Below are 68,649 nucleotides of genomic sequence, written 5' to 3'. Positions count from 1 at the left end.
ACACAGAAAACCCTAGAAAATCCAAGAAAAACCTAAAAAATCCTAGAAAACCCTAGAAAAACCCTGGAAAATCCTAGAAAAATCCTCAAAAACCATAGAAATTTTTAAAAAACCCTCAAAAACCCGAGAAAAACCTAAGAAAACCCTAAAAAACCTTAGAAAACCCTAGAAAAATCCTAGAAAACCCTAAAAAAATAAAAAAAAAACCCTAGAAAACCATAGAAAAACTTAGAAGACCTTAGAAAATCCAAAAAAAACCCTAGAAAACCCTTAAAAACATAAAAAAAACTATAGAAAACCCTAAAAAAGTCTCGAAAACCCTAGTAAATCATAGAAAATCCTACAAAAACCTTCGAAAACCATAGAAAACCCTAGAAAACCCTTACAAAAACCTAGAAAACTCTAGAAAATCATAGAAAATCCTAGAAAAACCCCAAAAAATTTTAGAAAACCCTATAAAATCCTAGAAAAATGCTCAAAAACCATAGAAAACCCTTAAAAACCCTCAAAAACACTAGAAAATCCTAAGAAAACCTTAGAAATCCCTAGAAAACCCTAGAAAACCCTAGAAAACCCTAAAAAAACATAGAAAATTCTAGAAAATAGTAGAAAATCATAGAAAACACCTAGAAAAGCCCATAAAACCTTTGAAAATACCTAGAAATCGCTAGTAAATAGTAGAAAACCCAAAAATACCCTAAAAACTCTAGAAAAACCCTAGAAAACCTTAGAAACTACCGGAAAAATCCTAAAAAATCCTAGAAAACCGAAAAAAAGTCTAGAAAAACCTAGAAAACCTAGAAAACTCTAGAAAATCCTAGAAAACTGTAGAAAAACCTAGAAAAACCCTAGAAAACCATAGAAAATCCTTGAAAATCCTAGAAAACCATAAGAAAACCCTAAAAAACTGTAGAAAACACTAGAAAACCCTAGAAGATCCCAGAAAACCATTAGAAATACCAAGAAAATCCTAAAAAACCCTAGAAAATCTAAAAATATCCTAAAAACACTAGAAAACCTTAGAAATTAAAAAAAAACACCCTAAAAAACCCTAGAAAAACAATCAAAAACCATAAAAAACAATAAAAAAGCCTCGAAAATCCTAGAAAAGCTTAGGAAAACCTCGAAAACCATAGAAAACCGCTAAAAAAACCTAGAAAACCCTTGAAAACGTTATAAATCTCTAGAAAATCCTAGAAAACCTAAGATAACCCAAGAAAACACTAGAAAATCCAATAAAAATCCCAGAAAATCTTAGAAAACCCTAGAAAATCTGGAAAAACACTCGAAAACCATAGAAAACCTTAAAAAACACCCCGAAAACCCTAGAAAACCATCAGAAAAACTTAGAAAACCCTTGAAAATCCTAGAAAATCCAAGAAAATCCCTAGAAAATCCTAGAAAAACCTTGAAAATCCCTAGAAAACCCCAGAAAACCCCTGGAAATCCTTAGAAAACCCAAAAATACCCTAAAAATACTAGAAAAATCTAGTAAAAACCTAGAAAACATTCGAAAATCCCAAAAAAACCCTAAAGACCCAAGAAAAACCTTAGAAAATCCTAGAAATTACTAGAAAACACTAGAAAATCCTAGAAAAACCTAGAAAAACCCTCGAAAATCCTAGAAAACCTTAAGAAAACCCTAGAAATCCCAAGAAAACCTTGGAACACACTAGAAAAATCCTAAAAAATCCTATAAAAACCCTAAAAAAATCGTTAAAAATCCTCGAAAACCATAGAAAACCACTCAAAATTCCTAGAAAAACACAGAAAACTAAAGAAAACCCTTGAAAACCCTAGAAAAACCATGGAAACTCCAAGAAAAACCCTAGAAAACCCTAGAAAAAATCATAGAAAACCCTAAAAACCCTAAAAAAATCTTAGAAAAACACTAGAGAGTCCTAGAAAACCATAGAAAATACTAAAAAATCTAGTAAATCCAAGAAAAACACTAGAAATCCTTTGAAAACCCTAGAAAACCCGAGAAAATCCAAAATACCCTAAAAACATTGGAAAATCTTAGAAAATAAAAAACCTAGAAGACCCTAGAAAAACAAATGAAAACCATAGAAAACCGTAAAAAGTCTCGAAAACCCTAAAAAATCCTAGAAAATCGTAGAAAAATCCTCAAAAACAAAAAAAAATCCTAGAAAACCTCTAGAAAAACCTAGAAAACCCTTAGAAATCCCTAGAAAACCCTAGAAAATCCTAGAAAATCCTAGAAAATCCTAGAAAAACTCCAGAAAACTCTAGAAAATCTAAAAATACCTTAAAAACACAAGAAAACCCAAGAAAATAAGAAAACCCTAGAAAACCCTAGAAAAACAATCAAAAACCACAGAAAAACGTAATAAAGCCTCGAAAACCCTAGAAAATGCTAGAAGAACCCTCGAAAATCCTAGAAAACCCTAGAAAATCCTTAGAAATCTCTAGAAAACTCTAGAAAATCCAAGAAAACCCTTGAAAACCTTAGAAACTACTAGAAAAACCCTAAAAACCCTAGAAAACCCAAGAAAACACTAGAAAAACCCTAGAAAATCCTAAAAAACCGTAGAAAATCCTAGAAAAACCCTCAAAAACCATAGATAATCCTAAAAAACCCTCGAAAACCCTAGAAAACCATAAGAAAATCTTAGAAAACCGTAGAAAATACTAGAAAACCCCAGAAAACCCATTAAAACCATTAGAAAACACTTGAAAACACTAGAAAACCCTCGAAAATCCTAGAAAACTATAAGAAAACACTAAAAATCACTAGATATTCTAAGAAAACCCTAGAACACCCTAGAAAAAACCAAGAAAACCCTAGAAAATCCCTTGAAACCCGCAAAAACCCCAAGAAAACCATAAAAACCCTATAAAACCCTTGAAAACCATGAAAAACCCTAGAAAACTCCTATAAATTCCTAGAAAACCACAGAAAACTCTAGAAAACAAAAAAAACCAAAAAAATCCTAGAAAATCATAGAAAACCCTAGAAAATCCTAGAAAAACCCTAAAAAATCCTAGAAAAACCTTCGAAAACCAAAGAAAACCTTATAAAACACGAGAAAACATGAGAAAATCCTCAGAAAACCCTAGAAAACCCAAGAAATCTCTAGAAAACCCTAGAAAAATCGTACAAAACTCTAAAAACCGTAAGAAAATCCTAGAAAAACCTAAAAAATCCAAGAAATTCGTAGAAATCACTAGAAAACTCCTAGAAAAACCTAGAAAACCAATAGAAATTCCTGAAAAACCTTAGAAAACCCTAGAAAATTCTAGAAAATCATAGAAAACCCAAGAAAACCCCTAGAAAACCCCAGAAAACCCGTGAAAATCCCTAAAAAACCCTAGAAAACCCAAAACTACCCTTAAAAACCCTAGAAACATCTTAGAAAACATTAGAAAATTCCCAGAAAAACGGTAAAAACCCAAGAAAACCCAACAAAATCCTAGAAAAATCCTCGAAAACCATACAAAACACTCAAAAACCCTAGAAAACCTTACGAAAACCCTAGAAAATCCTAGAAAACCCTAGAAAAATCTAGAAAACCCTAGAAAAACCCTCGAAAACCATAGAAAACTGAGAAGACCTTAGAAAATCCAAGAAAAAGACAAAAAATCGAGGAAAAAATCGAAAACCATAGAAAATCCTAAAAAAGCCTCGAAAACACAAGAAAATCATAGAAAATCCTACAAAAACCCTCGAAAACCATAGAAAACCCTTGGAAACCCCTACAAAAACCTAGAAAACCCTAGGAAACCCTAGAAAATCATAGAAGATCCTAGAAACCCTAAACCCCTAAAACCCTTAACCCCTAAAACCCTAAAACCCTTAACCCCTAAAACCCTAACCCCTAAAACCCTAAACCCTAAACCCTAAAACCTAAACCACTAAACCCAAAACCCTAAACCCCAAAACCTTAAACCCTAAAATCTAAACCCTAAAACCCTAAACCATAAACCCTAAACCCTAGAAAATCCTAGAAAACACTAAAAAATCCTAGAAAAAACTAGAAAACCATAGAAAATCTTTGAAAAACCCAAGAAACACTAGAAAAATTCTAAAAAATCCTAGAAAATCCTAAGAAAACCCTATAAAAACCCTAGAAAATTATAGAAAATCCTAAAAAATCTTCAAAAACCATAGAAAATCATAGAAAACAATAAGAAAACTCTAGAAAAACCATAGAAAATCCAAGAAAATCCTAGACAACCCTAAGAAAACCCTAGAAAATCCAAAATAAAACTCATAAAACCCTAGAGAACCTTAGAAAATCCTAGAAAACTCTAAAAAATTGTCAAAAACACTAGAAAACCCTAACAACCCCTAGAAAATCCAAGAAAAATCCTAGGAAACGCTAAAAAAACCCTCAAAGGCCCTAAGAAAATCTTAGAAAATCCTAGAAATCCTAAAATTCCCTAGAAAACCCTAGGAAAACCAAAAAAACTAGAAAATTCTAAGAAAAACCTAAAAAACCAAGAAAATCCTTCGAAATCCCTAGAAAACCCTAAGAAAAACCTCAAAAATCCTAGAAAACCTTAGAAAACCTTAGAAAAACCCTAGAAAATCCTAGAAAACCCTAATAACACTAGAAAAACCCTCAAAAAACTCTCGAAAATCCTAAAAAACTCTCAAAAACTCAAAAAAACCCTAAAAAACCCTCAAAAATCCTAAAAAACGCTAAGAAAATCTAAGAAAACCATAGATATCCCTAGAAAACCTAAAAAAACCCTAGACAACTCTAGAATACCCTAGAAAATCCTAGAAAAATCTTAGAAATTCCTAAAAAAGTATAAAAAACCTTAGAAAATTCTAGGAAAACCTATAAAACCCTAGAAAAACCCTCGAAAACCCTAGAAAATATTAAAAAACTCTCGAAAACCCTTGAAAATCCTAGAACAACCCTAAAACCCTAGAGAACCCTAAGAAAACCCTCAAAAACCTTAAAAAACCTTAAGAAAACCCTAGAAATCTCTAAAAATCCCTAGAAAAACATAGAAAACCCAAGAAAAAACCTAGAAAACACAAGAAAAATGCTAGAAAAATCGTAGAAAACTCTAGAAAATCCAAGAAAATCCTAGAAAAACCATAGAAAACCCTAAAAAACACTATTAAATTCTAGAAAACCCTAGAAAAACCGTAGAAAGCCCTAAAAAATAGTCGAAAACCCTAGAAAACCCTAAAAAATCCTAAAAAAATCTTTAAAAACCCTAGAAAATCCCTAGAAATCCCTATAAAACCCTAGAAAAATCCTACAAAATCCTAAAAACCCTAAAAATCTTAGAAAACCCTAAGAAAACACTCGAAAACCCTAGAAAACTCTAAAAAACCGAAGAAAACCTTAAAAAACTTAGAAAACTCTAAAAATCCTAGAAACCCTAAAAATCCTAGAAAACCCTAGGAAATCCTAGAAAACCCTATGAAAACCTTAGAAAACTCTAGGAAAACTTAAGAAACCCTAGAAAAATCTAGAAAAACTCTAAATAACTCCTAGAAAACCTTAGAAAATATTAGAAAACCTAAAGAAAATTCCTAGAAATTCCTAAAAAATCCTAGAAAAATCCTAAAAAAAGGTAAAAATTCCTAAAAACCCTAGAAAACCTTAAAAAGGCTAGAAAACCCTAGAACAATCTAGAAAAACCTAGAAATCCATAAAAAACCTTAGAAATCCCTAGAAAACCCCTAGAAAATCCTAGAAAACCAAAGAAAAATCCTAGAGAATCCTTGAAAATACTAGAATACCCTAGAAAACCATAAAAAACACTAGAAAATCCTAGAAAACCATAGCAAAACACTGGAAAACTCAAGAAAACTCTAAGAAAATTATAGAAAATCCTAGAAAAACCTATAAAATCCTAGAAAATCTAGAAAAATGCTCGAAAATTCAAGAGAATCCAAAAAAACCCTTGAAAACCCAAGTAAATCCTAGAAAACCCTGAAAAACGCTAGAAAATCCAAAGAAAACCTTAGAAAACTTTAGAAAAACATAAAACAATCCTGAAAAACTCTAGAAAAACCCTAAAAAACCATAAAGAAACTCTAGAAATTTTTAGAAAACACTAAAAAAGCCTAGAAAAAACTAGAAAACCATAGAAAATCTTTTAAAAACACAAGAAACACTAGAAAAACACTAAAAAATCCTAGAAAATCATTGAAAACCCAAAGAAAATCCTAGAAAAACCCTAGAAAATCCTAAAAAACCCTCGAAAACCATAAAAAACCGTAGAAAACAATAAGAAAACTCTAGAAAAACCATAGAAAATCCAAGGAAATCCTAGAAAATCCTAAAAAAACTTATAAAACCCTAGAGAACCCTAGAAAACACTAGAAAACTCTAAAAAATTATCAAAAACACTAGAAAACCCTAACAAATCCTAGAAAACCCAAGAAAAATCCTAGGAAACGCTAAAGAAACCCTCAAAAGCCCTAAGAAAATCTTAGAAAATCCTAGAAATCAATAAAATTCCTTAGAAAACCTTAGGAAAACAAAAAAAACCTAGAAAATTCTAAGAAAAACCTAAAAAACCAAGAAAATCCTTCGAAAGCCCTAGAAAACCCTAAGAAAACCCTCAAAAATCCTAAAAAACCTAGAAAAATCTAGAAAACCTTAGAAAACCCTAGAAAACAAAAAAAAAACCTAGAAAACCCTAAAAACACCTAGAAAACCCAAGAAAACCCTAAAAAAACTTTGAAAAACCCAAGAAAAATCCTAGAAAAACCTATAAAACCCTAGAAAACTTTAGAAAAGCGCTCAAAAATCCTAGAGAGTCCTAAGAAACCCACGAAAATCCTATAAAATCCTTGAAAACATTAAAAAATCGTAGAAAACCCAAAGAACACCCTAGAAAACCCTAGGAAAACATAGAAAACCATGGAAAACTCCAGAAAGACCCTAGAAAATTCTAGAAAAACCTTAGAAAACCCTAGAAAACTATAGAAAATCTTTGATAAACCGAAGAAAACACTAGAAAAATCTTAGAAAACCATTGAAACGCTTCGAAAAGCCTCAAAAAACTCTCGAAAATCCTAGAAAAACTCTCGAAAACTCTAGAAAACCCAAAAAACCCTAAAAAATCCTAGAAAATCCTAAGAAAATCTAAGAAAACCATAGATATCCCTAGAAAACTTAGAAAAACCCTAGACAACTCTAGAATACCCTAGAAAATCCTAGAAAAATCCTAGAAAATCCTATAAAATCCTAAAAAAGCATAGAAAACCTTGGAAAATCCTAGGAAAACCTATAAAACCCTAGAAAACCGTAGAAAAACCCTCGAAAACCCTAGAAAATATTAAAAAACTCTCAAAAACCCTTGAAAATCCTAGAACAACCCTAAAACCCTAGAGAACCCTAAGAAAATCCTCGAAAACCTTAAAAAACCTTAAGAAAACCCTAGAAATCCCTAAAACTCCCTAGAAAAACCTAGAAAAAACCTAGAAAACACAAGAAAAATGCTAGAAAAACCGTAAAAAACCCTAGAAAATCCTAAAAAATCATAAAAAACCCTATTAAATTCTAGAAAACCCAAGAAAAACTTTAGAAAGCCCTAAAAAATAGTCGAAAACCCTAGAAAACCCTAAGAAAATCCTAAAAAAATCTTTAAAAACCCTAGAAAATCCCTAGAAATCCCTAGGAAACCCTAGAAAAACCCTACAAAATCCTAAAAACCCTAAAAATCCTAGAAAACCCTAGGAAAACACTCGAAAACCCTAGAAAACTCTAAAAACCGAAGAAAACCTTAAAAAAACTTAGAAAACCCTAGAAAATCTGAGAAAAATCCTAGAAAACCCTAGAAAATCCAAGAAAACCCTATGAAAACCTTAGAAAACTCTAGGAAAACTTAAAAAACCCTAGAAAAATCTAGAAAAACTCTAAATAACTCCTAGAAAATCTTAGAAAATATTAGAAAACCTAAAGAAAATTCCTAGAAATTCCTAAAAAATTCTAGAAAAATCCTAAAAAAAGGTAAAAATCCCTAAAAATCCTAGAAAACCATTAAAAGGCTAGAAAACCCTAGAACAATCTAGAAAAACCTAGAAATCCATAAAAAACCTTAGAAATCCCTAGAAAACCCCTAGAAAATCCTAGAAAACCAAAGAAAAATCCTAGAGAATCCTTGAAAATACTAGAATACCCTAGAAGACCATAAAAAACCCTAGAAAATCCTAGAAAACCATAGCAAAACACTGGAAAACCCAAGAAAACTCTAAGAAAATTCTAGAAAATCCTAGAAAAACCTATAAAACACTAGAAAATCTAGAAAAATGTTCGAAAATTCTAGAGAATCCAAAAAAACTCTCGAAAACCCAAGTAAATCCTAGAAAACCCTGAAAAACGCTAGAAAATCCAAAGAAAACCCCAGAAAACCTTAGAAAAACATAAAACAATCCTGGAAAACTCTAGAAAAACCCTAGAAAACTCTAAAGAAACTCTAGAAAATTCTAGAAAACACTAAAAAAGCCTAGAAAAACTAGAAAACCATAGAAAATCTTTTTAAAACCCAAGAAACACTAGAAAAACACTAAAAAATCCAAGAAAATCATAGAAAACCCTAAGAAAATCCTAGAAAAACCCTAGAAAATCATAGAAAATCCTAAAAAACCTTCGAAAACCATAGAAAATCATAGAAAACAATAAGAAAACTCTAGAAAAACCATAGAAAATCCAAGGAAATCCTAGAAAACCCTAAGAAAACCCTAGAAAATCCTAAAAAAACTTACAAAATCCTAGAGAACCCTAGAAAATCCTAGAAAACTCTAAAAATTTATCAAAAACACTAGAAAACCCTAACAAACCCTAGAAAACCCAAGAAAAATCCTAGGAAATGCTAAAAAAACCCTCAAAAGCCCTAAGAAAATCTTAGAAAATGCTAGAAATACATAAAATTCCTTAGAAAACCTTAGAAAACCCAAAAAAACCTAGAAAATTCTAAGAAAAACCTAAAAAACCAAGAAAATCCTTCGAAAGCCCTAGAAAACCTATGAAAACCCTAAAAAATCCTAGAAAACCTAGAAAAATCTAGAAAACCTTAGAAAACCCTAGAAAAACCCCAGAAAACCCTAGAAAACCCTAAAAACACTAGAAAACCCAAGAAAATCCTAAAAAAACTTTGAAAAACCCAAGAAAAACCCTAGAAAAACCTATAAAACCCTAGAAAACTTTAGAAAAGCGCTCGAAAATCCTAGAGAGTCCTAAGAAACCCACGAAAATCCTATAAAATCCTTGAAAACATTAAAAAATCGTAGAAAACCCAAAGAACACCCTAGAAAACCCTAGGAAAACATAGAAAACCTTGGAAAAACTCCAGAAAGACCCTAGAAAATCCTAAAAAAACCTTAGAAAACCATAGAAAATTTTTGATAAACCGAAGAAAACACTAGAAAAATCCTAGAAAACCATTGAAATGCTTCGAAAAGCCTAAAAAAACTCTCAAAAATCCTAGAAAAACTCTCGAAAACTCTAGAAAACCCAAAAAACCCTAAAAAATCCTAGAAAACCCTAAGAAAATCTAAGAAAACCCTAGATATCCCTAGAAAACCTAGAAAAATCCTAGACAACTCTAGAATACCCTAGAAAATCCTAGAAAATCCTAAAAAAGCATAGAAAACCTTGGAAAATCCTAGAAAAACCTATAAAACCCTAGAAAACCCTAGAAAAACCCTCGAACACCCTAGAAAATATTAAAAAACTCTCGAAAACCCTTGAAAATCCTAGAACAACCCTAAAACCCTAGAGAACCCTAAGAAAACACTCAAAAACCTTAAAAAACCTTAAGAAAATCCTAGAAATCCCTAAAAATCCCTAGAAAAACCTAGAAAAACCTAGAAAACACAAGAAAAATGCTAGAAAAACCGTAAAAAACTCTAGAAAATCCAAGAAGATCCTAGAAAAATCATAGAAAACCCTAAAAAATCCTATTAAATTCTAGAAAACCCTAGAAAAACTGTAGAAAGCCCTAAAAAATAGTCGAAAACCCTAGAAAACCCTAAGAAAATCCTAAAAAATCTTTAAAAACCCTAGAAAATCCCTAGAAATCCCTAGAAAACCCTAGAAAAACCCTACAAAATCCTAAAAACCCTAAAAATCCTAGAAAACCTTAAGAAAACACTCGAAAACTCTAGAAAACTCTAAAAAACCGAAGAAAACCTTAAAAAAACTTAGAAAATCTTAGAAAATATGAGAAAAATCCTAGAAAACCCTAGGAAATCCTAGAAAACCCTATGAAAACCTTAGAAAACTCTAGGAAAACTTAAAAAACCCTAGAAAAATCTAGAAAAACTCTAAATAACTCCTAGAAAACCTTAGAAAATATTAGAAAACCTAAAGAAAATTTCTAGAAATTCCTAAAAAATCCTAGAAAAATCCTAAAAAAAGATAAAAATTCCTAAAAACCCTAGAAAACCTTAAAAAGGCTAGAAAACCCTAAGAAAACCCTAGAACAATCTAGAAAAACCTAGTAATCCATAAAAAACCTTAGAAAACCCCTAGAAAATCCTAGAAAACCAAAGAAAAATCCTAGAGAATCCTTGAAAATACTAGAATACCCTAGAAAACCATAAAAAAACCCTAGAAAATCCTAGAAAACCATAGCAAAACACTGAAAAACCCAAGAAAACTCTAAGAAAATTCTAGAAAATCCTACAAAAACCTATAAAACCCTAGAAAATCTAGAAAAATGCTCGAAAATTCTAGAGAATCCAAAAAAACCCTCGAAAACCCAAGTAAATCCAAGAAAATTCTGAAAAATGCTAGAAAATCCAAAGAAAACCCCAGAAAACCTTAGAAAAATATAAAATAATCCCGGAAAATTCTAGAAAAACCTTAGAAAACCCTAAAGAAATTTTAGACAATTCTAGAAAACACTAAAAAAGCCTAGAAAAAACTAGAAAACCATAGAAAATCTTTTTAAAACCCAAGAAACACTAGAAAAACACTAAAAAATCCAAGAAAATCATAGAAAACCCTAAGAAAATCCTAGAAAAACCCTAGAAAATCATAGAAAATCCTAAAAAACCCTAAAAAACCATAGAAAATCGTAAAAAACAATAAGAAAACTCTAGAAAAACCATAGAAAATCCAAGGAAATCCTAGAAAACCCTAGAAAATTCTAAAAAAACTTATAAAACCCTAGAAAGCTCTAAAAAAATTATCAAAAACACTAGAAAACCCTAACAAATCCTAGAAAACCCAAGAAAAATCCTAGGAAACGCTAAAAAAACCCTCAAAAGCCCTAAGAAAATCTTAGAAAATCCTAGAAATCCCTAAAATTCCCTAGAAAATCTTAGGAAAACCAAAAAAACCTAGAAAATTCTAAGAAAAACCTAAAAAACCAAGAAAATCCTTCGAAAGTCCTAGAAAATCCTAAGAAAACCCTCAAAAATCCTTGAAAACCTAGAAAAATCTAGAAAACCTTGGAAAACCCTAGAAAAACCCCAGAAAACCCTAGAAAACCCTAAAAATACCTAGAAAACCCAAGAAAACCCTAAAAGAACTTTGAAAAACCCAAGAAAAACCCTAGAAAAACCTATAAAACCCTAGAAAACCTTAGAAAAACGCTCGAAAACCCTAAAGAGTCCTAAGAAATCCACGAAAATCCTATAAAATCTTTGAAAACTTTAAAAAATCGTAGAAAACCCAAAGAACACCCTAGAAAACCCTAGGAAAACATAGAAAACCTTGGAAAACTCCAGAAAGACCTTAGAAAACCTAAAAAAACCTTAGACAACTCTAGAATACCCTAGAAAATCCTAGAAAAATCCTAGAAAATCCTATAAAATCCTAAAAAAGCATAGAAAACCTTGGAAAATCCTAGGAAAACCTATGAAACCTTACAAAACCCTAGAAAAACCCTCGAAAACCCTAGAAAATATTAAAAAACTCTCGAAAACCCTAGAAAATATTAAAAAACTCTCGAAAACCCTTGAAAATCCTAAAACAACCCTAAAACCCTAGAGAACCCTAAGAAAACCCTCGAAAACCTTAAAAAACCTTAAGAAAACCCTAGAAATCCCTAAAAATCCTTAGAAAAACCTAGAAAAACCTAGAAAAAACCTAGAAAACACAAGAAAAATGCTAGAAAAACTGTAAAAGACTCTAGAAAATCCAAGAAAATCCTAGAAAAATCATAGAAAACCCTAAAAAACCCTATTAAATTCTAGAAAACCCTAGAAAAACTGTAGAAAGCCCTAAAAAATAGTCGAAAACCCTAGAAAATCCCTAGAAATCCCTAGAAAACCCTAGAAAAACCCTACAAAATCCTAAAAACCCTAAAAATCCTAGAAAACCCTAAGAAAACACTCGAAAACCCTAGAAAACTCTAAAAAACCGAAGAAAACCTTAAAAAAACTTAGAAAACCCTAGAAAATATGAGAAAAATCCTAGAAAACCCTATGAAAACCTTAGAAATCTCTAGGAAAACTTAAAAAACCCTAGAAAAATCTAGAAAAACTCTAAATAACTCCTAGAAAACCTTAGAAAATATTAGAAAACCTAAAGAAAATTCCTAAAAATTCCTAAAAAATCCTAGAAAAATCCTAAAAAATGGTAAAAATCCTTAAAAACCCTAGAAAACCTTAAAAAGGCTAGAAAACCCTAAGAAAACCCTAGAACAATATAGAAAAACCTAGAAATCCATAAAAAATCTTAGAAATTCCTAGAAAACCTCTAGAAAATCCTAGAAAACCAAAGAAAAATCTTAGAGAATCCTTGAAAATACTAAAATACCCTAGAAAACCATAAAAAAAACCCTAGAAAATCCTAGAAAACCATAGCAAAACACTGGAAAATCCAAGAAAACTCTAAGAAAATTCTAGAAAATCCTAGAAAAACCTATAAAACCCTAGAAAATCAAAGAAAAATGCTCGAAAATTCTAGAGAATCTAAAAAAACCCTCGAAAACCCAAGAAAATCCTAGAAAACCTTGAAAAACCAAAGAAAATCCCAGAAAATCCTAGAAAAACATAAAACAATCTTGGAAAACTCTAGAAAAACCATAAAAAACCCTAAAGAAATCCTAAAAAATTCTGGAAAACACTAAAAAAGCCTAGAAAAAACTAGAAAACCATAGAAAATCTTTGAAAAACCCAAGAAACACTAGAAAAACACTAAAAAATCCTAGAAAATCATAGAAAACCCTAGAAAAATCATAGAAAATCCTAAAAAACCCTCGAAAATTCTAGAAAACCATAGAAAATAATAAGAAAACTCTAGAAAAATCATAGAAAATCCAAGCAAATCCTAGAAAACCCTAAGAAAATCCTAGAAAATCCTAAAAAAACTTATAAAACCCTAGAAAACCCTAGAAAACTCTAAAAAATTATCAAAAACACTAGAAAACCCTAAAAAATCCTAGAAAACCCCTACGAAACGCTAAAAAACCCCTCAAAAACCCTAAGAAAATCCTAGAAATCCCTAAGATTTCCTAAAAAATCTTAGGAAAACCAACAAAACCTAGTAAATTCTAAGAAAAACCTAAAAAACTAAGAAAATCCTTCGAAAGCCCTAGAAAATCCTTAAAAAACCCTCAAAAATCCTAGAAAACCTAGAAAATTCTAGAAAACCTTAGAAAGTCCTAGAAAAACCCCAGAAAACCCTAGAAAACCCTAAAAACACCTAGAAAACTCAAGAAAACTTGAAAAAATCTTTGAAAAACCCAAGAAAAACCCTAGAAAAACCTATAAAACCCTAGAAAAACCTTAGAAAAACGCTCGAAAACCCTAGAAAGTCCTAAGAAACCCACGAAAATCCTATAAAATCCTTGAAAACATTAAGAAATCCTAGAAAACCCAAAGAACACCCCAGAAAACCTTAAGAAAACATAGAAAATCTTGGAAAACTCTAGAAAGACCCTAGAAAATCCAAGAAAAACCCTAGAAAACCATTGAAACACTTCGAAAACCCTCAAAAAACTCTCGAAAACCCTAGAAAAACCTCGAAAAACCCTAGAAAAACTCTCGAAAACTCTAGAAAACCCTAGATATCCCTAGAAAACCTAGAAAAACCCTAGACAACTCTAGAAAACCCTAGAAAATCTTAGAAAATCCTAAAAGAGCATAGAAAACCTTGGAAAATCCTAGAAAAACCTATAAAACCCTAGAAAACCCTAGAAAAACTCTCGAAAACTCTTGAAAATCCTAGAACAACCCTAAAACCCTAGAGAACACTAAGAAAACCCTCGAAAACCTTAAAAAATCTTAAGAAAACCCTAGAAATCCCTAGAAAAACCTAAAAAATCCTAGAAAAAACTTAGAAAACACAAGAAAAATGCTAGGAAAATCATAGAAAACTCTAAAAAATCCTAGAAAAACCATAGAAAACACTAAAAAATCTTATAAAATTCTAGAAAATCCTAGAAAAACCATATAAAACCCTAAAAAACAGTCAAAAATCCTAGAAAACCCCAGAAAAACCCTAAAAAAATTCTAAAAAAACCCTAGAAATCTCTAGAAATCCCTGGAAAACCCTAGAAAAACCCTACAAAATCCTAAAAAACCCTAAAAATCCAAGGAAACCTTAAGAAAACACTCAAAAACCCTAGAAAACTCTAAAAAACTGAAGAAAACCATAAAAAAACTTCGAAAACCCTAGAAAATCTCAGAAAAATCCTAGAAAACCCTAGAAAATCCTAGAAAACCCTATGAAAACCCTAGAAAACTCTAGAAAAACCTAAAAAACCCTAGAAAACTCTAGAAAAACTCTAGATAACCTCTAAAAAACCCTAGAAAACATTAGAAAACCCAAAGAAAATTCCTAGAAATACCTAAAAAATCCTAGAAAAATCCTAAAAAAACCGTAAAAAATCCTAAAAATCCTAGAAAACCCTAAAAATGCTAGAAAACCCTAAGAAAACCCTAGAACAATCTAGAAAAACCTAGAAATCCATAAAAAACCTTAGAAATCCCCAGAAAAATCTTAGAAAATTCCAGAAAACCAGAAAAAACCCTAGAGAATCCTAGAAAATACTTGAATACCCTAGAAAACCATAAAAAAAACCCTAGAAAATCCTAAAAAACCACAGCAAAACATTGGAAAACCCAAGAAAACTCTAAGAAAACCCTAGAAAATCCTAAAAAAACCTATAAAACCCTAGAATATCTTAGAAAACCGCTCAAAAATTCTAGAGAATCCTAAAAAACTCTCGAAAACCCAAAAAGATCCTAGAAAACCCTGAAAAACCCAAAGAAAACCCTAGAAAACCCTAGAAAAATATAAATCAATCTTGAAAAACTCTAGAAAAACCCTAGAAAAACTTAAAGAAACCCTAGAAAATTATAGAAAACACTAAAAAATACTCGAAAAACTAGAAAACCATAGAAAATCTTTGAAAAACCCAAGAAACACTAGAAAAACTCTAAAAAATCTTAGAAAACCTATAAAACCTTAGAAAATCCCTCGAAAATCCCTAGAAAATCTTAAAGAACCTGCGAAAACCCTAAGAAAACACTAAAAAACCAGAGAAAAACGTAGAAAACTCTAGAAAAACCTTAGAAAATCCTAGAAAAAACCCTAGAAAACCTTGGAAAACATTAAAAAACCTTACAAAACCCTAGAAAATCCTAGAAAAATCATAGAAAATCCTAGATAAACCCTCAAAAACCTTAGAAAACCCTAAAAGTACCTTGAAAACACTAGAAAAACCTTAGAAAATCTTGGAAAACCCTAAAAATCTTAGAAAATCCTAAGAAAATCCTCGAGAACCCTAGAAAACCTAGAAAACCTTAAGAAAACTCTAAAAAACCTTAAAAATCTCGAGAAATTCCTAGAAAACCCCAGAAAAACCTCACAAATCTCTAGAAAATCCTAGAATATACTAGAAAACCTGAGAAAAATCCTAGAAAACCCTAGAAAATCCTAGAAAACCATAAAAAACCCTAAAAAACCCAAAGAAAACCCCAGAAAACTCTAGAAAAATATAGAAAACCCTGGAAAACTCCGGAAAGACCCTAAAAAATTCTTGAAAAACCCTAGAAAATACTAAAAGAAAATCCTAGAAAACCATAGGAAATCTTTGAAAAACCCAAGAAAACACTAGAAAAATCCTACAAAATTCTAGAAAACCCTAAAAGACATTCGAAAACCCTAAGAAAACACTAAAAACCTAAAAAACATAGAAAACCCTAGAAAAATCATAGAAAGTCCTAGAAAAATCCTACAAAACCCTAAAAAACACTAAAAAAAACCCTAGAAAACCCCAGAAAAATCCTAGAAAAATCTTGGAAAACCCTAGATAAATCCTCGAAAATTCTAGAAAACACTGAAAGCCCCTCAAAAACCCTAGAAAACGTAAGAAAAACTCTAGAAAATCCTAAAAAATATTAGAAAACCTAACAAAAACCCCTAGAATTTCCTAAAAAACCCTAGAAAAATCGTTAAAAATCCTAAAAACCCTAGAAAACCTTAAAAAGGCTAGAAAATCCTAAGAAAATCCTAGAAAAATCTAGAAAAACCTAGAAATCATTAAAAAATCTTAGAAATCCCCAGAAAAACCCTAGAAAATCATAGAAAACCAGAGAAAAATTCTAGAGAATCCTAAAAAATACTAGAATACCCTAGAAAACCATAAAAACCCAAGAAAATTCTAGAAAACTATATCAAAACATTTGAAAACCCAAGAAAACTCTAAGAAAACCCTAGAAAATCCTAGAAAAACCTATAAAACCCTAGAAAATCTTAGAAAAATGTTCGAAAATTCTAGAAAATCCTAAAAAACCCTCAAAAACCCAAGAAAATCCTAGAAAACCCCTGAAAACCCCTAGAAAACCCAAAGAAAACCCCAAAATACTCTAGAAAAACATAAAACAATCTTGGAAAACTCTAGAAAAATCCTGAAAAACCCTAAAGAAATCCTAGAAAATACTAAAAAACTCTAGAAAATCCTAGAAAACTATAGAAAATCATTGAAAAACCCAAGAAACACTAGAAAAACTCTAAAAAATTCTAGAAAATCTTAGAAAATCCTAACTAAACCCTAGAAAATCCTAGAAAAACCTATAAAACCCTAGAAAACCCTAGAAAAACCCTCGAAAAACCTAGAAAATCTTAAAAAACCCTCGAAAATATTAAGAAAACTCTAAAAAACCCAAGAAAAACATAGAAAATCCTAAAAAAATCTTAGAAAATCCTAGAAAAACCTTAGAAAACCCTAGAAATTACTAAAAAACCTTAGTAAACCCTAGAAAACACTAAAAAACCTTAGAAAATCCTAGAAAACCCTAGAAAAATTATAGAAAATCCTAGATAAATCCTCGAAAACCTTAGAAAACCCTAAAAGTACCTTGAAAACCCTAGAAAATCCTAGAAAACCCTGAAAAACCCTAAAAATCCTAGTAAATCCTAAGAAAACCCTCGAAAACCCTAAAAAACCTAAGAAAACTCTAGAAAACCTTAGAAATCTCTAGAAAACCCTAGAAAAATCTCAGAAAACTCTAGACAATCCTAGAATATCCTAGAAAACCTGAGAAAAACCCTAGAAAACCCAAATAAAACTTCAGAAAACTCTAGAAAAACATAAAAAACCCTGGAAAACTCGGTAAAGACCCTAGAAAATCCTTGAAAAATCCTAGAAAATACTAAAAGAAAACCCTAGAAAACCATAGAAAATCTTTGAAAAACCTAAGAAAATACTAGAAAAATCCTAGGAAATTCTAGAAAACCTTAAAAAACATCCGAAAACCCTAAAAAAACACTAAAAAACCCTAGAAAACATAGAAAATCTCATAAAAATCATAGAAAGTCCTAGAAAAACCCTACACAACCCTAGAAAACACTAAAAAATACTAGAAAACCCCAAAAAAACCTAGAAAAATTTTGGAAAACCCTAGATAAACCCTCGAAAATCCTAGAAAACACTGAAAGCCCCTCAAAAACCCTAGAAAATGTTAGAAAAACTCTAAAAAACGACTAGAAAATACTAGAAACATTAGAAAACCTAAAGAAAACTCCTAGAAGTCCCTGAAAAATCTTGGAAAAATCCTAAAAACCCTAGAAAATCCTAAAAAAGCTAGAAAACCCTAGAAAAACCTAGAAATCCCTAAAAAACCTTAGAAATCCCCAGAAAAACCTTAGAAAATCCTAAAAAACCAGAAAAAAGCCCTAGAGAATCCTAAAAAATACTAGAATACCCTAGAAAACTATAAAAAAAACCCTAGAAAATCCTTGAAAAACATAGCAAAACACTGGAAAACCCAAGAAAACTCTAAGAAAACCCTTGAAAATCCTAGAAAAACCTATAAAACCCTAGAAAATCTTAGAAAAATGCTCAAAAATTCTAGAGAATCCTAAAAAACCCTCAAAAACCCAAGAAAATCCTAGAAACCCTGAAAAACTCAAAAACCCTAGAAAACCATAAAATAATCCTGGAAAACTCTAGAAAAACCCTAGAAAATACTAAAAAACCCTAGAAACTCCTAGAAAACACTAAAAAATCCTAGAAAAACCTAGAAAATCATAGAAAATCTTTGATAAACCCAAGAAACACTAGAAAAACTCAGAAAATTCGTAGAAAAATCTAAAAAACCTTAGAAAAACCCTCAAAAACCCTAGAAAATCTTAAAAACCCTCGAAAACACTAAGAAAACACTAAAAAACCCGAGAAAAACATAGAAAACCCTAGAAAACACTAAAAAACCTTAGAAAACCATAGAAAATTCTAGAAAAATTATAGAAAATCCTAGATAAACCCTTGAAAATCTTAGAAAACCCTAATAGTACCTTGAAAACCCTAGAAAACCCTAGAAAAACCTGGAAAATCCTACAAATCCTATAAAATCCTAAGAAAACCCTCGAAAACCCTAAGAAAACTCTAGAAAACCTTAGAAATCTCGAGAAATCCCTAGAAAACACTAGAAAAACCTCAGAAAACTCTAGAAAATCCTAGAATATCCTAGAAAACTTGAGAAAAATCCTAGAAAATCCTATAAAACCCTAAAAAACCCTAGAAAAGCCCAGAAAACTCTAGAAAAATATAGAAAACCCTGGAAAGACCCTAGAAAATCATTGAAAAATCCTAGAAAATCCTAGAAAATACTAAAAGAAAACCATAGAAAACCATAGAAAATCTTTGAAAAACCTAAGAAAACACTAGAAAAATCCTAAAGAAACCCTAGAAACTCCTAGAAAACATTAAAAAACCCTAGAAAAACCTAGAAAACCATAGAAAATCATTGATAAACCCAAGAAACACTAGAAAAACTCAAAAAATTCCTAGAAAAACCTATAAAACCTTAGAAAAACCCTCGAAAACCCTAGAAATCTTAAAAACCCTCGAAAACACTAAGAAAACACTAAAAAACCCGAGAAAAACATAGAAAATCCTAGAAAACATTAAAAAACCTTAGAAAACCATAGAAAATCCTAGAAAAATTATAGAAAATCCTAGATAAACCCTTGAAAATCTTAGAAAACCCTAAAAGTACCTTGAAAACCCTAGAAAACCTTAGAAAAACCTGGAAAATCCTAAAAATCCTAGAAAATCCTAAGAAAACCCTCGAAAACCCTAGAAAACCTAGAAAACTCTAAGAAAACTCTAGAAAACTCTAGAAATCTCGAGAAATCCCTAGAAAACACTAGAAAAACCTCAGAAAAACTCTAGAAAATCCTAGAATATCCTAGAAAATCTGAGAAAAATCCTAGAAAATCATATAAAACCCTAAAAAATTCTAGAAAAGCCCAGAAAACTCTAGAAAAACATAGAAAACCCTGGAAAGACCCTAGAAAATCATTGAAAATCCTAGAAAATCTTAGAAAATACTAAAAGAAAACCATAGAAAACTATAGAAAATCTTTGAAAAACCTAAGAAAACACTAGAAAAATCCTAGAAAATTCTAGAAAACCCTAAAAAACATTCGAAAACCCTAAGAAAACACTAAAAAACCTTAGAAAAATATAGAAAACCCTGGAAAAATCATAGAAAGTCCTAGAAAAACCCTACAAAATCCTAGAAAATACTAGAAAACCCTAGATAAACTCTCGAAAATCCTAGAAAACACTGAAAGCCCCTTAAAAACCCTAGAAAATGTTAGAAAAACGCTAGAAAACCCTAGAAAACCATAAAAACTCTTGAAAACTTAGAAAACCTAGAAATCCATAGAAATCCCTGAAAAACCCCTAGAAAAACCCAAGAAAACTCTTGAAAATCCTAGAAAAGCCTAGAAAAATTTTAGAAAGCCTAAGATTCTTCAACTGAAACTTGCATCCCATGTTAGTTTCAAGCCACATATCACCCATACCAATGATATCACACACTTCTTTATCTCCCAATTTGATCTTGCCAAAATTTCCGATAGTATAGGAAGTGAAAAATTCACGCCTCGGAGTGACATGACATGAGGCACCAGAGTCCATAATCCAAGTGGAATCATCACAGACAAGATTCACATAATTTTCATCATATGTGATAAGAACATCTTCATAAACAATAGCAGTAGTTTCTTTATCACTATCTTTACCTTTGTCTTCGTTTCTTCCCCTTGATTGTTCTCTTTTCAAGAATATACAATACCTCTTGATATGCCCCGGCTTGCCATAATGGTGACAAATGAACTCCTTTCTTGGCTTGTACTTTCCTCTTGACTTGCTTCGACTCTCTGACCTGTCAGAACTGTGAGGTTTTCTATTTTGACTTCTCCCCCGTGACTCTGAAACAAGTGCTTCTGACTGGGAGGAGGCATTAGTCAAACCTCGCTCTCTTCTTCTGGCTTCTTCATTCAACATGCTCTTTTTAACCATTGCTAACGTCAACTTTTCTTTTGGAGCTGAGTTAGTTAGTGTCACAACTAGAACTTCCCAACTATCAGGCAAAGAGCTCAACAATAACAAGGCTTGCAACTCATCATTCAAAGTGATTTCATTATTTGTCAGTTGGTTCACTGTCTCCTGAAAAATGCTCAAGTGCTCCGGCATTGATTTACCTTCAACATAATTCATATTGACAAGCTTCCTAATCAATATTGCTTTATTTTGCACATTCTTTCTCTCATATAACTCCTTCAATTTCTTCCACATCTTCTCAGCATTCGTTTCGGTGTGAACATGTGGATACACACTAAGATCAAGCCATTGCCTAATCAAAGCAACTGCCTTCCGATTCAGCTTCTTCCATTCAGCATCGGATTTAGTACTTTTGGATTTATCTCCCTCCACAGGATCATACAAGTCTTTGCTATACAACATATCTTCCATGAGGGTCTTCCAAATTGAATAATTTTAGAAATTCAATTTGACCATATTTGGTCCATGAGTATTTTTCTCTATTTAATCAGCACAAAAACAAGTGGTGTCTTCTCAAGGTTATAAGATGAGAGACCCATTAACTTGACACCTTAAGGTTTTGAGTTGGATGTGGTGTCTTCTCATCTTATGTTCTCTCACTTGATTCCTTTCCGAAGTCTCCCCGGTTGTCGAGAGCTCCCCACGGTCGGCCCAACAAGTGATATCAGAGCCGATAGTTAATCAATCTGGTGGTTTTAAGGGGTATTCAAGGTGAAACATCGAAATTCTTCCCAGCAAAGGTGGTCCGGGCGGCGTGTCCCGCGGTGTTTTGTGGCGGTGTGATGGACGAATTTTCGTGGAGGTGGAGGAGCTAGAGGGGAGTTGATGCTTGATGTGGAGGCTCATACTTGAGGGGGAGATTGTTAGTGTTGCAAGTGTGAGGAGTGTTGAAGTTAGTCCCACATCAAAGAAAGCAAGGAAGAGTGAGGAGTTTATAAGATAAGAGACCCATTAACTTGACACTTTAAGGTTTTGAGTTGGATGTGATGTCTTCTCATCTTATGTTCTCTCACTTGATTCCTCCCCGAAGTCTCTCCAGTTGTCAAGAGCTCCCCACGGTCGGCCCAACAATATCCAGGTAATGATGATCCATAAGGTTGGAGACCACAAAACTTCAATTTCAAGCCGAAAAACTGTTCTGCTACCCTATCGATGTATGGTTCTGACAAGTCAATGGTGCCAGATGCCTTGGGAGACTCAAGCACCGACAGTTGATCGAACCAATGTGCAGCATTATTTAAGGCGTCGATGGCCTTGGATAGTGCTTTGATCGCAGGAGAGAGCAATGTGGGTGCATAGGGCTCCCAAGTTGAAAAGAACAGATGCCTTCTCCAAATGGATGTTGTGCTGAGAAGAGTGCTGTTGAGGGTTGATGGCAGTGTAGCAAACAAAGATAGGTGGGTTGGGTGATGCATTGGAAGAAAGGCTCAATCATGCAAAGGCATTTGAAATAAAGGATGAGGCAGTCACGGCGAAAGGGTAGAGAAAGGTCATCACGCAGCATCTCATTGCGCAATTTGTGTAGCATTTCGAGAAGACCTTCTACTCTCTTTGCCACACTCTCAGAGTATTTGAGGACAAAGTAACTGGGCAGGGACTCATAGAGATTCAAGGGCTCACTTATAAGGATATGAAAAGATAATATGGCAAGTTAAAATTTGATTTAATTCTTCATGATAAGGCTAACTGTGATTGGCTTATAAAAGACTTTGTTTAAATGTGTTGCAATGTGAAACTGCAAACTCTTGAGTTGTTTTCCTGTGTCTACGTCTGAATCTTGTTTGAATGATATTTTGTTGTGAAGAGCATTCTGCAATCCTGCTGAAGAGAAGATTTTGGCAGTTATGAGAAGTTAAAGCGAGACATCCAAGTTCAGAAAGATTATGATCTGCTAATGCTGTTGTAGAAGATCAAGCCTTGCATGACCACAAATTGTAGTAAAGGAGGCACTGATTTAGAGACAAATTAGGTAAATAAATTTTTTATATAAGCATACATAATAATAATTTAAATTGTTAACTAGCAGATATGAGGAGAGTAATAAATTAGTCACACAATGAAAAAACATAAAAGAATGAAGAGTTTATAAAATGAAAAAATATAGAAGAATGAAGATTCATTAATTTACTATTTTAAAAATTTTGAGTTAGATGTGGTTTACCTTAATTTCTTTCTGAAATTTCTTAAATAATCAAGAGCTTCTTTTTTTTTATTTTTTATTTGAAAGAAAAAGCTCAATACTCAGGTGTAGCAAGTAAGACAAAACAAACCATAAAAATCAACAATTTCTATGTTATCTTCGGTATAGTCATCAACAACATGAATTATTTACAACATCAATCAGTAGCACATGAAAATGATTGATCCACGACGTCTAATTTTTGTTGGCTTGCTGTGAAAAATGACATCGTTTCTGCGTAACCAAACAATCCATATAACTGAGAAGAACCCAACTAGCTAATACTTGTGCATCTCTTTTCTCATCGGCACAGATCTTCAACTTTCAAAATGCTCTTTTAAAATACTGAATACAATTTAATCCTATCCAAACGCCGATATCCAAGCACACCACACCTACCAAGAACTTCTAACGATGACCCAACACAAATTATATTGATAATAATCATATAAGCATAGATATATTTAAACTTTTTAAGAATTTACTTAATTCTTTTTATATTATTTCAAAAGACTAATGTTTATGAATTGAACCATCAAGTTTAACATTGCTTTTGTCCCAAACTCCCAATTAGAGATTCGTCGTGTTTTTTTCTGTGTATGTTCATCATCAAATGTTTGGTGCTTGCTGAATGAGATTCTCCACTAAAAAAATTATTGGTTTTCTTCAACACTCCACTTACACTCACTTAAGTATATGATAAATTAAACTCATAATGAAAAAGAACTTCTACATCTAATAAAACAATAAATACATGTGAAACAATTGCAGGTAAATGGAGAAAAGATTGACACCTATTATTATATATTTATTCCATGTTTCAATTCATACTTTCTTAATAGTGATATCATCATAGATGAAGAATTTGGATATATATGATGTGAACCTGTGAATTAGATCCCTCAATAATAATCGAGTATAGGTGCCTGTATATGTTCACAAATTAAATTTTATATTAAAAAATACTACTCTTTCTTTTTAATACATTTATCTAATTTAAAATTTAAAAATATTTATTCATTTTTAATATTAATTAAAATAACATTAATTATTTGATGTATTTTTTTAACCAAATATAGAGAAACTCAAATTCGCGACCTCTTAGATAAGTATGAAGAGATTATATCATTTGAATTATAATTTATTGGCTTAATTATTTGTTGTATGGCAGACAAATTTTCGGTAAGTATATTTTTTTTAGTAGAAAATCTTTTAATTTGTGCTTATAAAGTTATTATATATTGCTGAATGAGCCAATGGGGCTCTTCATTGGAAATTAAACTTATTGGTTTTCTTATTCATCATTTTTCCACTATCTACACATACATATACAGAAATAAATCGGTTTATATGCATTTACATTTATTTTAGTATGAAAAACTTGCTTAGCTTCCAGGAACAGCTAGCTGCAAATATGAATAAAAACATGTGAAACAATCATAAAAAAAAAGAAGAATATTTATCAGCATCATCATTGCTACTAGGAACACTAGAACATGTTAGTCATTTTTTAAAATTAGTAATTTATGTATCTTCAGCTATTGTTATATATTTTTAATTTAATTTAAATTTTTAATTTTTGAATTATCAACTCAGGCAGCGTGTTTTGCTATTATGATTAGAATTAAAGATTCAAATTTTATGAATTTTGTGAACAGTCATATTATTTCTGCAAGATTCCGAATTTTTAAAAATTAAAAAATAAATTATTTATAATTTATTATATTTAATTAAAATTATATTTTTAGATATTTTACATATAAATTGGATAATTTTCTAATTATAATTTAAAGTTTTAGTAATTAAAAAATAATGATAAATTTTATGTACTATATTTTAAATATTTAGATATAAAGTTTTATTTTATAAATAAAAAAATAAATTTAATTATTTTTTATTTTTGTTTAATTAATAATTATTTAAATATAATTTATATATTGATGAACAAATAGTATTTTTTTTAAAGATAATTTTATTTAATTAAATTTAATTTTTAATACTATTTTATACCCTAATGATATTATTAATTATCCCAAAATGAAACCCTAATTTACTAAATACTTCCCAAAACTCTAACCCTAACTAAATGACATACTAAACTCACCCCACCTCCTTATTTCCACTGCCGCCCTTGCTTGCACACAGCACACCCACACCTTGTTTTTCCCTTTCAGCAGCCGCCAAACCCCTCTCCATTTCCTTTTTCCTATACGTATACAAAACACACCGCAGAGAGAAAGGAGAGGGGGAAAACACTAGAAAAATCTTAGAAAATTCTAAAAAACCCTAAAAAACATTCGAAAACCTTAAGAAAACACTAAAAAACCTTAGAAAAATATAGAAAACCCTGGAAAAATCATAGAAAGTCCTAGAAAAACCCTACAAAATCCTAGAAAATACTAGAAAACCCTAGATAAACTCTCGAAAATCCTAGAAAACACTGAAAGCCCCTTAAAAACCCTAGAAAATGTTAGAAAAACGCTAGAAAACCCTAGAAAACCATAAAAACTCTTGAAAACTTAGAAAACCTAGAAATCCATAGAAATCCCTGAAAAACCCCTAGAAAAACCCAAGAAAACTCTTGAAAATCCTAGAAAAGTCTAGAAAAATTTTAGAAAGCCTAACATTCTTCAACTGAAACTTGCATCCCATGTTAGTTTCAAGCCACATATCACCCATACCAATGATATCACACACTTCTTTATCTCCCAATTTGATCTTGCCAAAATTTCCGATAGTATAGGAAGTGAAAAATTCACGCCTCGGAGTGACATGACATGAGGCACCAGAGTCCATAATCCAAGTGGAATCATCACAGACAAGATTCACATAATTTTCATCATATGTGATAAGAACATCTTCATAAACAATAGCAGTAGTTTCTTTATCACTATCTTTACCTTTGTCTTCGTTTCTTCCCCTTGATTGTTCTCTTTTCAAGAATATACAATACCTCTTGATATGCCTCCACAATGGTGACAAATGAACTCCTTTCTTGGCTTGTACTTTCCTCTTGACTTGCTTCGACTCTCTGACCTGTCAGAACTGTGAGGTTTTCTATTTTGACTTCTCCCCCGTGACTCTGAAACAAGTGCTTCTGACTGGGAGGAGGCATTAGTCAAACCTCGCTCTCTTCTTCTGGCTTCTTCATTCAACATGCTCTTTTTAACCATTGCTAACGTCAACTTTTCTTTTGGAGCTGAGTTAGTTAGTGTCACAACTAGAACTTCCCAACTATCAGGCAAAGAGCTCAACAATAACAAGGCTTGCAACTCATCATTCAAAGTGATTTCATTATTTGACAGTTGGTTCACTGTCTCCTGAAAAATGCTCAAGTGCTCCGGCATTGATTTACCTTCAACATAATTCATATTGACAAGCTTCCTAATCAATATTGCTTTATTTTGCACATTCTTTCTCTCATATAACTCCTTCAATTTCTTCCACATCTTCTCAGCATTCGTTTCGGTGTGAACATGTGGATACACACTAAGATCAAGCCATTGCCTAATCAAAGCAACTGCCTTCCGATTCAGCTTCTTCCATTCAGCATCGGATTTAGTACTTTTGGATTTATCTCCCTCCACAGGATCATACAAGTCTTTGCTATACAACATATCTTCCATGAGGGTCTTCCAAATTGAATAATTTTAGAAATTCAATTTGACCATATTTGGTCCATGAGTATTTTTCTCTATTTAATCAGCACAAAAACAAGTGGTGTCTTCTCAAGGTTATAAGATGAGAGACCCATTAACTTGACACCTTAAGGTTTTGAGTTGGATGTGGTGTCTTCTCATCTTATGTTCTCTCACTTGATTCCTTTCCGAAGTCTCCCCGGTTGTCGAGAGCTCCCCACGGTCGGCCCAACAAGTGATATCAGAGCCGATAGTTAATCAATCTGGTGGTTTTAAGGGGTATTCAAGGTGAAACATCGAAATTCTTCCCAGCAAAGGTGGTCCGGGCGGCGTGTCCCGCGGTGTTTTGTGGCGGTGTGATGGACGAATTTTCGTGGAGGTGGAGGAGCTAGAGGGGAGTTGATGCTTGATGTGGAGGCTCATACTTGAGGGGGAGATTGTTAGTATTGCAAGTGTGAGGAGTGTTGAAGTTAGTCCCACATCAAAGAAAGCAAGGAAGAGTGAGGAGTTTATAAGATAAGAGACCCATTAACTTGACACTTTAAGGTTTTAAGTTGGATGTGATGTCTTCTCATCTTATGTTCTCTCACTTGATTCCTCCCCGAAGTCTCTCCAGTTGTCAAGAGCTCCCCACGGTCGGCCCAACAATATCCAGGTAATGATGATCCATAAGGTTGGAGACCACAAAACTTCAATTTCAAGCCGAAAAACTGTTCTGCTACCCTATCGATGTATGGTTCTGACAAGTCAATGGTGCCAGATGCCTTGGGAGACTCAAGCACCGACAGTTGATCGAACCAATGTGCAGCATTATTTAAGGCGTCGATGGCCTTGGATAGTGCTTTGATCGCAGGAGAGAGCAATGTGGGTGCATAGGGCTCCCAAGTTGAAAAGAACAGATGCCTTCTCCAAATGGATGTTGTGCTGAGAAGAGTGCTGTTGAGGGTTGATGGCAGTGTAGCAAACAAAGATAGGTGGGTTGGGTGATGCATTGGAAGAAAGGCTCAATCATGCAAAGGCATTTGAAATAAAGGATGAGGCAGTCACGGCGAAAGGGTAGAGAAAGGTCATCACGCAGCATCTCATTGCGCAATTTGTGTAGCATTTCGAGAAGACCTTCTACTCTCTTTGCCACACTCTCAGAGTATTTGAGGACAAAGTAACTGGGCAGGGACTCATAGAGATTCAAGGGCTCACTTATAAGGATATGAAAAGATAATATGGCAAGTTAAAATTTGATTTAATTCTTCATGATAAGGCTAACTGTGATTGGCTTATAGAAGACTTTGTTTAAATGTGTTGCAATGTGAAACTGCAAACTCTTGAGTTGTTTTCCTGTGTCTACGTCTGAATCTTGTTTGAATGATATTTTGTTGTGAAGAGCATTCTGCAATCCTGCTGAAGAGAAGATTTTGGCAGTTATGAGAAGTTAAAGCGAGACATCCAAGTTCAGAAAGATTATGATCTGCTAATGCTGTTGTAGAAGATCAAGCCTTGCATGACCACAAATTGTAGTAAAGGAGGCACTGATTTAGAGACAAATTAGGTAAATAAATTTTTTATATAAGCATACAAATAATAATTTAAATTGTTAACTAGCAGATATGAGGAGAGTAATAAATTAGTCACACAATGAAAAAACATAAAAGAATGAGGAGTTTATAAAATGAAAAAATATAGAAGAATGAGAAATTTATAAAATGAAAAAATATAGAAGAATGAAGATTCATTAATTTACTATTTTAAAAATTTTGAGTTAGATGTGGTTTACCTTAATTTCTTTCTGAAATTTCTTAAATAGTCAAGAGCTTCTTTTTTTTTTATTTTTTATTTGAAAGAAAAAGCTCAATACTCAGGTGTAGCAAGTAAGACAAAACAAACCATAAAAATCAACAATTTCTATGTTATCTTCGGTATAGTCATCAACAACATGAATTATTTACAACATCAATCAGTAGCACATGAAAAGGATTGATCCACGACGTCTAATTTTTGTTGGCTTGCTGTGAAAAATGACATCGTTTCTGCGTAACCAAACAATCCATATAACTGAGAAGAACCCAACTAGCTAATACTTGTGCATCTCTTTTCTCATCGGCACAGATCTTCAACTTTCAAAATACTCTTTTAAAATACTGAATACAATTTAATCCTATCCAAACGCCGATATCCAAGCACACCACACCTACCAAGAACTTCTAACGATGACCCAACACAAATTATATTGATAATAATCATATAAGCATAGATATATTTAAACTTTTTAAGAATTTACTTAATTCTTTTTATATTATTTCAAAAGACTAATGTTTATGAATTGAACCATCAAGTTTAACATTGCTTTTGTCCCAAACTCCCAATTAGAGATTCGTCGTGTTTTTTTCTGTGTATGTTCATCATCAAATGTTTGGTGCTTGCTGAATGAGATTCTCCACTAAAAAAAATTATTGGTTTTCTTCAACACTCCACTTACACTCACTTAAGTATATGATAAATTAAACTCATAATGAAAAAGAACTTCTACATCTAATAAAACAATAAATACATGTGAAACAATTGCAGGTAAATGGAGAAAAGATTGACACCTATTATTATATATTTATTCCATGTTTCAATTCATACTTTCTTAATAGTGATATCATCATAGATGAAGAATTTGGATATATATGATGTGAACCTGTGAATTAGATCCCTCAATAATAATCGAGTATAGGTGCCTGTATATGTTCACAAATTAAATTTTATATTAAAAAATACTACTCTTTCTTTTTAATACATTTATCTAATTTAAAATTTAAAAATATTTATTCATTTTTAATATTAATTAAAATAACATTAATTATTTGATGTATTTTTTTTAACCAAATATAGAGAAACTCAAATTCGCGACCTCTTAGATAAGTATGAAGAGATTATATCATTTGAATTATAATTTATTGGCTTAATTATTTGTTGTATGGCAGACAAATTTTCGGTAAGTATATTTTTTTTAGTAGAAAATCTTTTAATTTGTGCTTATAAAGTTATTATATATTGCTGAATGAGCCAATGGGGCTCTTCATTGGAAATTAAACTTATTGGTTTTCTTATTCATCATTTTTCCACTATCTACACATACATATACAGAAATAAATCGGTTTATATGCATTTACATTTATTTTAGTATGAAAAACTTGCTTAGCTTCCAGGAACAGCTAGCTGCAAATATGAATAAAAACATGTGAAACAATCATAAAAAAAAAGAAGAATATTTATCAGCATCATCATTGCTACTAGGAACACTAGAACATGTTAGTAATTTTTTAAAATTAGTAATTTATGTATCTTCAGCTATTGTTATATATTTTTAATTTAATTTAAATTTTTAATTTTTGAATTATCAACTCAGGCAGCGTGTTTTGCTATTATGATTAGAATTAAAGATTCAAATTTTATGAATTTTGTGAACAGTCATATTATTTCTGCAAGATTCCGAATTTTTAAAAATTAAAAAATAAATTATTTATAATTTATTATATTTAATTAAAATTATATTTTTAGATATTTTACATATAAATTGGATAATTTTCTAATTATAATTTAAAGTTTTAGTAATTAAAAAATAATGATAAATTTTATGTACTATATTTTAAATATTTAGATATAAAGTTTTATTTTATAAATAAAAAAATAAATTTAATTATTTTTTATTTTTGTTTAATTAATAATTATTTAAATATAATTTATATATTGATGAACAAATAGTATTTTTTTTAAAAATAATTTTATTTAATTAAATTTAATTTTTAATACTATTTTATACCCTAATGATATTATTAATTATCCCAAAATGAAACCCTAATTTACTAAATACTTCCCAAAACTCTAACCCTAACTAAATGACATACTAAACTCACCCCACCTCCTTATTTCCACTGCCGCCCTTGCTTGCACACAGCACACCCACACCTTGTTTTTCCCTTTCAGCAGCCGCCAAACCCCTCTCCATTTCCTTTTTCCTATACGTACACAAAACACACCGCAGAGAGGAAGGAGAGGGGGAAAAAGGGAAGGCGGCGTGGTGGGTGTTACTGTCACCATGGCCGACGCTACTGACAGAGAAGGGAAGAGATTCGAGAAGAAGAGAGAGCATTGACGGGAGAAGAAGACCGCGTAGCTCGCCACCGCCTCGCCACGGTCGCTGTTTCTACGCCATCGTGTCGCGAGCAGAGAGAAAGATAAGAGATCCGAGAGAAGGAGAGGAAGAGAAGCTGTGTTGCTTCCTCGCGCCAGTCACCACTGTTGTCGATGATGAAGCCCGTCGCCGCCATCCGTGCTTCTATCCCTGTCAGAACCGTACGCCGCCACTGGAAGGACCTTCATCCCTGTTGTTAACACGAACGAGAGAGAAGGAAGACCGAGGAGGGAAGGGGCTGTTCCCTTCATTGTCGAGCCACAGCCGCCACCGTCGAAGCTTTTGTCGCCGTCGTCATTGTCGGGCCACCATCGGAGGAGGTCTGTGCTGCTAGAGCTCAACGGAAGCCACTTGGAGTTGCTGTCACTCCTCCTGGTTCTGTTTGAATCGCGTCACCACATCTCTGGATGCCAAGAACGGCGTCATGGCCGCCGGCACCACCGCTTGAGCCGCTGCTTTTCAGTTCAGTGTTTCTCCTTAGTTGCGGTAAGCGTTTTCATTCCTGAAATCTCTTTGTTAACTGTTCTGTAATCTTAGCTAAGGTTTTGCAGCGTTAATTGTTATAAGATTGAGGTTCGATTATTATATATATTGTGATTAGAGCTGCTACGGTTGCTGCGAAAGTGGATTGGAATTGAGGTTGTGGCTGCCGAGGTTACAGACCAAGAAGAAGGGGTTTTGACGCGCTGTATAGCTTTCGGATTTCAACGAGTTGAGGTAGAAATTTTTCTTAAAATTTATTTTATATTACAGAGTTGTTATAAATAGATATTGATGTGAAAAATATATTTTGTGATTATGTTTGTCTTGTGGATGTGATTGTTTGCTGGATTGAATTACTAATTGCCTGAGTGATGTGCGATTGTTGATAAGAAATTGGTTTGCAAGGTTATTGAGTTGTTTATTATGAAAAATAATTTTTCTTGGTTTCGGAATTAATTTGATAATGAAGTTAATTTGATAATGTAAATGCATAGCCTTTGGAAATGATTTGAGATATGAAAATGAATTGATTTTGATTAGGAAACACTTTTCAGTTAGATGAACTTTTTCAAAGAACTCTTCTCAGAACATACACTTCAAGAACACTAGTTATCTCTCCTTGCCTTCACTATGAAGTAATTTTTCTATTTGTATCTTGCTTTTTCCACGGCAAGGGTTCAGCTCCTTGGTTCTTGAACCAGCTGGAAATTAGCCTTTCTCTCTTTCTTTCATTAGCCCAAAAAATCAGGGATTTTGACTTAGAACTAAGCCCCGTAGCAGACACAACAGCAGTAACATTTTTCTCTCTCATCAGCTTATCAGAATCCAAGCCATTAATCTTGTGCTTTGCCTCCAAGAAACAATCTAATTCATTGATTCACAGCAAGAAAAAACAGACACCACTTCCTTCATTTTTTTTCTGAAATGGTATATGTAGAAGAAGGTAGGTTTCAATCAAGCTATCAACATGCACGTAAATAGAAATAATCTACCTTTATCTTCTGATTATGCTAGAGGAGCCCTTTACTTTTGGCTTCATTGATTTGACCTTTTCTTCAAGAAACTTCTTCCCTTTTTCTTCTTTGTGTATTGTCTAAAAGACAAAGCTTGCGATCAGAAACTCTCTTTTTCTTGTAGGATGTGAATCCTAGCATAGCCATCTTTTCATGCGTGGGTGAGAGAAAAGAAGAACGAGAACAGAGAGTTGGTTCAGTGGAGAAGGAATTAGTTCAGATGCAAATGAACTTTAGTTACTTGGTTAGCCACTAAGTTAGATAAAGAATGGACTTAGATCACCTAATGGGATTGCTTATGAATATGGACTCACTTCATCAAATTTGAGGCCTTTGTGATTAGGCTTTCTCTTTCTTTCTTCTTTGATGAAATGAGTAGGAAGGATGAAGCTCTCTTTCTTGTGTTTTGTTGCTGACCGGAGCAATAAGAGAGAGTGAAGACATCAATCTTGTATGAGAAGTTTGGTAGGATTAATTTGGGCTTGGATTTTCTTCTTTTAGTTCTTAGCCCATTTGGTTTCTTTGCTTAGTTACTTTGGGCTTTGTTGGTTAGATATTCATTAATAAACTGGTTTTTGTTTCCTTCCAATTGGGGTGCTGATTCTTTGATTTATGACCTGCAACACTTAACCAAACATATTTAAAACTAATTAATTACCCAATAAAATAATGTTTGTTATCATCAATTAAGTTAGTTAATTTCTTAACTCAACAAAGATGATGTCGAAATTTTTATAAAAATAAAAAAGCTTCATTTGAAGTAATTAATTAAAAAAAGGAGAATTTACGCTTGAGAAAAAGTGGTTTGTGAGCTTGAAATGATTTGAAAAATGAGAATTTTAAAGTTATGACTGAGATTGATTGATTTTGGTTTCCAAGTAAAGAGATTTGAGAAAAAGTGACTTATGGCTTGAATGATGATTGATTTGATATGAATTGTTAATGAAGTGCGGAAATGATGATGAATAAATGAATATGTGACTTTTGCACTTCTTTTATCTGAGATACGAGTTTCCCTGAGTAAAGTACCGTGGCTTGCTACCACGTATTTCAGGTTGAGACTCGATACTCTATTGACCCTATGACATAAGGATGACCGGGCACGTATAAATTTCCGAGAATATATATATATATATATATATATATATATATGAGAAAATGCTATGCATAGACTCATGGGAATGCGCGTCGGGGGACAGTCTAAAGGTTTAGCAAATCGGACTTGTCAGGTTGGCTTGATAACCGACATATGAGACTCATCAGCCATAGGAAAGGCATTCATCATATGCATTTATGTGACATTGTTTGGGTGTGCATATTGTATTTGGTTTGCCTATATGAATAATTCTGTCTAATTGCTAATTGCTCTACTTAATGTAACTGTTTGATTGTGCTTGAACATCCCTACTTGTGTTTGTGACTAAAATTGGTTGGATTATAGTAAATTGGACATTGATTGAGCTGTTTAGACCTGAAGCCATGTTTGGTTTGTGTTGTGGTTTAATAAAGTATGAAATATCAAGTTGGTTCAACATAGACTTAATGAACCCATATTTGGAATATGTTGGTCATTCATATTGTTAGAAAACTTTTAAAATCTTTTTATCTAAAAAATCACTTTCTAATTTTTGGATAATTAACTAATTTTCTTTAAAATTCTTTTGAATTTTTTGTGGTTAAACCATTAGTTTTTAAAGGATTCATAAGACAACGATAATCACTGAGTTTGAAAATGATTTTCTTATTAAATATCTTCTTATGACATTTCTGAAAACTCTGTGGTGAGACCGTGTGGTTAGGCTCTCATCCCCTACAGCTTTATCTTTTCAGGAGACGGATGACGAGGCTTATGAAGAGTTTTATTGCGTTTTGTTTATTCGATGTTATTATTTTAGTTATTACTAGTATTTTTACCCGTAATAATATTACGAAATAAAATTTTTTTAAAATTACGGTCCACTTTGTTCTAATAGTATAGATTATGTATGACACAAAAGATTTATAAAATCAAACTATTTTTACAAAAAAAATTTGTAGGTTGACAAAAATCTCTGACTAAAAAGATCATGATCTCTATAGATAAAAAATCAAATAACAAAAATTTTAGTTATTATTTTTATATGAAAAAGTCTATTTTTTATTTGAATTATATTATTTTGTTAATTTTTTTTAGAATAAAAAAGTAAAAAAATAGAGAATAAGAGAAAAGAGAGAGAAATATAAAGATGAAAAATAAGAGTGAGAGTGAAAATTTGTTAATTTAAAAAAAAATATTTTAATTGTAATAAAAAAATATCAGATGACATATTTTGATTTGTCAAATTACTAATATAAAATATAAATTATATATAGAGTGAAAATGGTAGAGAAAAATAGAAAATTGAGAGAGATAGATGAGAGAATTTAGGAAAGGAGTTTATTAATTTTGGAGAAAATATTTTTTCTCAATTTTAATAAGAGAGTGTCATGTGACACACTTGATTATTAAATTAGATTGTAATATATGATACATAATATAGGTATATTTTAATTTCAATTTTAATATTTTAATTTCAATTTTAATGCAATTAAAGAATGTCATGTTTCACATTTTGATTGTCAAATTGGTAATTAGTCATTGATATTGATAATGATATCTAAAATAGATAGAGTGGTTGAATGAATGAGAGAGATAGAGAAAGGAAACAGGAGGAGGGAAGAACTCTTTAATTTTGAAGAGAAAAATTTGATTTCAATTGCAATGAGGGAGTGACATGTGGCATATTTTGGTTATAAAATTAGTATATAGAAGAAAATAATTCTCCTTAATTTTGGAGAAAAATATTTAATTTCAATTATAATGAGAGAGTGACATGTGGCACATTTTGGTTGTAAAATTAGTAAGGAGTAGAGGAGAATTTCTTAATTTTGGAGGGAAATATTTGATTCCAATTGCAATGAGAAAGTGACATGTGGCATATTTTTGTTGTAAAATTAGAAATATATAATATATTTATTTATCCCTCGCCATTACTTTTATATTTCGTAAGAGGGATAAAAATTGTATGTTTTGTATGTATATTATATTCATAGGTTATTTATGTAAGAACTTATATATATATATATATTTGTTTTCAAGATAAAATATTTTCCGACCTTTCAAAGAAAACAACACTATGGATTCAAGTCAAAGCTTCTATTTTATTATTAAGTATATGAAGTCGTCGTAAGACTTCTTTCTATTAGAGTGGCATAGCCGAAAGCATGACATTCTGATAGTGAGGTTGTTACAATTTCTATCAGAAAATAATCAACTGACAATACAATTAATAAATAAATTTTTTTAATAATTATAATAATACTCTAACTAATTTTTATATTAACAAATTAGATTACAAATAGAATAAAAATTGGAATCAAATAACATGACAAACGAGTATTAATGACTCAACGTGGTTTTACCTAATTTTAATCCTAAATCTATCGAATCATCCATTTCTTCTTTCTCCCATTCCTTCTTTTCTTCGGATCTTCTTCAATTAATAAACTAAAAAATCGTGTTTTCATACGCCTAGTATACGCAAATAAGTAAAATCAATTTGGATTAGTCGAATGATTAGCTCACTCGTCTAATCCGCTTAAATAAGTATGTCAAAAATTCGAATCCTACCTTATATACGCAGTAATCTATTAGCCAATAACAGCAAACCTTTAATTTTTTTTCAATCATTTCAAGTTATTCGACCGTACGAGGAGAGAAAGAGTTTGTAATAGATATTATTTTCTTCTTCGACATTGTCATCAAAGACAAACAACACATATACATACATTATATCAATCATCAAAACAAGAAAAAGTATCTAAAATATCAAGAAAAACATGACAATTCACACATATAATCAAAGACCTAATCAACATATCATAATGCCTATTGCTCCCATTTTTTTTCTCTCATTAAATTATTTTTTTTTTTACAGACCTTTAAATAAAATTCAAACCTACTACAAATTAATTTTTAGTTTGTTGAATTAAAAGATACCATAAAAAAAATATTCACATAAAAATGATACTTTCAAAAATACCAAAAAAGTTTTTTTTTATGTTCTTTGAATTTTTAATTTCTAATATTTTATTTATTTATTTTATTTTTAATATTTTATTTATTGGTTTAAATTTTAATCATAATATTTTAATATATATTTAATTTTATCTCTAATATTGCCACATGTCACCATTTATATCAATGGACAAAATTAAAACATAGTTAAAATATTTCAAATAAAATTAAAAGTATTTAAAATATTGTGGATAAAATAACAAATAAAGTGTTAGGATAACATTCAATATAAACGATTAGAATAAAAAGCTTACTTATCCTTTAAATTTATTTTGTTTTAACTTTTCAGACTATTTTTTACACGTTTTTTAAATAAAAAATAGAATAAAATATTATTTTAATTTCTAATATTTAGATTAAATTTTAGTTTAATTTCTAATTTTTCAAAAATTTTATTTTATTCTCAAAATTTAATCAGATTTAATATTGTTCTACTATTAAATTTAACACAAATAATTAATATATTAAAAATACAATAAAATTTCCATTTTATTGACATCTTTTGGCCGGTAGCACCATATATATGCATCTTTGCCATATTTACCATCATTATATCAGAAGATAAAGCAATGAAATAATAATTAATGGAATAACTGGGAATAATTAATGGGTGTTGTTTCGTTTGTGGTGTTCCTTTGTCTTTGTATATGAGGCAATTTCAGAGTAATCGGTATTCTTAGGTATGCAAATATTTGTTGTATTTCTTCTTTTCTCTCCGGTCAAAATTTATTTATTTATTGGTCATATATACATGGACTTTAAGAAGGCAATAGAGTTGGCAGTTTGGGATGGTTGCATCACTATTTGTGGACCACAGTACTACATCATGTATTAAACATTTTTGTTTTGAAACACACAAATTAAAATGGAGAAAAAGTAACATTTTCATTCTCTCCTATAAAGTAAGTCGTAATGAAAGAAAAGATAAAAGTATCAAATTACAAAAATATCCATTAAATTAGATTATGCAATACATACTTGAAAAAACTCTAATAATTTAGTCCAGTCATATATATGGTGTTTAGGTTGTTAATTTTTGTTATTCTCGTTCTATATCTCTTTTCTAAGAGAAGTTAGAAAAGTTATATATATATATATATATATATATATATATATATATGTTTTGAATTTTACCCAAATTTTAAATTTTTTATTATCATTTCATGGTGTAATATATATAAAAATTTAATTTTGATATCCTATCAAAACAAAGCAGTTTTATACGTGCATCTAATCAATAATGTTACATAAAAAATAATTATTACTTTTATTAATTATGAAAATAGTCATCTAAAAAGATGAATGTAATTGCATGGAACAGTATAAAATATTTTACACTTTAAACTCTTTGTATAAATAATGTCATGTCAACATTTAAAGATAACGAAAACAAATAACTAATAATTTTTAAAATCGGATTCAAACAAAAGAAAAATAGTATAGGTAGACAATAGAAAAAAAAAAAGATAGAAACTTAAAAATTAGAAATTTACACTGGTAGTTGAGCCAAAGATATATGTTACAGTTACTTAAGAATGAGAACCATATATAAGTCAAATAAACCTGTTATATAGAATCTTGCGTACGGTATTAATGTGTGGTTGCTCTTATTAGCTAATTTTATGCTCGTGCCTATTTGATTTGTGATGATTTATCATCACTATATAAAGCCATTCTCCCTACACAATCTCTTCATGAATATTTTGAATTGCACTTAATATATGTATTAAAATTTGTTATTATAATATTTCCACAACCAAATAGCTTTACCAGCCATGAGTCAATCAACAACGTCAGAATTTCTGTTTGGTAGGTCTTCTTCAACAAGTGCATGCCCCAAATCCAAAGAAGAAGGAGAAAAGATGCAAACGATGGAAGAAGTTTTTCACATGAACAAAGGAGTGGGTGAAACTAGCTATGCCATGAACTCAGATGTTCAGGTTAATTACCTTTAACTTTCATGATTGGACCCATAATTGATTTTTTACTTTTTTTTTAACTAAAATTAGAAAAAATCGAATCTGCGATTTTTTAAATGAGTATGAAGAGACTATACCACCATTTGAATTATAACTTGTTGACGTACTTTTCTCATCCTTGGTTATTAGTTTTCTTTTTCTTTCATTTTTCCCTCCTACCTTATTTCTCATAATGTTGTCCCCTATGTATGCTACACATACATATATACATGCCACATGTATTTATTGCCATCATTGTTTGTATAATTTGGAAACAGGATATGTTATTCAATTTTATTTTAAATTTGACAGGATATTATATCAGTATTTATGAAATTAAATGTTATAAATAGTAATTTGATATTAATTTTAAATTTTATACAAGATAATAACATTTAGTTAATTTTTTATCAAAATAAAACCGCTTCTATAAAGTGAAATTGATCTTGTTTCATCAATTATTTTCAATAAAAAATAAATTTTAAAACCGTTTTACTTCATGTATATATCAAATTTAAAACTTAAAAAACACTCCATTAAATTTACTCTAAGTATATCATTAATTCTCTCCTATGTAATCTATTGTTTGTTTACTTTAGGTATATATCATTTTCGTAATAATGATATATAGTACAATGACATTACACACAAATCAAATTCCTTAATTATTTGTATTTGGTCTCAAACAAATTAAAGATATTATATTACATACAATTGATGTGCAAGTCGTGTAGTGAGAAATTAAATGTTATTAATTACTTGAAATTAAATTTTGTGTAGAACAATATTATCTCAGTGGGAAAAGAAGCAACAAAGAAACGCATAGTGCAAGCATTATGTTCATCAAATAATTGGCCAGTGAGTATGGCCATTGCTGACTTGGGTTGCTCCTCTGGACCCAATGCCTTAAGGGTAATTTCGGAAATAACTGATGCTATTTATGCCACGTCACGCTTGTTGGATCGACCTGCACCTGAATTGATGGTTCATTTGAATGATCTCTTTGGCAATGACTTCAACACCATATTTGCATCATTGCCATCTTTCTATAAGAAGATGAAGCAACAAAATAATACTAATAATAATCATAACAACAAAAATAATAACAATAATGGGTCCAATTGTTTTGTTTGTGGTGTTCCTGGCTCTTTCTATGGAAGGCTTTTCCCAAGCAATAGCATTCACTTTGTGCACTCTTCTTCAAGTCTCCATTGGCTTTCTCAGGTATGCAAATATATATATTTTTATTTATTTTTTCTTTTAATTTATAACTTGCAAATTATATATGTTTTGTCTGATATATTTTCTTTATGATAAAATATATTGTTTGTCCTTGAAGTTTGTTAAAATTTTTAAAAATATTTCTAAATTTTATTTTATTTTAATTTTGTTCCTAAAATTTTTTATTTACATCAAATATACCCTGACAGCTAAATTTTTCAAAAAGTTTAGGATCAATCAAATAATAATACATGACAACTATGTTTGATTTGATTGTGTTTTGAAGGTTGCTCTTGTAAAATTGTTGCTGAATTAATCTTAAATTTTTTAAAAAATTTGCAGTTAAAGATATATTTGATACAATTCAAAAAATTTTAGGATAAAATTAAAAAAATTATTTAAAAATATTTTTAAAATTTTACGAAGAAAAAATATAATTTACTCTTTTCATAAGAATTTTATGAGGTCATCCAATTAAATTCATTCATTTAGATGAATTTTTAAACTAAATTTAAAACTCAGTTACTTTTATCAATGTGTTAATTAACCATATATGAAAAATCAAATTCAACTAAAAAAATACTAAAAAAAAAATATAGCATATTTTGATTACTTCTTTTTTTATGGGGCCTTATCTTGTGGGTTTTCTGCACAATGAATGTGTGGCTATCAAACTGCCGCAGTATGTCCTTATATTATTATTTGAATCATGAATCAAATGTGATATAATTTATTATAAACATGTGGATTGGAATACCTTATTCCGTTATTAACTATCCATATCTAAAGATATTGTTATATTTATTTCATGAAATATCTTTCTTCAAAACCTATATTATTAGGTAAATAATTATATATTTAATAATGTGTATTTTAATATATACATAACATTATTATTCACGATTCTAAATATTTAGAAAAGGACAGTCTCTTTATTATTCTTTATTTAATTAATAACTAACTAATTACTAAATCCTTTGATATATATCAATTGGATACTAAGTTTCTTAAATATTATTATTAGAGGGAGATTTCTTTTTAACTATATATATTATTCACTTCTTGCTCATAAGACATCTAAACATTCTTCATTTTAGTTAAATGAGTGAGCAATGTTACTTTATTTTATTCAATACCCACTTTAACGTGCGTTTTGTATAAAAGTTTAGTGCATGTGTCTTTGACATTATTATTGCATCATTTCTAGTGATTCAATTAATGGGGAATTTGTGAGGAACAATAATATTCGCAGAAATATTACTAGACAATGATATATCAAATTGTATCATTATCATTATCCTGATCTTCGTCATCATTATCATTATTTTTATTTTGTGTCATTGAGTGGTATGAATAATATATTAATTAGTCTCAACTTAAATAATGTTGTTAAAGGATAACACAGTAATAATTTAGATAGTCCCAATCAAAATAATAAAATAAAAAAATCTTCTATAAGAAAAAAATCTTATATCCTATATTATTTAAGTTGTAATGTTAATAGTTTGACAAATAAAAAAAAAAAGAGAAAAATAATAAAAACTGAGAGAAAAAAAATTGATTCTTCTCATTTTGATAATTTTTAATGAATAAAAAATAAAAAATAATAAAAAATAAAAAATCATATATACTCCTATTATAATTAATTATCATTAATATTAACTAATAATAATGTTAGGTAAAAGAACTTGTCTTATTTAATATTTATTAATTGTCGTAACAATTAATGAATGTTATGACTATTTTTAGTTGATTTTTTTTGATTATTAAACATTTTCGTAAAAAAATAATCTACATAACACTCACCTCAAAATTAATTATATAGGGTCAACGACTTGGTCCAGAACAATTGGCTCCATATATATATTAGTATTAATTGATACATTTCTGGTTCTTCTTCATTTAAGTAATAAACAATAGTAGCAATTTTTTCTAGCATCTTGATAGAAAATTTTCTTTAATAAAACACCACAGTACGTAATACATACAGAATGTGATTTGGTCCCAAACAGCAGTGAGCACCAAAAAATTTGAAAATCAACATAATTGGCCTGCAAAAATTAGGTCCCATTTTGTTATAACGTACAAGGACACAAATTTATATATACGAAGACAAATTAAACCTAGAAAGATGAGGGGGCATTTTCATTTCTGGACTATTTTTCTAATACATAAGTCAATGAAAAGACTTTTATACCGAATTATAGAATCAGCTTAACCAGACATATAAAGGAAATGAGGGGGAGTATTGGATTTTTTATTCATTTAAAAATATTGTCTAAATTTTTCATTAAAAGAAAAGCAGTAGTGATCATTGGATAACTATATATTAATGTACCTTATTACAATAAATATACGGTGAAAATTCAAGTGCACTTAAATTAATTTCATGTGAAGTTGATAGATTTAATTAAATTGTTATTTAACGACTCTTAACTATTAACTTCACATAAAATTACTGTATTTGAATTACCACCTAAATAAATATTAGCTTTAACTTTTTTTTTTGTGTTATTGAAGATATGACAATTAGACAAAATAATTAATTAATTATTGTTATTATATTAATGATGAAGGTGTAATAATTAATTGATGCAGGTTCCTGGTGACATATTAGAAGGCAGGGCTTTGAACAAGGGGAAGTTATACATATCAAAGAGCAGTCCACAAAGTGTTTTAAATGCTTATTCCATGCAATTCAAGAAGGATTTCTTAAATTTCATGGAAATAAGATCTCAAGAGATGGTAGCTGGTGGGTGCATGGTGTTGTCCTTCCTTGGTAGAAACTCATTGGACCCAGCTGAACCCCATGCTTGTTATCAATGGGAACTCTTGGCACAAGTCCTCATGGCCATGGTTTCTGAGGTACATACACGTTTTTAGTACCTTCAACAACATGCATTCATACTGTTTAGTTTGCAATTTGCACAACTATATATATGGTTGTCATATTTAAAGAAAAAAAAATTTAGTGGTAAATTTAAAACAAAATTAATTTTAATATACTCACATTCACATTGTAAAGAGTTTTACATCATTCAATCAAATTTATGTGTTTAGATGATTTTTTAAGTAATAAAAAGATATAACAATTAATTATTTTTACGGACGTGATAATACATATGTTGACAGGGTCTAGTTGAAGAGGAAAAGGTGGACTCATTTGATGCTCCATACTATGCTCCATGCATGGAGGAAATAAAATGGGTGCTTCAAAAGGAAGGATCATTCATATTAGAAAGCTGTGAAGCCTATGAAATTGATTGGGATGGTGGAGTTGAATTTCATAGTGACTCTTTTAAAGTGCTATCATGTGGAGAGAGAGTATCAAGGACCATTAGGGCAGTGGTTGAATCCATGCTTGAATCCCATTTTGGGAGTCACATAATGGATGAACTTTTTCTTAGGTATAGTGAGCTTGTGGAGCATCATTTGTCTAATAATAGGACCAAATACATCAATTTGGTCCTTTCACTTGTCAAGAAAGGATGGTAAGAAATAACAGCACATATATAATACACTCTTACAAATCTAATTCTAGCTTTCTATTAGAATTTTTTTATTAGTGACGATTTTTTTAACGAATTTTCGTAAATTAGCAATAAATATTATTATTAGTGATAGAATTTTTGACGAATAATCGATGATAAAAGCGACGTTGCTAATAGTTAGTGACAATATTTTATATCTGTCACTAAATAATAATCAAAGTTAGCGACAAAATATTTTATCATATCTTTTTTTAACTCGGTTTCGAAAAACAAAATTTTTTAAGATGATAGCGACGATAAATTTAATCCATTAATAACTACATACAATTATTTTATTTCAAATTTTGCGAAGGATGAATTAATCACACAAAAAATTTGGAAATAAAAATATTATAATTTAAATGAATATAAATAAATGAAAGTGTATAATTCTTTTAAATTTTTAAAACATCATATGTAAGTAAATTGTTGCAATAAATTAATAATTAGTCATTTAGTTAAGGACCGTTTAATCAGGACCTACTGCCGTTCCACCTAACAAAAAACTTTTAATTATAACCAGAAAAAAAATAAGCGAACTTAAATAAAAATCTACAATTATTAGCAATTTATAACCATAGAAGAAAACCTTGTCCTAGCTAATGGGGCAATGCAAATACTTCAATTTTCATCCACATTCCTGTATTTTGCATGTTGCTATTCCATTTTAATTTATGGCCATTGAATATGACAAGTATTTAAAAAAGATGTGACTGAATTTAGAAAACTTAAAACATTTTTTATGAGATATATAAATCGAAAATGGACGTCTCGACCATCAAAACTTCCTTGACCGCCATAGATGCTACAACAATTAAACTGTACACGCATCTCTCAGGTGCTTATTAACATTATAGCACGAGAAAAACAAGAAAAAATATATATAGCACGAGTTATTATTACTTATTAGTGTTATTTTCACTTATACAGTTACACGCATATTCTGCATCAAGATTCACCTTTTTCTACATGAAAAACACACAATTATAGTTGCTATCTAGCTACTTAATAGAAGAGAGAAATATTAAATAAACAATATTTTTATATTTAGTTTATATTTGAGTTAATATTGATGAGTTTGAAAAACTTGAAATTTTTATGATGATCAAACATTATTAAAAAATGTTAATTAGAAAAAAATTGTTAATTTTTTATTTCAAATTGTTTGGTTGATGAATTTTGTTTAGTGTGCAGATTTTGATTATTGGACCAAAGAAAAATATAAGCCCAACTTGATAGGTGAGATAATTTGCTTTGTAGATCACTCAAGTTGCTGAAGCTTGTATTGGAGATAAGCCCAAATTTCAGACCCATTTTGATAAACAAAATGATGAAGAAAGTGGACCAAGGATGCCATACGTTGATCACAAAACAAAAGGAATCCAATTTGTTGTTGCACCATTCGGTTACCTAATTCCATAGTATATGGAATTCAAATTTTAATTAAATTAAACTCATGCATTGATAACTGAAAGAAAAAATTCAAATTGATTTAATTACATTAAATGCTTCACACGTTACTTTATGCATAGGGGAATGGAAGTGGAAATTAATTTGTTTTAATTCCATTCATTGCTTCCTTCGAAAGTTTCTTTCTTTCTTCTCTTTTTTCTCTCTCTTTATTTCGGTAATTTCATTGTCAGAGAAGAAGATAGCAAGAGCAAGTTATCAGAGAAAAACAGTGAAGTTATAAAGAAGAAAAAGGCTAGGTTGATGATGGTTTCTGAACAAGGAAAATCCGAAGCATGGTATGACTAAGATCTTTACCATTGAAGGCAAGATTTCAAGAAAAAGCTTCAAGATCTTCATGCCTAGAATAGAAACAATCAGCCTTGGTCAGAGAAGAAGATCTCAGTGGTAAAGCTCGTTTCTATTTTTGTTCATTCAAGACAGAAGGTAGCTATTGAAGCTACATGGAAAAAGAAGCAAATATGGAAAGGAATGAGCTGTCAAAGATCAAAGATTCATCAAGGGCCAAAATTCATTCTTAGGGCCAAAGTCAAGATGAAAGGCTCAGATTGATGAAACTTGATGAGAAGGGATGAGAGAGAGGTACATGCATGTTGGTTTTGCTTTCAATTTTCCCTCTCTCTTCTCTCTATCCGAACCGGCTGTTTGTTGGAGAATATGTTGGTGGCTTGGTTGAAACGGTTTCAACTTTGGAAGCTTCCCCTTCTATAATAAGGGTGAACGACTAAGGGTTCAGACAAGGAGAGAAAGCACAGAGTTCTCATAGCTACCCAAGCTTCCTGAGTTCTTCTCCTTAAATGGGTTTTATTTTGTATTCTTTTCTTTAGTTTTGTTTGTCTGAGTCTCATGGTAAAAGGTAAATAGAGTGAGATTTGTAAGAAAAAATCAGTGAGAGAAAAAATGCAGAGAGAGCAAAATTAAAGAAAAAGCCATAGATGTCTAAGAGTTCCTTTGTACATCTGTATGTTGTGTTTCATAATCCTATGGGGGATTCCCTTACAAGTTGGGTTAGCACTTTGCAGTTGAAAGCTTGGTAGGTGTCCAAGTCAAGTTCAGATTTGGGGATAGAATCCAGATTTGTCCCGGATAGAAATGGATAGTTCCTAGGGAAGAATTGGTGTATGTAATATGATGATTATAGTGAAATTCTGTCATAGTTGTGATGGAGACTGGATGTAGGCTGCATTGCACTTAGCAGTTGAACCAGGATACTTTTGGGTGTGATTCTCTCTTTCTCTTCTACTCCAATTCTATTTCTGTTGCGTAGGAGACAAAAATAAAAAATATCTCCTAACCGATTACGAAACTAAAAGAAAATGTCTCTTAACTAGTTATGAGACAAAAATCGAAATATCTCCTAAAGTTTCTTTGAAAAAGCAGCAATTGATACTCAGAAAAGAGGGGTTAAGATTCAACCCCCTTTTCTTAGCCACTAATTACCATCGATTGGTATCAGAGCTTGGTCTCAGAGATCAAGCTTTGCAACTTAGAGAAAGATCCTGATGGCGGCTAATAGTGGCTTAAATCTGGTGGTATACACTCTGACAGAAGGGCAATCAAGCAACAGACCCCATTTTTTAATAGAAAGAACTACAGTTACTGGAAAGAAAGAATGAATATATTTATTCAATCAGTAGATTACAGACTTTGGAAGATAATTCTGAAAGGTCCACAATTTCCAACCACTACAGAAGCTGATGGTGTGGTTACACTCAAAGGTGAAGCTTATTGGAATGAGGAAGACAGAAAGAAAGTAGAGCTCAACGCCAAAGCAGTCAACTTGCTCAACTTTGCGGTCAGCTTCGAGAAATACCGACGGGTATCAAGATGCACAATAGCAAAGAAAATTTGGGACAAACTTCAAATCACTCATGAAGGCACAACTCAAGTCAAGAGGTCCAAAATAAACATGCTGAATAGAGAATATGAAATGTTCTCAATGAAGGAAGGAGAAACGATAGATGAATTATTTAAAAGATTCAACATCATCGTCACTGGCTTGGATGCTATGAGGATCACATATTCTGAATCTGTGCTTGTGAGGAGAATATTGAGATGTCTCACTAAAGAGTAGGAAACCAAAGCAATAGTGATAGCTGAGAGTAGTAACGTCGATTCTATGACTTACGATTATTTGAGAGGAAATTTACTTTCCTCTGAAAACACATATTTGAAAAAAGATACAAAAAAGAAAGGAATTGCTCTCAAATCTGTTACTGAACCTCTGGATGATGAATCCAATGATAACTCATCTGAAAATAAATTTATTTTGTTTGCTAAAAAATTCAGGAAAATGGTGAAGATGAAGGAACAAAACAAAGAAGGCAGCTCAAGGAAGCCAAAAAGGGATCTCAGTAAAGTGATCTATTACAACTGTAAAGAAGCTGGACACTTCAAGTCTGATTGTCCTAAACTGAAGAAGGAGGACAATCCAAAAAGAGGAAAGAAGAAAGGTCTCATGGCATCTTGGAAAGACTTGGAAAATGACCCTGATGAAGATGAAGAATTTGAAACCAAGTCCCAAACTTGTCTCATGGCTGATCACATAAAGCAGATGATGATGCAAGTTGTGAAACTGATGAGAACCAAGAAGTTAGTCAAGAAAATTTCAAGTCCGTCCCAGCTGTTGAATCTGTCTGTCCAAAAATGTCTCGTCAGAATGAAAGAGACATTTCTGTTTTGTCTCCTGAACAAGTCAGAGAATCCAGAACAGAATTGTCTACTGAAACTCAGCAAAGCAGAACCTTTCCTCTAAGGCCACAAGAATGGAAGTTTTTGAAGGGTTACCCTCATGAATTCATTATTGGTGATCCTTTCCAAGGCATAACCACTAGATCTTCAAGCAAGAAACAAGTGGAACCAAGCAATGTTGCCTGCTTGTTCCAATTGGAACCTCACAATGAGAAGCAAGCTCTTGAAGATCCCTCATGGGTTAAAGCCATGGAGGAAGAGCTAGCACAATTTGAGAAGAATGAGGTTTGGACTCTTGTTCCAAATCCAAATGGTAAAAAGATAACTGGTACAAAATGGATTTTTAAAAATAAATTGGGTGAGGATGGTAGTGTTTTTCGTAACAAGGCTAGATTAGTAGTCCAAGGTTATGATCAAGAGGAAGGTATTGATTTTGATGAGTCATTTGCTCCGGTAGCAAGAATGGAAGTAATTAGGTTGCTTCTTGCCTATGCTGCCCAAAAGGGCTTTAAAATATTTCAAATGGATGTCAAATGTGTTTTTCTTAATGGTTTTATAGATAGGGAAGTATTTATGGCTCAACCCTCCGGTTTTGAAAGCAAAGAGTTTCCAAATCATGTTTTTAAACTCTCTAAGACTCGTTATGGCCTTAGGCAAGCTCCAAGAGCTTGGTATGAAAGATTTAGTGTCTTCTTGTTGGAAAATAAATTTCTAAAGGGTACCACCGATAATACTTTGTTTATAAAAGAATCTAATGATGATATCTTGCTTGTTCAAGTTTATGTGGATGACATTGTGTTTGGTTCGGCCAATGAAACCTTGTGTGAAGAGTTTAGAAAACTTATGACTAGTGAGTTTGAAATGAGTTTAATACGTGAATTAACCTTCTTTCTTGGTCTTCAAATTAAACAAACTCCTAGTGGTATTTTTATTCACCAAGGTAAATATGCAAAAGAGTTAATCATGAAATTTGGCCTTAAAAATTCCAAACAAATGGAAACTCCTATGCATCCAAACACAAAGCTTGACAAGGATGAAAATGGAAAAGTTGTGGATGAAACAAAGTATAGAGGAATGATAGGATCCCTCATGTATCTTACATCCTCTAGGCCGGATATTGTTCAAAGTGTTGGTGTGTGCTCTAGGTTTCAATCTCACCCAAAAGAATCCTATTTTTCGGCTGTTAAAAGAATCATTAGATACATTAAGGGCACATGTAATCTTGGCTTGTGGTATCCAAAATCTAATAAATTTTGTGCAGTAGATTTTTGTAATGTAGATTATGCGGGTGACTGAGTGGATAGAAGAAGCACTTTCAGAATGTGTTGTTTCCTTGGAAGCTCACTCAACATGTGGTCAAGTAAGAAACAAGCCACAGTCGCTTTATCCACTGCTGAAGCCAAATATATCTCTGCGGCAGCTTATTGTTATCAACTTTTATGGCTAAAAACTCAATTAGAGGATTACAAAGTGAAAATCAATAGTATACCTCTGTTTTGTGATAATATGAGTGCTATAAACATTTCTAAAAATCCTATGCTGCACTCTAGAACTTAGCACATTGAAGTAAGATATCATTTTATTAGGGAATATGTACAAAAAGGTACTATTAATATCCAATTTGTGAAATCCGAAGAGCAACTTGCTGACATTTTCACTAAACCTCTATGTAAAGATAGGTTTTGTTCATTAAGAAACAATTTGGGGAAGATGGAGTTGAGTTTTGTTGAAAAAAAAAGTGATTTTCATGCTTCTGTTTGTTTTTGTCTCGTAAGCAGCAGGGAGACAAATTTGAGTGATGAACAAGACAATGGAGAGATTGAACTTTGGTGCCTTGAACTCAAGCCCAATCAACCTCTTTTAAGCCCATTCCATGATACTGGCCCAATTTTATTTTTCTGGCATCATGTTTTCAATAAATTATTTTTTAATAATTTGTAGGAAGGTTTTCACATCATATCTTCAAAAAGGGGAGTTTATGTCAAATCGAATCTTTTTTCCTTATTCTCTCCCACGTTTCAATGAAAAGACTTTTCAGTTACCATTTTGATTTTGATTTTTTCCTTATTAAAACCGTTTTTCATTAATTGTTGGGGCTTTAAATGAAATTCTCACCACTAAGCATTTATTGTGGCATAACCTCTCTCCACCTTCCACCCTCTTCAGTCTCTCTTCAACTTCTCCCTCTCTACTTCACTTCCTTCATCATGAGAAAGAAGCTAGCCACTCATAGAAGCAGCTGAATCCCCATTATCAAAAATCCTCCATCTTCCAAGGACCCTCCATCAGACACACATTCACATTCACTCCCACTCATCACCTTCACTCTCTTCTCACTCAACAGATTCCATGGCACGTAAGGGAACCCATGCAAGGGCGACATCAAGGCAGGAAGATGCTTCATCTAAGAGGAACACTAAGGGAAAGAATCAAATCCCTGAAGAAGAAGAAGAAGAATTACCACTTCCTTCTCCACAACCATCACCACCACCTCGGCGTTCCACCCCCTTATCCCTCTAGTCGGTCTCAGCATTCAACAAGGCCAGTTCTTTGTGACACCAGAGAACCCTCAAACTTGGACTCATTGGATTTCAAAAACAAATATGGTAAAAACCACTTCCACTTTGATCTTGCCCGTTTCATATCTTGCGCTACTTTTGAATTTCACTCTCAAGTTTTGGTGAATCGTCACCTTTGTGCTTCTTTTATGGTAAATCTAGAAAATCTTTGTGAAAAAGGAATTTATTTCACTGCATTTTTTGATGATCTCAAATGGGCTCCACTTTTCAAAATTCAAAAATCAATTTATCCGAACTTGGTTCGAGAATTTTATGCAAATATGATGTTTCATGATGGTGCATTACATTCATATATTAAAAAGGTTCACCTCACTCTAAATAGAGATACTGTAAGTGTTACCTTGGAGTACCAAGATGAAGGAGCTAGGGCTTACATGTCTGGTAAATGGGACAACCATGTTGGGGTTTTCCTTCAAGTAGCCTTGACTCGGGTTTGTGAAAATTTCTCTGCTCTTGATGGTACAACTCTGACCCACAAGGCTTGTGCGAGCCTTGCTTCATCGTATCATTAATCATATTTTGATGCCTCAAAGTGGTTCTTACCAAAGGGTTACGGTTTGTAACACTCTTGTGCTTTTTGCTATTCTCAATTCTGCATCCATTTTATTTGCATATCTTATGGTGAGACATATGTGAGACTGTGTCCGCAGCGATAAGAAAGCAAATCTGCCATATGAAATGTTTCTAACATGCATCTTTGAGTACTTTAATGTTTATTCGAGCAATGAGCCTGTTGAGAATAGGGTTTTCACAATTAAAGGATGAGGGGTTCCTGATTCTGTTAAAGGTAAAAAAGGCAAGAGTTCAATGGCATCAATGTTTTCTGATAGTGAAAGTGAAAGTCTTCCTTTTGAATCTACTCAGATTTCTAAAACTGTCAAGGATGTTCTGAATGAGTTCTCCAACATGTCTAGTATGATGGTCAGGTCATACAAAGAGGCTCGAAAGCAACCCTATGAAAATGAAAAGGCCTGGACCAAATGCCATGAAAGGGTTAATCTGCTGATTAAGAGCTTGGAGAAGGACATGGCTCATTCTGAAAAAGAAGACGATCATCTTGATTCTGAGATCAATCTTTTTTATGCTTAAAGATTTGCTCACTGCTGCTTATGAACTTGGACAATTTTCTTTGGTTGGTTTTTTGAACTTAATTTCTCTTGAACTATTTTGGATGACACTCAATAACTTTGATATTCTGTTTATGTTTTAATATCAATATTATGCATTGTCTTGCTGTTTTATCTATTTTGCAAGTTCTTTCTTAATGACAATAAGGGGAGGAAAATTAAAAAGAGGCTGAATTGAAAATTGAATTGGGACTGTCAATTCTTGCTCTGTTTTGGGGCTTTCTTTTGATTATTGTTTCATGTCATTTTTGATATCCTGTTTTGGTGGAAGAATATTGTGTTTTACTGCTTCCTATATATATTTTTTGCTTGATATGTTGCTTTGTTGGCAGAATTTTTTCTATACTTTAAGCGTTAGATCATTTGCTTGAAATGTACTCTTAATGTACTATGTCCTGCTCTGTTTTATATTTTGAGTACAATTTCTATGAGCAGCATGTTATTAGAAATTTCACAAGTTGAGCCTTGACTTTGTTTATAAAAATTGCTCAAATACAAGCCTTTTTATGGCTCGGTTTCTTAAGGTTCCATGGGTTGAATATATAAATTTTTTTTGGAATTGTTCAAAGAAGTTACAGGTACTGCTTCTATTGGACATAAGCACACATAAAGGGGGAGCAATGTGATAAATTGAAAGGGGGAGGAGTCGGCCAAAATCTTCAAGGAGTTTTCTAATCCTATTCCTTTTCAATTCATTTTTTAATAATATTTGTCATTAAGGGGGAGATTGATGAGTTTGGAAAACTTGAAATTTTTATAATGATCAAACATTATTAAAAAATATTAAATAGAAAAAATTGTTAATTTTTTATTTCAAATTGTTTGGTTGATGAATTTTGTTTAGTGTACAGATTTTGATTATTAGACCAAAAAGAAATATAAGCCCAACTTGATAAGTGAAATAATTTGCTTTGTAGATCACTCAAGTTGTTGAAGCTTGTATTGGAGATAAGCCCAAACCTCAGGCCCATTTTGATAAAACAAAATGATGAAGAAAGTGGCCCAAGAATGTCATACGTTGATCACAAAACAAAAGGGGTCCAATTTGTTGATGCACCATTCGGTTACCTACTTCCATGGTATATGGAATTCAAATTTTAATTAAACTAAACTCATGCATTGGTAATTGAAAGAGAAAATTTAAATTGATTTAATTGCATTAAATGCTCTACACGTTACTTTATGCATAGGAGAATGGAAGTGGAAATTAATTTGTTTTAATTTCATTTATTGCTTCCTTCGAAAGTTTCTTTCTTCTCTCTCTTCTCTCTCTTTGTTTCAGTCATTTCATTGTCAGAGAAGAAGATAGCAAGAGCAAGTTATCAGAGAAAAATAATGAAGTTATGAAGAAAAAAAAGGCTAGGTTGATGATGGTTTCTGAACAAGGAAGATCCGAAGCATAGTGTGGCTAAGATCTTTGTCATTGAAGGAAAGATTTCAAGAAGAAGTCTCAAAATCTTCATGCCTAGAATAGAAGCAACCGGGCTCGGTCAAAGAAGAAGATCTCAGTGGTAAAGCTCGTTTCTATTTTTGTTCATCCAAGACAGAAGGTAGCTACTGGAGCTACATGGAGGAAGAAGCAAATATGGAGAGGAAGGAGCTGTCAAAGATCAAAGATTCATCAAGGGCCAGAATTCATTCTTGGGGCCAAAGTCAAGATGAAAGGCTCAAATTGATGAAGCTTGATGAGAAGGGATGAGAAAGAGGTACATGCATGTTGGTTTTGCTTTCGATTTTCCCTCTTTCTTCTCTCTGTTCAAACTGGCTGTTTGTTGGAGAAAATGTTGATGGCTTGGTTGAACCGGTTTCAACCTTGGAAGCTTTCCCTTCTATAATAAGGGTGAACGGCCGAGGGTTCAGACAAGGAGAGAAAGCACAGAGTTCTCATAGCTACCCAAGCTTCCTGAGTTTTTCTCCTTCAATGGGTTTTATTTTGTATTCTTTTCTTTAGTGTTGTCTGTCTGAGTCTTATGGTAAAAGGCAAATAGAGTGAGGTTTGTAAGAAAAAACCAGTGAGAGAAAAAAGGCAGGGAGAGCAAAATTAAAGAAAAAACCATAGATATCTAAGAGTTCCTTTATACATCTGTATGTTGTGTTTCATGATCCTGTGGGGATTCTCTTACAAATTGGGTTAATACTTTGCAGTTGAAAGCTTGGTAGGTATCCAAGTCAAGTTCAGATTTGGGGATAGAATCTGGATTTGTCCCAGATAGGAATGGGTAGTTCCTAGTGAAGAATTGGTGTATGTAATATGATGATTATAGTGAAATTTTGTCACAGTTGTGATGGAGACTGGATGTAGGCTGCATTACACTTGGCAGCTGAACCAGGATATTTCTAGGTGTGATTCTCTCTTTCTCTTCTACTCTAATTCTGTTTCTGTTGTGTAGGAGACAAAAATGAAAAATATCTCCTAATCGGTTACGAGACAAAAACAAAATGTCTCTTGACTAGTTATGAGACAAAAACAGAAATATCTCCTAAAGTTTCTTTGAAAAAGCAGCAATTGATACTCAGCAAAGAGGGGCTAAGATTCAACCCTCCCTCCTTTTTTTAGCCACTGATTACCATCAATTGGTATCAGAGCTTGGTCTCAAAGAGATCAAACTTTGCAACTTGGAAAAAAGATCCTGATGGCGGCTAACAGTGGCTTAAATCTGGTGGCATACACTCTGACAGAAGGGCAGTCAAGCAACAGACCCCATTCTTTAATAGAAAGAACTACAGTTACTAGAAAGAAAGAATGAAGATATTATTTCAATGAGTAGATTACAGACTTTGGGAGATAATCCTGGAAGGTCCACAATTTCCAACCACTACAGGAGCTGATTGTGTGGTTACACTCAAAGGTGAAGCCGATTGAAATGAGAAAGAGTGAAAGAAAGTAGAGCTCAACGCCAAAGCAGTCAACTTGCTCAACTTTGCGGTCAGCTTTGAGGAATACCGACGGGTATCAAGATGCACAACAGCAAAAAAAAATTTGGGACAAACTTTAAATCACTCATGAAGGCACAACTCAAGTAAAAAATGATATAATTATATATTCTTCACTTAAGTTTTTTCATTTTCTCTGTCTCTATGCCTCATTCTCTATATTTCTATTTCAAAAATATAATTCAAATGCAACTTGTCTTTTATTCTAACAAAATAATTAAACAAGATATAATTATATATTTAATTTTTTTAGTAGATGAAAAATAACAACACCTCAAAAGGAGTGTTGCTATAACATATTTCATATACCAAAAGATCAATCAACACTAATTTTCACCCCCAGAAAATGAAATACGCCAAAGTTAAAAGTGATGTAGACATAGAACCTACCTTTTAAATTGAGAATCTTTACTAAGATGAGGTCCACAAGAAGAGTAGACATTTTTCCCAAATGTTTATATATATTCTGCGCCTTTCTAATAATAGATTGTGAAAAGGAACTAATAAGAGATGAGAAAAAAAAATGAATAAAATCAAACCTTTTTTCTTTTTAGACGCCCTATCTTGTATTTAATAATTTAAAATAAAAAGAAAACCTTACTAACTATTAATCATTTGAGCTATTACGGTGTCATTCTTCTGATAATAAAAGAATATAATAAATATAAGAATTAAAATATTATAAAGATATTATTTCATATTAAAATTCTAAAATGTTATTTATTTGAAATATGTTAAATTTTTTTTTAAAAAATAAAAAATAAAAACTAATATTTTACAATAAAGAGAATATTTAAAAATTTAAATTGATTCAACCAAGATTCATCCTACTTCAATTTAGCCCTTGAGAATTTAAATGTATATGATATTATTTATTTTATTTATTTATTTTCTTGAATATATTTTATTCTACATGTATCTTTTATGACTAACTAGATGCCAGAGAGATCTTTTGTGGCAAGATAAAAGCCACAAAAGTTGACATTATATATATTCTTTTGAGTGACTAAATGTCAAAATTTAATTTGGGGCAACTATTTTTCCTAGATCAAAAGAATCAAATTTCATTAATCAAAAGTAAAAAAAACAAAGGACAGTCTTTCCCTTTCCGTCTTTATTTTGAAGCGCAAAGGTTTTTTCTTTTTTTTTTTTTTTGGTCAGGAAGCACAAAGGTTTGTTTTTAACCATATTGCATTTTTTTTCTTTTGGATACTTTTATCCGTTTTGGACTGGGTGTGTTTTTTGGGCTGAGTGGGCACAAAACATTAATTAAAGCATAACGATAATTCCATGACAAAAAAAAAAGCATAAAAATAATTATGTGTATTACCCATTGTAGTTTAAAACTTTAAATTCAGTAAATTGAATTATAAATCATTTTAACTTATTCGACAAAGTTAATCTGAGTTTATTTTTAAGCTCCAAAGTCTCCAACCATTATTTCATTTTCCCCCTTTTTTTTTCCTTTACACCAAATCATATTTTGCAAAATAGAAACCAATCAAAGTGATATTCACTATTTAATATTTATAGACACTTCGTTGAATTAAGATAATTCTATTGCAAATACCAAGAGTGTAACCTTATTTTTCCTTAAAATTTTTGGAGCAGCATGTAGCATTTGGGTTTCACATTTTCTCTGATTTCAAGTCATAGACTAAGATCTCAAATTTACCTACACTTCAAACAAGGTTAACATTCTATTTTAAAGGAAAAGTTCAACAGCCATGAATAGAATACAAATCAATCTATGCAGCCACTGCCTTCAATATAAAGCTGGAACAAGTTTTGTATACCTTAATGCATGATTTAGATTTATATGATGCAAGAATTTAGAGTTTTGGATTTTTTATTTCTTGACTTTTGTTAGTGCTGAAAAACCATTGAAGAATCCAAGATCAAACCATTTTCTGAGGCTAAAAAAGGGATAGTTTCTTAGTTTCATCTCCAAGACCTAGAGCAGCATCCAAAACTTCATTACATGATTCAGACATGATTAAGCTTAGTTTTCAACTTAAATTCTCCCTCTTATCATTTTTCTTGTGGTAGTATCAAATGGTACATAGGCTCAAAACAGTGTGCACTTTGGTTAGAAAAAAATAGCACTAAAGAAACATAATAAAACTAACTATAACCTAATTTTCTTTTTTGATGTAGTACGTAACATCTATATTGGCTACACAAACTAACAAAATTCATTTTACAACCATAACCGTTCTTTCTCTAATCTCAATTTAATTTAGCCTTTAAAATTATAACCATGATTTAATCTAGTCATTGACTTTAAAATGTTCAATTTAGTCCTCAAAATAAGAATTCATAATCCAATTTGGTCACCAAAATTTCATAATAACTAAATTGACTCATGCATACAATCTCAATAATAAAACTAAACCTTTACTTACAATTATAATAAGCATATCATTTCAGCTTATACATCACTACATAGAGCACCTGAGAGATATATAATCATTCATGTATCTCTATCTAGCCACTTAAATTTTTGGTATAATTAGTTTCATAACATTGTTTCAAAATTTATCCAGCAAAAAGTATAAGGCAATCACACCTTTGAGATAAGTGATTTCACAGAAAAATCTATATCTAACAATGATAAATGGAATGTATCAGACTTAAATATAGCTAAAGCAAATAATCACATTCATTCTCATTGTTTAACAAAAACAAAATTAGCAAATGAACCATTGAAGCATAGTATCAAACACCACACAGGTATTTTCCATTTTTTTCCCCCTTCTATAAACAAGAAGAATCAATAATTCATAAGAAGCTACATAGATAGATAGGAATCAAACCAAATTGGGAAGTGTGTTGGATCTAATTAATTCTTCTACTTCTTCTTGCCACCTTTCTGAATACCCCTGCGCCTGGAGGGAATTACGATTTCACCCTTGAGTACCGGAATCTCCATAATTTCAGTGAGCTCACTGAACTTCTTCCTAAACTTCTCAACTTGGTCATCGTCAACCATAACCGCTGACCGGCTACCCAGGTAAAAGGGGTGGTTACCTGACCAAACGTCAACCACGTACTCCTTCTGGGTCCCACCGGTAGTCATCACGAGTTCCCCGTTGCAGTACACTTTAGCATCCTCGTGGTACTGCGGGTGTATATCCTTCTTCCTGCACGTCACCCCCACCCTGCAATTTTCCACGGGTTTTGTTTTGGATGGGAGAGGATGGAAGGGTTTTGGGTGGAGGAATGTGTTGGTTATGCACTGCGCCATTTTTGTTCTGCAAGAGAGAGAGGAGAGAGAGAGAGAGAGAGAGAGAGAAGATGAGATTATGGAGGTGATGATGTCGACCACGATGGCTATGTGGATGTGGTTATTTGCTTTATGGGCCGAAGATCACGACCCAATAGGCCCATAGGTAATATACGTAGGTTAAGCAAAAACATTAGTAAAGCCCATTGTTGAACAAAAACTAACTAACATAAAGAAAAAACGACACCCTGACAAAAAAAAGCAACTCACTAGCCCTAAGTGCTGGGGTTCGAAATCTAGATCCGTCTTGTACATGCAGTAATTTATTGGCTAATAACAAACTTTTAAATAAAAATCAGATACAGAATGGATTAGTTTTTTATTTGTCGGACTGAGAGTACTATACGAAAAGAAAAAGACATAATTAGTCATTAAAAATTTTTAACATGCTCAATGATAAGAGGAAAACAACTTACCATAATCCTTGTGATAAGGGAGATTAACATGATCAAGAAAAGGCCTTGGGAGATAGAGTTCTTGCACTCAGATTCTTAGATTCTCCATATCATGAACTAAATCAGTTGCTTTTTGATGATAGTACATGGGTGACAAATATTGATCCTCTTTAGTGTTTCTTCGTTTTTGTTTTCTCTTTGGGCTCAGGCCCTTTTCTTTTACCCAAAAAATGTTGCTGCCTTAAATTATAAATAAAATGAATTTGAATTAGTTAAATAGTTAGCCCAGTTATTTCTAAGTGTTACTGTGTTAGGAATTTGAATATCATTATAAAAGGAAAAAATGGTTTTCTGTTTTATTATTTTGAATATAAATCTTAGACATCTTGTTATAGAGAGAAAATAAATGAGCCCAATCGCCTAAATATTTTGAATTTTAACGAATCTTATTTGAATCAAACAGTTGTATAAAGATAACGTTCTTATTATAGCATTGAAATTTTTTCTTAAGAAAAGAAATGAAAAAAAAAATATTCGAGCATTAGATGTTTATTTGTAGGAGCCTACAGCATTGGGATTAATCAAGCATTTGCTCTTACAACTCTATTTTATTTATTATTATTTTTCAAAAAAAAAAGACGATTAGTGTACACGTGTTTTAATACTTGGTTAAAACTAAATATTAAAACATGAAGTGAGAAGAAAATGTCACGATGACTACAACAATAATACAATGCAAGACATAATCAATGTTAATCATGTGTTAAAAACCATTTTATTGGACACGTGGTCATGTTCTGGAACAACAAATTTTTGAAATTAAAAATACACGCATGAAACAAAACAAATCAACCAAAAGAACACGTCAACATAAGAGCTAGTGTTTTTAGCCGAATCTCACGCTAAATCACATGATTTTGTATTTGTAGCTTTGTAGTGACACAGACGAAACACAGTGATAGAGTAAAACTTGCCATGTTTCTAGTTAATTACTCAAGACTCTTCACTTATTACTAATAGGATCTAGGATCTCACACTATTCATCCACAAACATGTACATCAATCTCATCTTAACACTCTTTCCTATCACAATTAACTTCTTTTTTATCCTAATTTCATTTTTGTTCTAACAATCTTGCCAATCCTTAAAAGGGTACCTTCAAGTTTTTGTTTTACTCATCAGTTTGTGGCATTGCATAACAGTGTTTGTCTCCTGAGATGTTTAGAAGATCAAAGACACTGAAAAGTTAGTAGAAGGGATATTCCGATTCCGTGGTTAATTCAGCCATGGATTCAGCTCTTGCAATCTTGAATAACACGAGTAGCATTAATCTAGTTAGCAAAGGAGTTGGAAGAAAAACGAGTTCTAGTTTCTGGGGTGAAAGTGCAAAAAAGGAGAGTTTGAATAGCAGGTTTTTCATTACTCAACCATGCAACAAGAATTTGATGAACAAAAGAAAGTTGAAGCATGGCATTGCACATGCTGTATACACACCAGATATGAATTCCATGGTACATAACTTAATACAATGTGTATTAGATGCTAAATATTAGTTCAGTGAAAATTCCTATCTGCCAAGATTTTATATTGTCAAAATCATTATATATAGTAGCATGCTTATTGATCTTATTAGTTAGATGAATGACTTCATGCATTTTATACAATGACTATCTTTGCTTTCAATTAATTGTTTTGAGATTCTATGGATATATTACCTAGTAATTGCACAAAACAATTTTGATTTTTTCAGGTATACCCTAAAGTTATTTTTCAGAATCCAAAACCAAATCCAGAAAATGTAGCTGCCATAATTTTGGGTGGTGGTGCTGGAACTCGACTCTTTCCTCTAACTAGCACAAGAGCCAAACCCGCTGTATGATCCACTTATAATGTGCCATTTTTCTTTTGGACATAATAAATAATTAATTAATTCAAACCTATATATTTTCATGCAGGTTCCAATTGGAGGATGTTACAGACTCATAGACATTCCTATGAGCAATTGCATCAATAGTGGCGTTAAAAAAATATATGTTCTAACACAGTACAACTCTTTCTCCCTCAATGGCCATCTCTCTCGCACTTATAATTGTGGAAATGGAGTGTTCACTGGAACTGACTTTGTGGAGGTATTTTTATACCTTATCAGTAACTTTAATAATCATCACTAAATGAATAGTTATGTAAATAGAAAAATATAATTGGATGAGAATGTAAAATTTATTTGTACTGCACCTGAGTTAATTAAATTAAATTCCATATAGCATATGTTATGAATTTAAGGGGCATGTATAATTTTTTTGGGGACAGGTCTTGGCTGCTACTCAAACTCCTGGAGAAGCAGGAAAGGAATGGTTCCAAGGAACAGCTGATGCTGTGAGAAGATTTATATGGGTTTTTGAGGTAAGTATTTCTAATGTTGCATAACTAAGTAATAAGTCAACTTGATTCTTCTATTAAATTTTTTGTTGACATGTCATTGGTAAAAAGGATTAATTTAACTTGTATTCTTATTTCTTTAAGAATCAAATTGAAGCATAAAATTTTTAAAGATTAAGTGTTTATTTGAGGACTATTAAAAAATATATATATTTTTTTAGTGTGTAACAAAATTTTAGTAGTAAAAATAAAAGTATTACAAACGAAAATTTAGAAATTATAATTTATATATTTTTTAAATATTTTAATATAATAAATAAATAAATAAGTATTTTTATATTATTGTACTCAAATATAATTCCTAAATAAAGAAAAAGACATTTTTATATAAAATATTTAAATATAAAATTATTTTTATTTTTCTAAAAATTTTTTTAAAAAGATTACTTAAAAGAAGATATTTTTTCATAAAAATTTATTTAAACAAGTCCTAAATTGATTTATACGTGATTTTTTAGGATCAATTTAAATATTAACCCGAACTAATTTAGCATGGATACTTGGATAGTGAAAAGTGAAATTGTTAAAGAGTGTATGATTTGCCTTGCAGGATGCCAAACACAAGAACATTGAGAATGTGTTAATACTTTCTGGTGATCATCTTTGCCGGATGGACTACATGAAATTTTTGGAGGTACAAATTCAAATGAGATCACATCCATAAATCATTAATTAATTTCCTAAAGTTGACAATGATTAAAGAGGAACTACTTTTGCACCTGTAGAGACATACTGAGTCAAATGCTGATGTCACAATTGCTTGTGTACCAATGGATGAAAGGTAGCAAAATCTTTGTGACTTTATTTATTTATGATTATTTATCTCACAATTAACAATAATCTTTATTTTGTTATTATATATATTGTTGGAGTTCATCAATCATCACTAATAGTTCCCTAACAGTCGTGCATCAGATTATGAGCTGGTAAAAATTGATAGAATGGGACGGGTTAGGCAGTTTGCAGAAAAACCAAAAGGATCAGATTTGAAGGAAATGGTAATCATTTTTTTTTTAAAGAATTCGTGACTTTTTGTTTTTGGTATGTCTCCTTAGATTTTCTTTTGTAACGTAACATCTTGAATTTAGAGTCAATTATTTTTTTTTGTTTTTTATAATTTTATTAAATTTATAATTAAATTTTATTTTTTTATTAATTGATTTTTACACTGTTTTTAGTTTTATAATTAAATCGATTCTAATTTTAAAAATGTTAAAGTTAATTGAATATTTTTTGTAAATTAAAGGCATTCATAATTACTAATCTAATTAGATCTTTGACCGTATGTATTTTGGGAGAAATATTCTATTAATTTTAATAGTTTCGACATAAAAAAAACCTAATTACAAAATTTAAAACAATACATAGAACCAATTAAAAAGAAAAAAAATATAAAGTCTTAATTAAAAATTTAATTAAATTACAAAGATCAACAAAATAATTAAACCTTAAATTTGAAAAAAAAAATTTATGAATTTTACGGGGACAAAAATGTAATTGTGTAAAGAATATGAATTATTGCATGGCTAATCCATTGGTTCTCTCCCCTTTAATAATTGCAGCAAGTTGATCCCAACATTCTAGGATTACCTGCAAAAGAAGCAAAGGAAAATCTTTACATGGCATCCATGGGAGTTTATGTATTTAGAACTGAGATTCTGCTGAAACTACTAAGATTGAGTTGTCCTTCTTGTAATGACTTGGGATCTGAAATCATCCCAACAGCAGTGAGGGATCACAAAGTCCAAGTAAGAGAGAACTCCAATCTTTTCGAACGATTTTTTTTATTTATAATCATTGTTTTTAATGCTGAGTGAAAATAATAATTATTCTACGTATACAGTATACACTAAAAGTCAGTTATTCATATAAAATAGACGTTAAAATACACAATGGAAGTGTGTAAAATAACATATGACATTTTTGTGAAACTAAAATCCTTTAGGCATAGCATTGACTTATTAATGTTTTTTGTTTTATTTGTATTTTGCAGTCATATTTGTTTAGAGACTATTGGGAAGATATTGGAACTATAAAGTCCTTCTATGATGCAAATATGGCCTTAACAGAACAGGTTTGTTTAGTTTTAACATAAAAACTTATGAATCTTCAAAGTTCTTGAAGTAGTAAATTAACAACAACAAAATATCATGAAAACTTGTTTTGTTGATCTTCATAATGAGCTTAATAATAATATTATTACTTAGAAAACTATGCTACTGTATGTGCTGATCATAGATTTTAATTTCTGTAGCCTCCAAAATTTGAATTCTATGATCCAAAGACGCCTTTCTACACTTCCCCAAGATTCTTACCTCCCACTAAAGTACTAAAATCTAAGGTATGGAATAAGCTTGGATTACTTTCTTTTTTTTTAATGGAATTTTTCATCCTTGAATGGACATACATGAATGCTTTTTTTTTTTTTTTAAACAGATCGTGGACGCAATTATTTCGCATGGTTGCTTTTTGAGTGAGTGTAACATTCAACGTTCAGTCATTGGCGTCCGCTCGTGTTTGGCGTCTGGTTCAGTTCTTGAGGTAAGAAGACTACTGATTTATTGTACATTTTGCTCGAATCTGTTTTTCGTATAAAAAATGATAGAGAAAATGTCATATGATTTAACATGTTTGATTAAACTGTTTAAAATAACACATGTCCATATTTTAGCTATAACTTTTACATAAAAACGTTTTTATATGAGTTGCCACCGTACTTTTATTTAAAGTGTTACTAAATTAGAAGTGTTTTTTCACTTGTGTTTGTAAACAATGTTTCTAGTAATAGAAAGCATGATCAACATAAGCTTCTAGATCCTTGAGTTTATATCCTCTTTTTCTTATGCTAAATTTTTTGTACCACATTTGATGGATGTATTTATTTGGCTTTTTTGTTAATCTAGGATACAATGATGATGGGAGCAGACTACTATGAAACTGATTCTGAAATTGAATCTCTTGTAGCACGAGGAAAGGTCCCAATTGGTGTTGGAGAGAATACCAAAATCAGGTGCGATAATAATGTTACCTTAGTTATTTAAATTAACAAAAAAAAAACACCAATTTTGTCTCAAAATACATATCTGTGTTTTTCAATGTCTTTGTATTTTTATCTTGGGAGGATAATTAATACATTGAGCTAACTACAATACTTTCTAGTTTCTTCATTTTTAATTTCTGATGATTTTCTACTCCAACATTTTTCTTTAAAAGGAATTGCATAATCGACAAGAATGCCAGGATAGGAAGAGATGTGATTATTGCAAATTGTGATGTAAGTGTTTTTCTTAATTTGTTCTTTGCATTTTGTTTTTGTGGTAATGCTCAGTTTGGTCCTTAAAATTTTCAACACTCATTAAAATAGTCTCCAACTTATAAAAATGGTCAAATTGGTACATTAGTTTACAAATCTTGAGTCTCCATTGTGCCTAAGACTATAATATTTTATGTTAAAGACAATAGAGATTCACAATTTATAAATTCATGGATTAATTTAGTCATTTCTAAAATTCAGATATTATTTCGAAGAGTGTTAAAAATTTTAGAGACCAAACTCAACAGTATCTCTTTAGTTTCCTATGTATACTTTGTTAATTTTTAATAAATACTCTTAATTATTGTTTAGGGTGTACAAGAAGCAGACAAGCCAGAAGAAGGATTTTACATTAGGTCAGGCATCATAGTTGTAGTGAAGAATGCAACAATTAAGGATGGAACAGTTATCTAAAAAGCCACTTCAAATAACACAATTGGAGCCTTTACTCGAAGGAGTTTATCATAATTATAGTATAATTTCTGCTGACGTATAACTAAGCTTTTTTTAATGTAAGCACACATTTTTTTCCCTCTTAGATTGCTTCCATTCTTATAGAAATTAGAATAGCTGTCATTAAGAGTAATTGTACAAGGATTGAAAATGTTATTATTCCATAGCTTTAATCTTAGAAAAATTACTCCAATTACATTTATGATTTTTACCTTTCATTTCATTTCATTGAATGACGACCATATATGTCATTTTAATTTCTTAAACTATGATAAACTGAAAACAAATCATTCTTTTTGGATTGATGCATATTTCAAAATAGATGAAATATATTACATTTACATGTTAAAATTTTTAAGAACTCAATAGTTTCTTAGCATATGCTAAAGGGCACCAAATTCATATTAATAACACACTTTCATTTAACTATGATTAGTATATTTATCCTTGATTTTTAACACAAGTTTGTTAAAAAACTATATATTATCATTTATAATTCTGTGATTTATATTCCCGCCATTAGTACTTTTTTCGAATCCGGTTCATCTTTTGAGATTCTTGGGCAATCAAACTAGCCGTTGAGGGGCTTTCGCTAATAATTACCTCATAACCGTCACGAAAAGTATCCATTCCTTGGTCAAGGAGTTGCCAGAACAAGCAACCAACAGCTGCGCCGCCACCACTTGCCGACGAATAGATCTTGGAGTATACCGTGTTGTAAAATTGGTCCCTTGGTTTTGTGTTAGAACCAAAAGTTTTTGTTGAAATACCAAACTCAGCAAAGAGAACTGGCTTGTGAAGAGTGTTCTGTGCATCTTGTATATGTTCATTAAGCCAATGACTTAGGAATGAGATTTGATCTTCATAACTTGAACCTGATAGCCTGCTCATGAATAATTAAACCAAATCAAAATAAGACAAAAAAAAAATGTTAGTGAGACAAAAAAAAAGCTAGAACTTGTGTTATTGCAACAATTAATGAATATTAAACAACAAGTTTTGACTTTTTTTTGTTATCAAATATTTTTATTTTTTTTCTAATTTTTTCTGTTTTAAAGATTTTGTGGCAAAAAAAATAGAAGATGAAAATAGAAAATAAAATACCATTGGTCAGGGTAAGAGTGAACCGTTGCAAAATCAATTTCAGGGATTTGATTATTTGCTATGAAATCTGTTCCTGCTTGGAAGCTTGGGTTAGTCTCTTGCTTTGATTGCCCATAAAAACCTTCAAGACCAGCTTCAAGCAAGTGATTTCCATCTATGGATTTCACATAAGATGCCATCTCTTCAATCCAACCCTGTCAAAAGGTATACAACCTCAATTATTTTACCCTTATTCATCTCTAAAGTCAAAATTATTTGTATCTAATAAATCAGAGTTTTGGATACATAGCTAGTCTAAACTTAGGTTTAATATTATTACATAATTAGGTGAAGTTTTGATATTGAAAGGCGTCAAAGATTAAATCGAACTACAATTACCAAAATAAAAATTTCAATTGTGTTTTATGTTTATAAAAAATATTCATTGAACTAACCACTCAATCAAGCTAAGTTAGTATGTGGTCTAAAGACCATCATTTAAAACAACACCAACTAACTATATGCTTTTGTGAAAATTGAGGTTAAAGAGCTGACCCAAATAATAATAGCCGTGGGACATAGAGCTGCTATTTTGTCTCTGTTTTGCATTATATATATTAACTGCAAACCTAACTTGGCTAAAAGTCTACAAAAGATATTTAATTGTTGAGTAAAGTATCGTTTTTGTCTCCAACGTTTAGGGTAAATCCTATTTGTGTTCCTAACGTTTAAATCGTCCTATTTGTATCCTTAACGTTTGTAAAAGTGATTCAATGTTATTCTGCCGTCAATTACACATCATGAACGCTGTAGTTTGAGTTTTAAAAATCTCTTCTTGAAGTTAGAATACAAATGTTTGGAATAAAACCGTTGATCTACTTTGAAAAATAGCTTATCAAAAGTTGAAACTAATTCCTACAATATTTATATAATTCACTTTTCTAGGAACATAATTGAATCTAAACACAAATAGTGGATATAATATTAAAATCGAACACATTCAAGTGAGACCTAATTGAAAATGAATATATCCAAGTGAGAATAATTAAAAAATATAATCTGATTTGTTAGTATAATTGATAGTAGGATAACATTGAATCACTTTTATAAACGTTAAGAATACAAATAGGACGATTTAAACGTTAGGAACACAAATAGGACTTACTCTAAACATTGAGGACAAAAACGATACTTTACTCTTAATTGTTTATATAATCACGCGTAACAAGGACAGCTTATTATAGAGAATATATATAATAAAGAAGTAGTTTTTAAAGAGCAAGAATGCCAATTTTTTTTTTTTAAATAAAAAGGCCAGCGGAAATGAAAAATGTAATTTAGATATACATGTCCAAAACCTACACAAACTCTAAAACATTCTCAACATTTTGGGCCAGGAAAATGGAATTATGAGGAAACAAAATTTTCACAAACAAAAATGAAAATGGTTAATTATTACCTGAACTGTCTTTCCAGATTGATCTGAATTGCATCTAATTTCATTCATAAGCTCCCAAGCCATTATAGTTGGATCATCTTTGTAAGCAATTCCAGTGATGCTATTACCTCTAGTAAGTACACTCTGTAAAAAATAAAATTCAAAATAGTATGCCAATTATATGAGGATTTATATCACAGTACCTACCACCATTAAAAAATGTTACCAATTATTTTTTGCAAGTTATGAAACATTACTCAAATAAACATTTAAGCTTAGAGCAACTTCAACCAAAATAATATTTTTTTAAGAAAAAATAAAATTTCTTCTACCTTTTGGCCAGCTAGAGCAAATTTTGAAGGCAGGATCTTTGGGATGGCAAAATGTCCTTTAAATGGAGAAGAGCTTACAAAGACAAATTAGTCTATAATAAAATAAATAAACAAATTAATTGTTTATCTTTTAAAATTTTAAGATAATTTAATTCTTTAACTATGCTATTCTTTAGAAAATAAAATTAAAGATCACTTTGCCACTTTTTTAAAAATGTCAGAAACTAGTATTCTAAAAAATAAGAACCAATTTATTAATTTCTTTTGTTAAACTAATGTATCTTAAAAAAAAAATTGTTAATGACATGTTTGGATAAAGAAAAAAAAGTATACACAAAAAAGTTGAAAAAGCAAAGCTTTATTACCTTAATGTGGTTTTTATAGTATCCCTTGACAACAGGGTTTGTGTAGAAATCATCTTCAGAATTTATGGATTGGCCCTGACTCCTTCCCCATTCAACATATTGTTTCTTCCCTCCCATGTCCTCATAATTATTTACCAAACTCAACACAAGCTTCATCCCATATTTTTTCGCTTCTGATATTACAAAATCCAACCCCTTTCCATCCAAAACAAAAATTAAACCACACACATCATTTCCCATATCAAACTCTAATAAATGAATGCACAAAAAAAAAAGACCATAAAGAATACTTCATATCAATTTAATGATCAATCAGATTAGGTGATGGTGAATTCTATGTTGTCTATAATTTGGTGTCTAACTTTTGTCTAACTTACTTTTTATGACAATTTTGGAATATTTAATAATTATTTACTTTTATACTTTTAAAATTAGATATTGATTTTTAACCATTTTTAGTAAGTTAGACAAATACTTTTAGACACCATAACAATCATCTTAGGTGAAATCTTAAAAATAATAATAATTTAAGAAAACTACTTTTATATGCTCAGTCTGCAAAAATAAGTAAACTTTGATATTCAAATTAGATAATAGCAGTTTTTATTGGATTTATTAGTGGCAGTTTCAACGGCTGCTAAATAGTTCCGCAGCTAACGAGGTCATAAGAAGTGCTGCTAAACGAGTTAGCGGCGGTTTTTGAAACCGTTACTAAAGAAAAAGAAAACAAAAAAGGGAGTATCAAGATATTGAAGACTAACTTGGAACATGTCTTCATTGTAGGATCCAGGAGAGTATTGAAGAGGTTTATTGCCACCATCACTGAAAGCCCAAGTTCTTGCAATGTTAAGTCCAAGGCTTGAAGCATCTTGAAATGCTGAAGACACTTTGTTTCTTTGAGAAGGTTCAGATGCTTCAAACATTAGCCAATATGCATTGAAACCATTTGCATAATAAGGGTTTCCATTCAACACAAGCTGAATCCCTCTTGCTTTCACAAAACCATCATTATTGTTATCTGCTTCTACTATGAGTATCATCATGATGCACACAATAATTGAAAATGGCATAAAGAACAACCTGTCCTTCATTATTTTGCTTTCAAATGTTTCTCCTTATGATCTTTGATTTCTCTCTCTTTTCTGCAATGTAAGATTGTTAACTTCAAAATATGCAATCTCTAAGTACTTTATATGTATAGTACGTGTATTTGTGTTGATTTGAAGGGAAAAAATGTATGAAGGAAAAAAAAAAGCCAAAAGCTAAATATAGAGTTATACCATAGGTTAATTAATTATATAATAATTCGGATTTTCAATTCATTAGCTTATTTACTAAAGCAAATGTCATAAATTTAAATTATGTCTTATGTATGCAATAATCTTTTGGTCAATAACCAAATTTTAAATGAAATTTCGATCCACGAAAAATAAATCTTTAACTTGTCGGATTAAAAAATATTACGAAAAAAAAAAGTTATATATGAACTAATAAATTAACATAAATCTTTTACCACTAAATTAATTCCATGGCATAAGCCAAATGTATTTAGTAATTATAATTAGATGTTTGTACAAAGTTTATTATATTAATATTGCATATAAATTAATTGAGATATTATCTTTACATATTAACATAATAATGCTTTTTCTTTTCTTTTCTCTTTTTCAAAATGCCAAAATAAGCTAGAAGTGGTATTG

General features: G+C 31.1%; 5 protein-coding genes across 8 annotated transcripts; 3 read left to right on the top strand and 2 right to left on the bottom strand.

Annotated features, from left to right (window-relative positions):
- Positions 1-30,445: 30,445 nt before the first annotated feature.
- Positions 30,446-43,034, top strand: LOC130935602 (probable jasmonic acid carboxyl methyltransferase 2). 4 transcript variants are annotated; one of them, XM_057865421.1, is made up of 6 exons: positions 30,446-31,228; positions 31,344-31,459; positions 38,148-38,274; positions 39,073-39,516; positions 42,112-42,378; positions 42,646-43,034. In XM_057865421.1, exons 3-6 carry the CDS (start codon positions 38,197-38,199, stop codon positions 43,006-43,008), a joined length of 1,152 nt encoding a protein of 383 aa, XP_057721404.1. In that variant the 5' UTR covers positions 30,446-31,228; positions 31,344-31,459; positions 38,148-38,196; the 3' UTR covers positions 43,009-43,034. The 4 variants fall into 4 exon arrangements, 1 of the variants encoding a protein (XP_057721404.1); XR_009067924.1 differs by lacking the exons at positions 38,148-38,274; positions 39,073-39,516; positions 42,112-42,378; positions 42,646-43,034 and adding an exon at positions 34,069-35,232 and having other exon boundaries at positions 30,454-31,228; XR_009067926.1 differs by lacking the exons at positions 38,148-38,274; positions 39,073-39,516; positions 42,112-42,378; positions 42,646-43,034 and adding an exon at positions 34,055-35,232 and having other exon boundaries at positions 30,454-31,228.
- A 3,091-nt stretch (positions 43,035-46,125) lies between these two features.
- LOC130934959 (uncharacterized) lies at positions 46,126-46,587 on the top strand. The gene has a single exon (XM_057864471.1). It carries the CDS (start codon positions 46,126-46,128, stop codon positions 46,585-46,587), a length of 462 nt encoding a protein of 153 aa, XP_057720454.1.
- Positions 46,588-56,360: 9,773 nt separating this feature from the next.
- LOC130933042 (50S ribosomal protein L31, chloroplastic) lies at positions 56,361-57,158 on the bottom strand. Its single transcript, XM_057862538.1, has one exon. It carries the CDS (start codon positions 57,089-57,091, stop codon positions 56,696-56,698), a length of 396 nt encoding a protein of 131 aa, XP_057718521.1. The 5' UTR covers positions 57,092-57,158; the 3' UTR covers positions 56,361-56,695.
- Positions 57,159-58,812: 1,654 nt separating this feature from the next.
- LOC130934958 (glucose-1-phosphate adenylyltransferase large subunit 1-like) lies at positions 58,813-63,722 on the top strand. Its single transcript, XM_057864469.1, has 14 exons — positions 58,813-59,037; positions 59,277-59,399; positions 59,482-59,655; positions 59,837-59,929; positions 60,516-60,599; positions 60,691-60,746; positions 60,870-60,963; positions 61,528-61,713; positions 61,959-62,039; positions 62,220-62,306; positions 62,402-62,506; positions 62,869-62,975; positions 63,179-63,239; positions 63,591-63,722. The coding sequence occupies exons 1-14, from the start codon at positions 58,813-58,815 to the stop codon at positions 63,690-63,692; spliced, it is 1,578 nt and encodes a 525-aa protein (XP_057720452.1). The 3' UTR covers positions 63,693-63,722.
- Positions 63,723-64,124: 402 nt separating this feature from the next.
- LOC130936638 (mannan endo-1,4-beta-mannosidase 7-like) lies at positions 64,125-68,121 on the bottom strand. Its single transcript, XM_057866736.1, has 5 exons — positions 67,711-68,121; positions 66,950-67,144; positions 66,274-66,396; positions 64,836-65,029; positions 64,125-64,614 (listed from the first exon to the last, which is right to left on the bottom strand). The coding sequence occupies exons 1-5, from the start codon at positions 68,038-68,040 to the stop codon at positions 64,251-64,253; spliced, it is 1,206 nt and encodes a 401-aa protein (XP_057722719.1). The 5' UTR covers positions 68,041-68,121; the 3' UTR covers positions 64,125-64,250.
- Positions 68,122-68,649: the final 528 nt, after the last annotated feature.

This window comes from Arachis stenosperma, chromosome 6 (genome assembly GCF_014773155.1).
Source record: "Arachis stenosperma cultivar V10309 chromosome 6, arast.V10309.gnm1.PFL2, whole genome shotgun sequence".
Lineage (NCBI taxonomy): Eukaryota > Viridiplantae > Streptophyta > Magnoliopsida > Fabales > Fabaceae > Arachis > Arachis stenosperma.
The sequence above is the reverse complement of the archived record's forward strand: the minus strand, read 5'-3'. Positions and strand labels throughout refer to the sequence as shown.

Excerpts from the sequence above, each read along its gene's own strand:
- LOC130935602 (XM_057865421.1), top strand. The coding sequence starts at position 38,197 with ATGCAAACGATGGAAGAAGTTTTTCACATGAACAAAGGAGTGGGTGAA. Across the intron at positions 38,275-39,072 it reads CCATGAACTCAGATGTTCAG|AACAATATTATCTCAGTGGG; the intron begins GTTAATTACCTT and ends AATTTTGTGTAG. Across the intron at positions 39,517-42,111 it reads GTCTCCATTGGCTTTCTCAG|GTTCCTGGTGACATATTAGA; the intron begins GTATGCAAATAT and ends TAATTGATGCAG.
- LOC130936638 (XM_057866736.1), bottom strand. The coding sequence starts at position 68,040 with ATGAAGGACAGGTTGTTCTTTATGCCATTTTCAATTATTGTGTGCATC. Across the intron at positions 67,145-67,710 it reads ACAATGAAGACATGTTCCAA|GGGTTGGATTTTGTAATATC; the intron begins GTTAGTCTTCAA and ends TTGGATGGAAAG. Across the intron at positions 64,615-64,835 it reads CACTCTTACCCTGACCAATG|GCTATCAGGTTCAAGTTATG; the intron begins GTATTTTATTTT and ends ATTCATGAGCAG.
- LOC130934958 (XM_057864469.1), top strand. The coding sequence starts at position 58,813 with ATGGATTCAGCTCTTGCAATCTTGAATAACACGAGTAGCATTAATCTA. Across the intron at positions 60,747-60,869 it reads TGTGTACCAATGGATGAAAG|TCGTGCATCAGATTATGAGC; the intron begins GTAGCAAAATCT and ends GTTCCCTAACAG. Across the intron at positions 62,040-62,219 it reads ATATGGCCTTAACAGAACAG|CCTCCAAAATTTGAATTCTA; the intron begins GTTTGTTTAGTT and ends TAATTTCTGTAG.
- LOC130934959 (XM_057864471.1), top strand. The coding sequence starts at position 46,126 with ATGAATATATTTATTCAATCAGTAGATTACAGACTTTGGAAGATAATT.
- LOC130933042 (XM_057862538.1), bottom strand. The coding sequence starts at position 57,091 with ATGGCGCAGTGCATAACCAACACATTCCTCCACCCAAAACCCTTCCAT.